The sequence below is a fragment of the Arachis ipaensis genome, chromosome B4 (assembly GCF_059453495.1).
Source record: "Arachis ipaensis isolate K30076 ecotype BB chromosome B4, ASM5945349v1, whole genome shotgun sequence".
Classification (NCBI taxonomy): domain Eukaryota; kingdom Viridiplantae; phylum Streptophyta; class Magnoliopsida; order Fabales; family Fabaceae; genus Arachis; species Arachis ipaensis.
Genome location: NC_142439.1, coordinates 5,339,348 through 5,410,517, shown reverse-complemented (window position 1 = coordinate 5,410,517; position 71,170 = coordinate 5,339,348). Strand labels below are relative to the sequence as shown.

At 33.0% G+C, this 71,170-nt stretch overlaps 8 protein-coding genes and 1 long non-coding RNA gene across 11 annotated transcripts; 5 read left to right on the top strand and 4 right to left on the bottom strand.

Moving 5' to 3' along the window:
* Positions 1-11,144: 11,144 nt before the first annotated feature.
* On the top strand, positions 11,145-16,242 carry LOC107637528 (DUF21 domain-containing protein At4g14240-like). Of its 2 annotated transcripts, XM_016340936.3 has the most exons (13): positions 11,145-11,509; positions 11,608-11,684; positions 12,132-12,215; positions 12,312-12,425; positions 12,918-13,001; positions 13,122-13,193; positions 13,397-13,464; positions 14,179-14,266; positions 14,363-14,436; positions 15,103-15,472; positions 15,562-15,608; positions 15,688-15,763; positions 15,859-16,242. In XM_016340936.3, exons 1-13 carry the CDS (start codon positions 11,266-11,268, stop codon positions 15,952-15,954), a joined length of 1,494 nt encoding a protein of 497 aa, XP_016196422.1. In that variant the 5' UTR covers positions 11,145-11,265; the 3' UTR covers positions 15,955-16,242. The 2 variants fall into 2 exon arrangements, with proteins under 2 accessions (XP_016196422.1, XP_020976217.1); XM_021120558.2 differs by having other exon boundaries at positions 11,163-11,509; positions 15,103-15,608.
* LOC148566534 (uncharacterized) lies at positions 14,985-17,572 on the bottom strand. Its single transcript, XR_015881392.1, has 2 exons — positions 17,406-17,572; positions 14,985-15,971 (listed from the first exon to the last, which is right to left on the bottom strand). It is a non-coding gene; the product is annotated as an uncharacterized LOC148566534 (long non-coding RNA).
* A 7,506-nt stretch (positions 17,573-25,078) lies between these two features.
* Positions 25,079-27,855, top strand: LOC148566533 (uncharacterized). Its single transcript, XM_088484293.1, has 3 exons — positions 25,079-25,667; positions 25,956-26,948; positions 27,035-27,855. Exons 1-3 carry the CDS (start codon positions 25,079-25,081, stop codon positions 27,853-27,855), a joined length of 2,403 nt encoding a protein of 800 aa, XP_088340419.1.
* Positions 27,856-29,633: 1,778 nt separating this feature from the next.
* Positions 29,634-30,521, bottom strand: LOC148566532 (serine/threonine-protein phosphatase 7 long form homolog). The gene is made up of 3 exons (XM_088484292.1): positions 30,269-30,521; positions 29,815-30,058; positions 29,634-29,721 (listed from the first exon to the last, which is right to left on the bottom strand). The coding sequence occupies exons 1-3, from the start codon at positions 30,519-30,521 to the stop codon at positions 29,634-29,636; spliced, it is 585 nt and encodes a 194-aa protein (XP_088340418.1).
* A 3,073-nt stretch (positions 30,522-33,594) lies between these two features.
* Positions 33,595-37,253, top strand: LOC107638576 (Serinc-domain containing serine and sphingolipid biosynthesis protein). The gene is made up of 6 exons (XM_016341912.3): positions 33,595-33,928; positions 34,483-34,719; positions 35,113-35,224; positions 35,304-35,478; positions 36,027-36,267; positions 36,738-37,253. The coding sequence occupies exons 1-6, from the start codon at positions 33,754-33,756 to the stop codon at positions 37,034-37,036; spliced, it is 1,239 nt and encodes a 412-aa protein (XP_016197398.1). The 5' UTR covers positions 33,595-33,753; the 3' UTR covers positions 37,037-37,253.
* A 311-nt stretch (positions 37,254-37,564) lies between these two features.
* On the top strand, positions 37,565-41,435 carry LOC107635880 (pentatricopeptide repeat-containing protein At5g19020, mitochondrial-like). The gene is made up of 2 exons (XM_088483661.1): positions 37,565-39,968; positions 40,793-41,435. The coding sequence occupies exons 1-2, from the start codon at positions 37,988-37,990 to the stop codon at positions 41,032-41,034; spliced, it is 2,223 nt and encodes a 740-aa protein (XP_088339787.1). The 5' UTR covers positions 37,565-37,987; the 3' UTR covers positions 41,035-41,435.
* Positions 41,436-47,258: 5,823 nt separating this feature from the next.
* Positions 47,259-49,347, bottom strand: LOC107638575 (uncharacterized). The gene has a single exon (XM_016341911.3). It carries the CDS (start codon positions 49,210-49,212, stop codon positions 48,262-48,264), a length of 951 nt encoding a protein of 316 aa, XP_016197397.1. The 5' UTR covers positions 49,213-49,347; the 3' UTR covers positions 47,259-48,261.
* An 11,647-nt stretch (positions 49,348-60,994) lies between these two features.
* Positions 60,995-62,157, top strand: LOC107638573 (uncharacterized). Its single transcript, XM_016341910.3, has one exon. It carries the CDS (start codon positions 61,249-61,251, stop codon positions 61,786-61,788), a length of 540 nt encoding a protein of 179 aa, XP_016197396.1. The 5' UTR covers positions 60,995-61,248; the 3' UTR covers positions 61,789-62,157.
* Positions 62,158-62,783: 626 nt separating this feature from the next.
* LOC107638572 (mediator of RNA polymerase II transcription subunit 33A) lies at positions 62,784-69,243 on the bottom strand. Of its 2 annotated transcripts, XM_088483233.1 has the most exons (13): positions 69,141-69,243; positions 68,800-69,101; positions 68,434-68,544; positions 67,878-68,225; positions 67,398-67,717; positions 67,218-67,309; positions 66,540-66,906; positions 66,189-66,399; positions 65,630-65,744; positions 65,367-65,528; positions 64,604-65,252; positions 64,318-64,524; positions 62,784-64,031 (listed from the first exon to the last, which is right to left on the bottom strand). In XM_088483233.1, the coding sequence occupies exons 2-13, from the start codon at positions 69,093-69,095 to the stop codon at positions 62,914-62,916; spliced, it is 3,996 nt and encodes a 1,331-aa protein (XP_088339359.1). In that variant the 5' UTR covers positions 69,096-69,101; positions 69,141-69,243; the 3' UTR covers positions 62,784-62,913. The 2 variants fall into 2 exon arrangements, with proteins under 2 accessions (XP_088339359.1, XP_088339360.1); XM_088483234.1 differs by having other exon boundaries at positions 68,800-69,234.
* Positions 69,244-71,170: the final 1,927 nt, after the last annotated feature.

Genomic DNA, 71,170 nt, shown 5'->3' with positions numbered 1-71,170 from the left:
TTTTATATTATTTTATAAGTAAAAATAATTAATTTTTAAATTTATTATTTAAAAATTATGTTAATACAAATTTAATTAGATAGTTATGTAAAATTTTTTATTATTTGTTATGCTATTTTTATTTATACTATAAGTACTTTAAGATATGTCATGTATGTTATACATACTATATTACTATGACCATCAATTTAATTGGATTGGATTTGAAATTGGACTTATATTGAAACATGTATTCCACCACGTATATACACTTATCATTGGAATACGTATATTGATGATATATATATCATGGAACGAGAGAGATCAGATGGTGCGTTTCATTGCATCAACTTATGCCGCAATTTCAATCACCGTCAACTCAAGATTGATCATGAGGGATCGGAGGCCAACCCTAGTGCGAGAGGAAAAAAATAAAAATAGAAACCTAAGATTTGATGGAAGAACTTAACGTACATATGATGATGTGATTGATAATAGATGGATGAATGCACGAGTGGGATGGGTTGTAATCCAATTCAACTAATTAATCAAGTGTTATTTAAATTTACACTTTATTTAATAATAATTAAAAAATATGTGAATAATCAACATAGTATTATTCCACGTAGCAAATAATGTGTTAAATTTTAGTTTTTCTTTTTGGGTGGATATATAATAATGGATACTAACTGCAACTTTTAGAATATGGTGTGGAATTCCTCTCAAGTTTTAACTGGATTACTAATAATGGATTGCTTGCCACATTAATTACGGAAATGTAAGAGATGAGTAAAAATTAATTGATTGAATTAAGCACTAATATTCTTATGCCATGTATGTGTTTATGGGGAATCTAGAAAAAAGAGGCAAATTAAAGAGGAAGGGTTATAATAAAAATGGTGGGGGCAAATGTCCCTGATGAGAAAGCCCTTTAATTTGTCTTCTAATCTTATTCATGTAATTACATGATTCCATCCAATATATAACACCCCGTTTGCCTTTATACTCCCACTCACCACCCCATATTTAAAACTTTAAAGACTTCAAGTGGACCCACACTAGGGATGGATGTCAAAAATTTTTTTTTTTTGATAAAAAAATTTTGTTCCTAAGACTTTTACTTATTTATTTATTTATTTGTTTATTATTATTATTAGATTTAATTATTCTATTTGTTCTTCTAATTTTATTAAATTTGTAATTAAATTTTTATATATTTTTTTAATTGAATTTTTATAATATTTTTAGTTTTGTAATTGAATTGTTTTTAGTATATTAAATATTAAAATTAATTAAATATTTTTCTGTAAATTAAATACATCCACAATTAGGAATTTAATTAAATTTTTTATTACATATTTTTTTTAAATGTTCTGTTAATTTTAATATTTCAAACATAAAAAAAATTAATTGTAAAATTAAAAATAGTATAAAAATTTAATTTAAAAAAATAAAAAATCTAATTATAAATTTAGTAAAATTATAAAAATCAATAAAATAATTACACCTTATTGTTACTATTTGTTGCAAAAATGGGCTTATTTTACTATCATATATAATGAAATCCTTGAAAAAAAGTTAATAAATAAGGAAATAATAAATTTATAATAGAGTACTATATGTATGGTCAAAATCAGCTTTAGCAAAGGGGTATATGTAGTCTTGGCTTTGCATCTCAATAAAAAGAAAAGGGGAAAAAGGAGATAGTATGAGTAATGATTTTCCAATGCTTCCACATGACTACATGAGCATCTTGGTCCACATCAAACATGCATAGAATATATTTGCCTTATTCAAATAAATAAATAACACACAGAGAGAGAGAATATATGTGTCATTGTTTAATAATATAAAAGTAATAGTATCTGTTCTTATCATTTCAGTAACTGTATGAAAGTGATTTGCATTGCATGCATTTCGTCACTACCAGATTATCTATATATATTTTAATTAATAGATATCATTATCAAAGTATCAAAGTATAATAAGGTTAATTAGGACTGACATTTGTGAAGTGTATTAGCAACAGATAATTACATATGATTGGTGGTAGCTAGCGGTGTTTATTGCAAATTGCAATTACAAGGTTCCATTATTGGTTGATGTCTATGTTAACGAAATGTAAAGTTAATTAAATGATATATAGTTATTATAAGATAGAAGTAAATTATTTAAATATGGCACTATATATACTTGGCAGGACTCTGTCCTTCGGTTTCGGTGGTGCATGTATATCAGATTAATATGTGGGAAATTATTCTTTAATATTGTGACGTACGTTTTGTGATTTAATTAACCAAATCAGATATGGTGAAAATTCAGGTGCAGTCGACTTTACGTAAAGTTGATAATTGAGAGTCGTTAGATTATTTGACTGATTTGACTAAATTTTCATCTAACGACTCTCAACTATCAATTTCATGTGAAGTCGACTACACTTGAATTTTCAACAACAAATATATATCTATCTGTAGTTAATTTTTCAGCTCAGCAAATCAGAAACACTCTCTCTCTCTCTCTCTCTCATATACTGTGTTTGGGGGCAAATATTTGATTTTTTAAGTATAGAATGGAAGTAGCTTGAATTGAAGTAGCCCGCCTCTATGTGAATTAAATTATTATTATTATTATTATTATTATTATTATTATTATTATTATTATTATTATTATCTATTTTAAAAATTTAAGTAATAAAAAAATACATAAATAATTATATATCTATCACGTTTTTTTACATAAAAATCTTGTATTATATTAAAATATTTTATTTTTTAAAATTAATAAAAATTAAATTCCAAATTTTTTTATCATAAATTCAGACATTATATTATAAAATTATGGAAAAGTGTGAGAAGCCAATAGAATATTTATACAATGGAGATTTAGGAAGTATTAAAGATATAATTATTAGTGTTATCTTTTTCCATTAGCTGAAGCCTTTGTGATGAGTGGTATCATGCATGGTATTAGAAAAGGTCATGAGTTTGATCCTTGTTGAACCCCAAAATCACTCGGATGGTTATTATAGATAGTATAGAGGATGTTTATTTTGTAACTCAATAACCCATTGTACACATTGTATAAATAGTCCATTGTCTCCCTAGCGAGATCCTAAAATTATTTATCATAAAAATTTAAACTAATTAATAGATGGTAATTAATTTTATCATATAAAATATTTGTCCAAAATAAACCACCAATTATTCTTCTCTTTAACATGAATATTGTTACGGCTTAATTCTTAAATTAGACCTAAAGATGATAGTCATTTTAAATTCGTTCATTTTAAATAAAGTACGCTGGTCTATAAATAAAATTTGAGCTAAATCCAACCTAAATCAAATTAATTTTTTTATTTTTTATTTATTTTGTCATTTACTATAAATTAAGAGCATAAAATCCACCCCAAGTATGCAATTTAATCCTAAGCCTCATTTCTTGGACTTAAAAAAATTATGAATTAAAAGAGAATTTATATATTAAAAAAATCAACGACATATTAACCTAATTAATCGCTCAAATGAACTCACCCCACTATGCAAGGCTAACATAAATTGAAAGATGCTTGAATTGAGGGGGGAATCAAGGGGGAAAAAATAAAGGTGAAGGAATTGAAGATCGAGAGGATCGGAAGATAACGTTTTTTTGGCCTACAGCTTTCATGTTCTTCAATTCCATGTCATTATTCATTACCAATTCCATCTTAATTCCAAACTGTTATCCTCTTTCTCCAAAAATTCTAGTCAATTACAACTCAAGAGAATCCAAATTCGGCATCAATCTAATCTAAACATAAATCAATTAGCTCTCTTAAGGGGATACATTCTATATGCATTTTCTAGCTATCAAACAAATTTTACACTTTCTTATTCTTCCTTTGTGGCACAGATTTAAATTCCAGCCACGCATTAAAGAGGAGTTTGCAAAATATTAGTATACCATGAATTTGTCCTCTTGTCCTTTGTGAATTGTGTGATGATAACAAACTAACTTGAATTGGTCGAGTGAGCAGTTCACTTGTCTGTTTAAATAAGTGTTAGGAGTTTGAATCTCGTTTTAGGTATGTAACAATTCATTGACTAGCGATAAATCCTTAAATAGAGTTTAAATCCACAACGGATTTATCGAGTTGAAAGATATCATAAGTAATAAAAAAAATTGTGATGACAATAATAATAATATATATATATATATATTTTTTTTTAAAAAAAAATTGATTGAGATATAGGATCCAAAAATGCTACATCTGTATCAGAATGATCATCGTGTGCAATATAAAAGTATAGTATACCCTTTGATGATATGATATATGAACTTGTATACATCATGATGATGATATCTCCATATATATGTATATATGCTTCTTTTACGACAAGGTCATATATAGAGATTAGAGGGTCTAATATTAACGAGAATAATATAGAGATATATACATCAATGACTACTTTCTAGGTGATCAATGCTCATCACATTGTGTATGCAAAAGAGAGGTCTATTTTTATTCTATACTTATATTTATTCACAGAAATTCTAATTATGTAATCTTATTAATTATGTGACACCGTTTGCTGTCTTAAGCCAACCCAACATATACTATTCGAAAGGAAAGTTCTACTAGAATTACACCATAAAACATTAAAAGAAGAAAGAGGGTGAGGAGATAAGATCTTAACAATTTAAGCTACTTAGATTTTGGTTTATATATATTGTTGTGACGTAATTTTTTTTTTTTTAAAAAAAGAGCAAATTAAAAAGTCAATTCAGTTAAATAGGTAAATGATTGGTCTAACTAATTACCGCCCGTACAATAAAAATTGAGTAATGCTTATTTTTATCAATGTTTGTTCAATTTTAAATATTAAAAATTAAATTTTATATTTTAAATTTTTATTTTTAAATTATAATGGTATAAAAATAAAATATTAATCTAAAATATTAGTTAATATTAATAAAAAAATATTAGGCTAATAACATTTATGATAAAAATTTGATGATTAAATAATATATATCAATTAGAAAAAAAATCTTAAAAAAATCGACCGATATTTTGAGCTTTTAAGTTTAGTAGTCCAAATATTTTGTACAAAGATGTCTTTCAAATACTTACTCTGATAGTAATGACTTTTTGAAAAGTCACTCACATTTTAAAAAAAAAAAAATAGGCTATAATAAAAAAATATTTTAATCTTTTATAAATAATTATTTATATATTTGTTTAAAAATGAATAATATTAGAATTGAGATTTCACCGTCTAATTCAATCCTAAAAATTAGTTGATGGGATCAATAATATCTCATAACTATAAATTTTTTTAAACCTTGTATTAAATTATGAAATGTCTATTCACAATAAAAAAAAATTATCATTTAAAGTATAATAAACATTTACAATGCAAGTAGGTAGTCTAATAATATATATTGGATAGGATATATTATTTATATAATTTTTTTATTAGTTTAATATTGATGATAATTAATTATATGAAGAATATATAAAGAGTACATAAAATTAATCATAATTTTTTTTCTATTTTCGTTCATTTGAAATTTTTAAAATACAAAGACCTAATTTTTTTTCTTCTATCAATTCTCACTTGTTATTTAAATAATTTTTTATTAGTTTAATATTGATAATAATTAATTATAATAAAAGTACATAAAAAGTACATAAAATTAGATATAGAATATTTTTTTTATTTTTTATTTTTATTCATTTAAAAATTTCTGCTTCATGTTTAAAAACTCTCTCGTTAGTTTCAATAGGAACTTTTTCCTCTTTTTCATAGTGTAAGTGTTCATCAATATTCTAAAAACTACGACTTAAATGCACTAAAAATTTGGTACGAGGAGACAAGTCATATGCAGTTATTATAACAGCAATTTTTTCTACGAATGCATTTTTTGCATTTGTCAAAGAAAAAGGTGATATCCGATAATTATAAATGTGATTTGTCATTTTGGCTCATTATGAATGTGTTATTACATATAAGAGTATCTTAATTTTTATTTTTTTATTTTTATTCATTTGAAATTTTTAAAATACAAAAAACTAATTTTTCTTTTTCTATCAATTCTCACTTGTTATTTAGATAATTTTTTTATTAGTTTAATGTTGATAATAATTAATTATAATAAGAGTACATAAAAAGTACATAAAATTAAATATAAAACATTTTTTTTAATTTTCTATTTTTATTTATTTAAAAATTTCAGCTTCATGTTTAAAAACTCTCTTGTTAGTTTCAATATAAACTTTTTCCTTTTTTCATAGTGTAAATGTTCATCAATATTCTAAAAATTATGACTTAAATGCACTAAAAATTTGGTACGAAAGACAAGTCATATGCAGTTATTATAACAGCAAGATTTATGAATGCGTTTTTTACATTTGTCAAAGGAAAGAGTGATATCCTATAATTATAAATGTGATTTGTCATTTTGGCTAATTATAAATGTGTTATTACATACTGAAATGCTATAAAAATATCTTAATTTTTAAACCTATTTTTAAAGTTAGATAATTCACTTAAAAAAAGAGTACTACGAAAATTTAACTTCACATAATTCCGTTAAAATTAAAGTACGTAGTCATTGAAGAATGACAAATATAGGGAGGCTCACAATTTGATAAGATTTTATAAAAATTGTATCTATGATTTAGGTGGAAACGAAAAGGTCAACTGTCCTGTTAAAATTCATGAGCTGTTTCTTTTAAATTTTTAACAAATTCTAAATTTATTCAAGAGTTAACGTGGTCATTTGCACAACAGTTCAATCTACAAGATATTACCGATGTTGTGAGACAATACTTATGATTTTTTAAAGAGCAAAATATTTTGGAATTTTGAATTTTGGCTGGTCACCATTTGTATAGATATTACTTTTAAAAATATATAGATATTTGTTATTTGGACAAATCTAAAAAAAATATTTTATGATTAATCTTATGTACTTTTTATGTACTTTTATTATAATTAATTATTATAAATATTAAACTAATAAAAAAATTATTTAGATAATAAAATAGACTCTTATACTATATTATTATCGCACAAAAAACAAAAAACTTAGAAATATTAAGTGATTAGTCGATATTCAAAATAAAAGATTTAGCCTTTTTGACTATATTTTTTGCGACTCCGTCCATTTCATAAAGTATTCTACCGGGTTTAACGACAGCGGGATCTACTTTTTGAAGAATATGAGTCTAAGTAATAATAAGAATATAATAACACTTCTCCTAAAATTTTAAATCGATAAGAAGAGATACATAAATAATTATATATTTAATACACCTCCTCACTCAAATACCTCTTTTGGGATTGCATAAATTTTACACAGACCTTTTTTTTTGTTTTATATTATTTTTTTAAAATCAACAAATATTAAACTCTAAATTTTTAAGTCATAACAATTTTGATATCATAAAATTACATAAGTCATATTTTTATTACAAATAAATTAAAATAGTTAAATTTAATTTATCATATACATAAATTATATCAGCCAAATAGGATTTATTTTGGAGCTGTTTTGAACATAATATATGCAACAATCTTTTAGGATTTTTTAAAACCTTATGAACTAACGTAGGTAAACTACGTATTATTAGCTGGTTGTGAATTTACTATGCTACTGGAATTTTTTTTATATGTTTATTACGAAGTTCTTAATCTAAACAAGGAGATAACAAAGTTAATAAAAAACATAAACTTTAAAATATAATACCTATTTTTTATCCCACTGGGATTTAATTTTCATGTATCTTGTAGAGGAGGTGGAATTAGAGGTGTATCAAAAATAATCATATCTTTTTAATCCTTTTAATTAAGTTATAAATCGCTTATTATTTTAATTAATTTTACTTTTATTATTTTGACATATATTTAATAAAAAAATAAATAAATAATATATATTAATGTCTGTTGATGCATAAATATTAATATTAATAGAAAATATTTTTTTTTGAAATGTTTAATTTTAATACATTTGATCCAATCCAATCCAATTATCCAAATACTTAAAGTGACAATTAATAGCTAGCTTTGGAGATATCTAGAATTACTTAAGGATGATTATGTATGTTAATTTGCAATTTTTCCTTCTGAGATTAGTACGTTTTACTAGTTTTCTGTGTTAGAAATTTAGAATTGTATTTTTAGATGGTATATTGTATTTTTTTTTAAAATATTATTTGCACACTAAAATTAACCATTAAAATTAGTTATTATGTATTATAGTTTAACTCATTTTTAATATATATTTTATATTTTAGATGTGTATTTTACTCTAGTGATTGATTTTAATAGTTGAATTTAATATACATCTAACATAATTATTTAAGTCACCAAAAATCTAACATAATTATTTTTTCTTTTTCATGAAGAAAAAATTTAATACTTGTATCATCATCCATAAAATAACCACTCATTTGTTTTTGTTTATCTTTTTCTTATTATAATATATGTTTTCTCTCTTAAAATTTGATGGTAATAATAATGAAATAAAAAAATAAAATTATTCTTCCGATTTTCTCTATAACATATTATAGAATTTTTTTTAGTACTAAACTTAGAAAGCTAAGGTGCATGCATGTTTAATTTCCGGCTTTCCGCACAAGTGTGCCCTAGATTAGGGGTGGGTAGGGGCGGATTTTTACTCTACTCGACTCTGCCCCGCTGTACAATAACTCGTATGGAACCCGCTCCACTTCTAGCTGTGAGTAGTAAAACGTTGAACCCTAACCTGTTCCTGTGGGTACCCGCCCCGCCCCTACCCGCCTCTATAATTATTAAAATTCAATAAATAAAATTAAATTTCAAAATGTATATAACCATCATCACATACATAACATAAATTAAAGTAAAAATTTAAATATGATACAATATTATTAATCATTTACTAATTATTTTACATATATTATATATATTATATATATAGCAGAGCGGGTATTACCTAAACTCGATCCCGCCCCATCTCTCCTAAGAACCCGCTCCGCTAAAAACCCGCCACGGTGCGAGATGAGTAATTACCCGCTCCGAACGAGTAGAGACAGAATGGGTACCCGCGAGTTTGAATGGTATTGCCATCCTTACTTTACCTAGATATTGATGAGATTACTGCTCAAGGTTACCACTTATTACCACTCTTTTTTTTGTTGTTTTAATGTAAAATAACTGTTATAATTTTATGCATTATCGGGTTAATTAGATGTATGAACTTTTATGTTTGAAATCATTGTAATATAGTCATTATCATTTATCACATCTATCACATTATTATCATTTCACTTAAATTTCGTTGACAAATCAAATAATAATCCTAAAATGATCACTCATGAGATGATAGCACTTGTTTGATCGGTGGTGCATAGATCATAATTGTCTCCAGAAATTGGACTCTCTAACAACTCCCCTACCTTATAAACATCTAATCCAATAACTATGTATGTGTGTCAGTGTGTGGGAATGCTTTATTGACAAGAACATATAATAAAGTCAAAAAATGTGGCAAGATATCTTCTTTCCAACTTGGGTTTTCGTGAATCATATATATCATCATGTCATTATTAGTCATAAGCTATAGCATGCTTTTTCTCCTAGGATTTAATTTCAAAGTAATCAAGTAGGAATAGTAACTGTATATAATATACCTTAGCTTCCCACAATTTGTTCATTTTCCATCATCGGCACCCTTTCCTATTAAGTTTTCAGTTTTCACATTACCTCATCATTGATGTATCCACAGTATTATCCTCTATCCAAATATACACAAAGCATATATATAATTATTTTGTAATACAATTGACTTGACATATGAATTTTAGCTCACATTTTTATACTCTGCCATGCGTTTCATGTGGTGTTGTCTTTCTCAATATTTGAATGTGAATCCTCATTTTCTTTGACGTAGATGTTCCAATCTATTAAAATCTATAACAGGTCAAAGTTCCACTTATTGTGACACTATTTCAAATTAGACTTTGAAACTGAAAACAACAAAATTTAGGAAAATTTTCGAATGTACTTAATATATTAGTGTTCCAATCATTTAACTATTAATTTTAATTAATATATTATATATTTTTTATAATTAAAATTAACAATTAAAATTATTGGAATATTAATATTTTATATATATCTGAAAAATATTCAAATATACGTGTAAGTATGGTTAAAAAAAAATTGTTGACGAATGACGATGAAGATATTACTGTACTTATATGGATACTTTGAAAAAAACTCAGACTCTTGATAGTCGTATCGAACTATAGCCTTCAATGCCAAACTTATAAGTTCTGGTGGTTCGAGTTTTTCATCCGAGGGTGTATCACGTTTGTGGAGAGAACGAGTAAAATGGGGTGAGTATCTGCAAAGACACTCCCATACTTAAGTTAGTATTCGAATTTCAATGTGTCCAGAGAAAATACTTTTACCTTCTTTATATAAGAAGAGGTGTTTTTACAGTTTCATTGATATATGATTATACGTATTAAAAGGCAATTATATTGCATTCAGCCGTTATAATACTCGGCTAGACGTTTTGTTAAAAATTGTATCATTAGGACGAGTTATGGCTCATTAAGCCGATTTGTAACATACAGTGTCGAGTTATATTGTCGAATTGTAACAGTCATATCATAGCCCCAAATTTAACATGAGGATATTTTTAATGAAGCAAATTGAGTTTTTAATGAACTATAACTCGACGAGTGGAATGATTATAGAGCTCCATTTCAACATACTTTTATTAAAAATATTTGTAGAGATATTACTATTACCATCCTTACTATACATATTAGAAAGGGTTCTATATTCCATTTCTGAGATTTGAACTTTAGTGCAGCTTGATGAGAGACAGACTTATGAGTTTGTGAGTGTGGTATTATTATGACCCAAAAACAAATTTATTTTTTGTTTTTTCCTACGCAAATGGCCCAATAGGCCTAGAAGAAAGAAAAAGGGAAGAACAAAATCTGAAAGTACCATCAAGAAAGTCGATTCCCAATAATTGGGCTCCGTGTTCCGTGATGATGTAAGACTTAACGGCCAGGATTCGTCAATGGTGAGATGGAAGGCCTCCGTGATCGTCCGTTTTGGTCCACGTCAACAAGTGGAATATCCACGCATCCTAACAAAAAACGTCCCTCGCCCCCTAAACGCGCCACGTGTCTAACGAGCGACGAGTCAGTTGCAACTGCAAACTGAAGTACGAACGAAAGCTTATGAAGGAAGAAGAAAACTTTAAAGAACCAGAAAAAGAAACTGAAGAAGAAGAAGAAGAAGAATGATGAATAATGTGGTGAACGCGTTGATGGTGACTCGGTTTCTGACTCGGAACCAACTCAGCGGCCACGAGGGAGGCATTCCGTTCGGATCGGTGTGGTGGTACATTTACGCCGGACTCTCGTGCTTCTTCGTTATCTTCGCCGGAATAATGTCCGGATTAACCCTAGGTCTCATGTCTCTCGGCCTCGTCGACCTCGAGATCCTTCAACGCAGTGGTTCTCCTACCGAGAAAAAGCAAGCAGGTTCATTTACTCGTTGCCTGCGTCATTCAATTTCTCCGATTCCGAGATTTTCGAATACTCAATGTGATTTTTGAGTTTTTTTTTTCTTTTGTGTGCAGCGACTATAATTCCTGTGGTTCAGAAACAACACCAGCTTCTGGTGACTCTGCTTCTGTGTAATGCAGCTGCGATGGAGGTAACTGAATTAATGCTCCTTCTTTTTCATGCTAGATTTTTCACTGGAATTTGGAATATTGACGTTGTTAGTTCAAGAATGTGGTGGTTTATTGGACAAAATCACTGAGGAGAGCTTATAGGTAGAACAGAACTGTAGAAGTGATTAAATTAGAAAAAAATAGAACACCATCAAAATATAATATAATATTATAATGTGGATCAGACACATTATGGTTTATTATGTACTATGCTTATTTGAATCACTTGTTTAAAATGGTTTTGATGATGGATGAATTGGAATTGCTCTGCATGTGGAATCTGCATTCTTTTGGATTTTGGAGTCATTGCTTAGTGACCCGCATTCAAATATCTGAATGATATTTTTAATGCATACATACTTTACACTGATTGGTGGGGCATGCTTAACTTTTAAGCTTCCGTTGACTTTGAAAGTTGTAATCTGCAGGCGCTTCCGTTATACTTGGATAAGTTGTTCAATCAGTTTGTTGCCATCATTCTCTCTGTGACTTTTGTTCTGTTTTTTGGGGAGGTATGTCAATGTCAGCGATTTAGCTTTCAACATTTTTGTCCAATGAATATTCTTTCTCCTTTTTCTTCAAATCTTATTTTTTCCCTCTGATTTCAGGTCATTCCACAGGCAATTTGCAGTAGATATGGGCTTGCTGTAGGGTCCAACTTCGTATCTCTTGTGCGAATTTTAATGATAATATGTTACCCAATTGCTTATCCCATTGGAAAGGTGACTTATCATTCATAGGCTAAAGTACCAATTCTTTTGTGTTCAGAAGTGTTAATCTCAATGATATATGCATTAACCTGTAAAATTAATTTTCATTGGATAATCATTTAGCCAGTACATTATAACTGAGAAAAGAACAAACAAGTAGAAATGAATAGAATATCATCTCAAAATATTTCTATATAAATTTTGATAGAAGTTTCATATAGATATATGATGTAATTATGCTTAGTGTGCTAGCAAATGAGCACTATTTAATTCCTTTTCGATGAAGTCAAATTCACAAGTCTTGTGTTTTGTTGATCCTGTCCATGAAGACTGGAAATGTTTTATGCTGGTTGTCAACTGTTTAATACGAATCTCCTCTTAGATTGGCTTTGCAAAAGATTTGAGATAAAGCACAACATAGGCAGAGTTAACTTGCACAATGACAGAATTTATCTTAATCATTCCTACAGATGATCCTTTTTCTCACTGATTTTTTTTTCCCAGGTTCTAGATTTCCTGTTGGGACATAATGAGGCTTTATTTAGGCGGGCACAGTTAAAAGCTCTCGTCTCCATCCACAGCAAGGAGGTACAATTGCCTTAATGATGGAATCAGTCATACCAGCATTGATGAAGTTATCCGAATGTACCGGTATTGTTAATCCTTCATCGTGTTTGATCCGTAAATGTTGGATTTTCTTGTTTTCAGGCTGGGAAAGGTGGTGATCTTTCGCATGACGAGACAACAATTATCAGTGGAGCTCTAGATTTAACTGAAAAGGTATGTTTGCAAATTGCAACTAAGCCTTACTTCAGTATACTCTTTCCTGTGCAGTAGAGTTTTCTTTTTCCCTGTATTCTGTTTCATTATCAAATATCATGTATGCTGTTGACTTGTGCAAGGAATATTTTCTTCACACTTTTTGCAGAAGGCTTCTAAATAACACTATTTTTCTTCTTCCTTATTCGTGTGTCTTCGAATAGACTGCTGAAGAGGCTATGACCCCTATCGAATCGACTTTTTCTTTAGATGTCAATTCAATATTGGATTGGTGAGTGTCTCAATGCGGCTTGAGTTATCTTCATCAGATTTATTGGTTTGGATATAAATTTTATTACTCTTAGTTATTCCCTTGCTAAGAGTCAGTTATATCATACATTAATCAATACTACAATGTAGAATTGCAACTATGATAATAATTGAGAGAGTGCAGAAACAGTGTGTGATTTTTTTTTCAATTGCTTTCATTTTGTAAATCAAGGACACATCATTTTAGGGTCATGTCCATGTTTTTGAACATGAATGTGTGTCGAACCTTTTAAGATGCAATAGTAATGCACTTTTAAATTGTTTTTGGATAATGGATTTTCACTTTGAAGAGGAAATCAATAAATCATTCTTCATCTCCTCGGTAAGGGTCTTTTGGTTGCTGATATATTTTCCACTTCACTGATCACTAGAATACGTGGAAATTCAAGGTATCTTGATTAAAAAAAGGACTTTGCTAGGTAGACAATGACTTTTGTGAACAATGTGAACAATGAGTTCTAAAATTGACCCAACAAAATAAAAACACACTACACCCCAAATTACCCACCTAAATCTTAATATTAGGATTGTCTACCTATACTTTTCCTTTAAAAAAACTGACCTGACTTTACTTGAATATGGGACTTGGGAGTGTGGACTTAAAAATGTAACGTTTATGTACTGGGGCATGCATTGTTTTATTCCTTGAAACGTATGTTAATGAACCTCAAATTAGGGAGGCAATGGGGAAAATTCTTGCTCGTGGGCACAGCCGGGTTCCTGTCTATTCTGGAAATCCAAAAAATATTATTGGACTACTGCTGGTGGGTGTTAAATCTTCATTCACATTCTGGCTTTGTTTTTAGTCTTCCAATTTTTATACTTTATCCTCTTTTCCTCACCTTCTCTTTTTGAATTAGGTTAAAAGTCTTCTAACTGTACGACCAGAAACAGAGACTCCTGTCAGTGCTGTTTCCATCCGGAGAATTCCACGGTATGTTTGTTGTCAATGATTAAACTGTCCTAAAAGCATGAGCTGAAGGTGCATGAGTGATTTAATTGGGAAAGTATGAGGAGCCAATGGAATATTTATACAATGTGCACAATGAAAGTTTAGAGAGTATTAGAGATATAATCATTAGTGTTATCTTTTCCCATCAGCTGAAGCTTTTGGGATGAGTGGTATCATGCATGGTATTAGAGCGCTAAATCCAAAAGGTCAAGAGTTCGAGTATTGGTGAACCCCAAAATCAGTTTAAGCTTTTGAGAAGATGTTTATTGTCTCCCTAGCGGGATCCGATTTAATTACATTTAGCACAACCTTAATCCTTTGTGCTTCTTGAAGCATGGACAACGGCTAATTTTACCTATAGTGACGTAAAATCACTAATAAGTGGGTGTGCCATGTGTATACTTCCCACATAACATATTTTACATGTGCCGTACTGCATAGCACATACCTGTTTTATGCTGAATTTTTAGCTTATATTAACATTTTATTTAATTAAAAAATGGGGCTATAAAGCTGTAACTCCAAACCGCTTTGTTAGATACATAGTCTCTGTTACTATGTCACTAATAAGAGGAGGCAATAAACGATTTTGACAACTTTAACATTTAACATTCCAATTTAATGTTAAACATGGGTTTATATGCACAGAGTTCCATCGGACATGCCTCTCTATGATATACTGAATGAGTTTCAAAAGGGCAGTAGTCACATGGCTGCTGTTGTTAGAGCTAAAGGAAAAGGAAATGCAAATGCACAAACAAATGATGGAGACAAAAATGAAGAAAGCCAAGACAATGGGGATTCGCCGTTGACTACGCCATTGCTACAGAGTGAAAAATCGAAGAGTGTTGTTGTTGACATTGACCAGCCCTCAGATGCTCTCAGTCCCAGAAGTAAGGAGCGAAATGCTTCGCAATCTAATGATATAATAAGAAATGGTTCTTTTTCAGAAAGTATTGAAGACGGTGAAGTGATTGGTATTATCACTCTAGAGGATGTGTTCGAAGAACTTCTGCAAGTAAATTATAGTCTTCGACATATTCTCCCATCTGCAGCAGTTGGATCATTTTCCTTCAAGACTGATTATAAGTTTTTCCAATGGTGCAGGAGGAGATTGTGGATGAGACAGATGAATATGTTGATGTTCATAAGAGGTATATATTGGAGAGTAAAGTTTTGAAACTAAGTTTGTAAAGGTGGATGAAACTGCTGCTTATAAACTTTATTTTGCAGAATACGTGTTGCTGCTGCTGCAGCTGCTTCCTCGATTGCACGAGCGCCATCAATCCGAAGGTTGGCTAAGGGAGTGGTAAGAGATCGCATGTTAAAGCAAATTTTGGAACATATAATCAATGTTTTCTGTATAATGTATATCTGGTTTTGACTTTTGATTTGATCGTCCAGGGAGGAACTAAACCGCAGTCTCCGAGGCGACATGAGGCGCTAACTGCAAGGAGATCTACATGGGACGATTCGTTATATTCTTCAGGTTCCCAGTGAACTTCTTCTTAGCTAGCCTACCGAGAAATAGTGACAATTTGATGAGCTTAGTTAGTATCACTTTTTTTGTTAACAATATTATGTTCATATTCTTTCTGGAAAGGCAATAAACACGTCTAGTGTTGTTATAGTGCAAGCTTATTGGGCTAATGCAGATGTATATCTGGCACCTCCGATTACATATAGCAGTTCAATTTTAACTGAGAAATCTTTAATCTTTGAAAAATGTTTGTATTTTTAACAAAAACTACCTTCACTTGTTAATACTCTTTTTAATTTACTCTCTTTCAACCTTTGATTTACTCTTACGCAATAATGCAATAAAAGTATCATTTGGAAAGAAAATAAAAATATATGAGTGGGTGTGTTTGGTTTATGTCTTTATTTTTTATTTTCATTTTCAAAGTTTTTTGTTTTCTGAATTTTACTAAGGAAAAAGTAAAAACAGTGAAAATAATAAAATCTTTTTATTTTCATCTCTTATTTTTCACTCTTTCTTTTATAAAATCCAAAAAATAAAAAATACTGAAAATAATAACAGAAAATGAAAATATAAATCAAATGCATCCTAGTATTTGTAAAAAAAAAAGTTTAATTTTCATACAGTGTGCAATTACATCTATTCTTTTGGATGACTATTCACGTAATTAATATAAAAGGTAGTTATTTTTACTTATATTAATTGGATGCGCATATAAAATTATTTTACACTAACAGTATATCAAAATTAAATTCTTGTAAAAAAAAAAAAGAAAAACAAAGTTATTTATGTTTAAAAAAAGTATTTTATTTTTATTTTAGATTCTTCTACTTTCCTATTTATTTTAGTTGAAACAAAAGTACTATTTATTGGGAAAAATTATTTTGGTCCATCGAAAGAAAAACACTTATTGTGCATATAATCTAAAGCAAAATTTGTGCATATAACATAAAATAATATAATAAAAAAAATCAAAGTATCCCATAAAATATTTATTATGGTATATCCGGTAGATATACTGATCAGATAGGAGATGAGTATCTAAAATATTAGTGCTAGGTAAATTTTACGCTTTATGTATAAAAGTTTCTTTTTTTAAATGGAGAAAAAGGAAAGGGAAAAAATCTATACTATATATTTTTTTGGAGTAAGGAAAATTGTTTTTTTATATAATAAAATGGACTACCTGCATATTTCTCTATAGATATTGATCAAAAGTTTTCTCGTTGAATAAAAAGAAAGCTTACCATATCAAAAGTTGGCCAAAAAAGCTAAGGAAGAAAGAAATAAAAAAAGGAAAAAAAAATCAGAGGAAAACAAACAAAGAAAGCAAAATAATTAACATGCAGGAGAAACCAAAAGAGATGTAAAAAGGAAAAAGCTAATAAACTTTGTATGGAAATATCAGATAACACATAACCATGCATAAACTCAAAATTGATCCCATATTAAGTATGAATTATGATCTTACCTTTTGTTCATAATTGCTTCTCTCCCACCTCAGAATAATCACTGTGCAAGTGTGCATCTATCTCCAAATGATATGTCTTAGTTTCTGCTCCAGCAAGTGAAGCCTTCCAAATGGTTGTGGAGAAAGTGTGAAACTTCCTTCCTAGTGAGTGGATGATGATGAATGACACTGATGGCTTCTCCTAGTAAAATTTATAGATGCCTTGTCCGTCTCTTTCTCATATTGTCCCCCCCTCCCCTCCCCTGAAAAGGACTTAGATTGCTATAAAACTCATCATATCCTAATTAATTGGAATGGCCAACCCTGTCTCTCTAAATATCTCCCTATATTTTATTGTCTCTATTACTATATATGTACTACATGTCCATTTTGTGCCTCAACTTCAGCATGCCAATTCTGTGTCTCACTCAGATAGATAAAGATATCATACACATTGTACAACCAGGATTTTGCTTCAGACATAGGATCTGTGTTTGCTTTCTTGTTTTTTATTTCTGTTTTTTCTTTTTTTACAAAATTACAAGAAAAAAGCCTGAAAGCAAAAAATGAAAACATACAAAAAAAGGGCATCAAGAAAAAGGAAATAAGGGTTTGACCGTTGGAGTGAGAGATTTGTGGCTAAATTAAGAATGAGGAATTTTCCTTTTAAGTATAGACTTAGATCAAATGAACAAAAAAATTAGTTAAATCACAAATCTTCATGTCAAATTTTTAAATTAAGGAAATTTTATCCTTTTAATTGATAAATTTGATATCTGGTCAATTTTAGTTATTGAAAATAGAAAATAAATTAACATTTTTACTATACGAACCGAGAAGAAAAATAAATAGTACGACTTTCACTCAATATAATGTTACGATAGTCAATTTAATAGCAAATGATCCAACATGACATATCTTAAAGAAAATTAAAAGCTACATTTGAGTTTTTAATTATACACTTAAGAAAGAGATTAACACTAGTTTATACTAAGATGAGTATTTCAAATACATTTGGGATATGAATGAAACAGAGCACTAGTAAGGAACTATGATCAACACATATGTTTGACCATATTATTTTACCTTAGGTATATATCTTTTGAAGACAACAAAAACAACAAAAAAAAACACAGAAACAGATTTGTTCTGAGGGTAGGGGTGATTCCAAATATATATGTTAATACACATTCTCATTGTATATGAATGCTAGTATACAAGAGTTCATAAAAAAAGAAAAGGGGTAATCACATATAAAGCTGATTTAACAAAGCCAAAAGTTAAAGTAAGTGCTTCTGCCTAAGAATTCTCATCATGCCAATTAATAAGCATACAGATACACATCTTCATTATAATAATTTTCCCCCTTTGTTGCCTTATAATTCTCCTCCACTTCTCAATCCTTCTTCTACCAAACTTTCCCATTATGTACTATGAGTCTCCAATTGAAGTATGCAAAAGCATGCAGTGTTTTAGTGCCTTCAAACTCACTTCACAAGCATCACAATTTATTGAAGGGGAAAAAATCTATGTGGCATGAGTAAACATATACATCAAGACTTTGCAATTGCCCTTATCCAATATAAAGGCTCCACTTGTACAATGTACATATATTCCAAGCCAATGCACGTGCTCTCTCTTTATCTCTTTTCAAATCCAGTTTCAAAACATTTTAGCTTTTAGCTTGGAAATAGTCAAATTCTTAATAACAGGTTTATAGTACTTAATACTAATTATATGCCCCCCCAAAAAAGTGAGTCTTATCTAAAACAGTGACTAATAACCACACATCATTATCCCTTCAAACCTATGGGGCCTCTCTTAACTTTGCTTCATTGAAGCAATTCAAGTGAGAGACACACAACTCAAGGCTTGTTTTTTACACAAACTTTGTGAAACTTCACGTGAGATCCACATTGGAAGCATGTGACTCATGATTTTGTCAAAAATTAATGTCTCACTGTTAAGGGAAAGATTTGCCAAGCAAACGCTCCCATATCTTATCTTTAAAGCATAAGATAAGATCCTAAGTACATTCAAAACTAATCTTGTGGGCCTTTTGGTAATTGTCCATCACTCCATCAATCTAATTGAATAACAATGTTGAATTTGAGCCACTTAGAGAGGCTTAGATGCATTGATAGACCAATGGGGTTGACACAAATGGAGGCCAATTTGTGGAAGATTGTGAATTAAGGAGTCTTTGGGGGACATGTTACTTCAATGGGGTTGGAGTTTTGTGATGAAATGAGAGAAAAGAAAGGTCCCAGGCTGGAAGGAAACCCTATTATTTGTGTTGCTTATTAGCTTGGGTTGATTGAGTGCAATAATGGGAAGAGTTAGATAGATGAATTTTATGATGTGACTAACTGAGATTACAACAACAGCAGTGTTTTTGGACATTCTTTATAGAGACAGATAATGTAAATGAGTTGTGTGTGTCCCATAAAAGTCATCCCAAGAGGTTTCACTCATATTATTGTAATAATTTGTCCGTTATTGTAATTTAAGTTGACATGTCATTTGAATAAGATATTCGTTTCAATAAATGAATAATAGATAAATAATAAATATATCGATATATATAATGATAACGGTAAACAATAATAAAAATTTACATATAATTATCTTCATTCGTATAAAGTTAATAGTTGAAAATCGTTAGATAATTTAATAAATTTTAATAAATTATTATCTAACAATTTTTTTATTATCAACTTCGTATAAAATATTAATAATACTAATAATATTTATGATATTTTTTTTCAAGTTAATGATGTAATTTTGAGGCTCATTTTGTTGGATATACAAAGTTTGACTGTGTTATGTGTAGTTATAAAAAATAAAAATATTAGACATGAATGTAGGACAAATTTTTTTGGGATGAAGAAAGCGAACCATCCAATTTTTTTATTAAAAAATTAGGTCCACAAATCGAACAATTTGATTTGTGTAGGAGAAAAAGTTTTAAATTTTGGTGTATCTAATGGAACTGTCTGATATCAATACAGATTTAATTTTTTTTATTTCGAAAAAATCAAATCGAATCATCTGGTTTGATTATTATATATTTTATTTAAATCAGTCAATACAAATCGTTGGGTTCGATTTGTTATATATATATATACATAAGAGAAAGTCTAGGGATCAGCAACTTTTGTGTTTTGTGGCCAACACTTAACCATCAAAAGAAAAGTGAGTGATCTCCCACCATTAGATGTAATCTCATACCATTAAAAATACTATTGATGGCCAATTGATGGTTACAAAACACAAAAGTTGTTGGCCCCCTAACACTCCTCTATACATAAATGTGTGTAAGTCGTATACAAGTTACCAGATCTCCTCCTCTTCTTCTTCTTCCCTCAGCTCCTCCACCTAGATCTATCTCTATCATTTCGTATGAGGTAAAAAAAATTGACAGTGAAGTTCATATTCATGTGAGTGAGAAAAATGGATGATAGAGTCCTATTAAAAGTATATTATTTTAGTCAGATTTTGTTACAAACATATAAAGAAGTAAAATTTATTTGTAAAAATCCGCTAGATATTGTTATTCCATTCACAATCTCATTCGAGAACTAAAAGGTGTGATTTGTGAGAAAATAGATTCTGAAAGGTATCCTATATCGGTATCTAGTGGATTTGTTCAATTTCAAACCAAATATATAATTGATGAAGCGAGCATGCAAGAGATGTTTTCAATGTACATTGAAAGTCGCGCTCAGATATCTTGAGTTCGAACAATCTGAAGCCGACCGAAATATTAAACGAGAAGATTACAATAGTGACAATGAGAAAGAGTTTGAAAGCAATTACGAAATTGTTGGTCCAAACGGAGACGAAGATGAAGGTAACGACACTATGGATGTAAATGTGACAGACGTGGCAAATATACTCGCAAACGAACATCCGTTTGAGGAGCCATCTTTCATGCGAGTTTTGGATTTGGAAACCATGCATGTCCCGGAGTTCCCGAAATATATGAATGCAGGTACGTAATTGCCTATATTTATACGAAGGATTAGAATTTTGTAATAATTTATATTGATCGATGGACCAAATAGTTACGTGACATGTGAAAATATACTTAATTAACATTATTTTATGTGTTTATTTAGTTAAATTTAAGATAATAATTTTTTTAGTTAGTTATTGATTTAGTTAAATATTAATTAGTATTTATTTATGTGTTTATGTTTTTATTTTGTTAAAATTGAGATAATAAATTGATGTAAATTTTTTTATATTAATATTAATGTAGTGAATATTGATTTTTTATATTAATATTAAAATAAATATTAATATTGTGAATATTGCTTCGACATATGAATATTTATTTATGTTAGTATTGATTTCTTAATAATTTTCTAATAATAGTAATTAATTTATTAGACTAATGCTAAACTTACCATAGGTTTAGCTAATTTAGTAACTTGCATGCATGCATAAATACAATTAATTTATTAATTATTTAGCTATCATTATTAAAAAATTTCTAAATTTAACTACACAAAATATGTTAATTAAGTATCTAACAATAATTATTAATTATTAAAAATACCAAAAAAATTGACTTTACTAAATCCAGTTTACTAAACTCTAGAATAATACTTATTTAACTTCTAAATTTTATTAATAATACTAATAAATCAATGGTTTATGTAACATCCTACCACATAGAGCTTTACGCTTAAGCTGTAAAACAGAAGTGGTGTGGCATTACGACCTCTAAAATAAAATATATATAATAATAATAGTGAAAAGGAGATAGTATACTAGGAGCCTTGAAAAACAGATAATTCAAAATTGCAAAATAAAAAGCGCAACGTTCAGAAGACTGGATTACTTGCGTGCAAAAAAAACTAAAGATCAAAGGTATAAACAAACCGAAAGTGGGAATAGGGGGGCCAAAAATACAAAATAACAAGCTCCTAACGTAGCCTGTAAAGCTAAAGCTGACCGAAGAATATTTACATACATATATACATACCCCAAAATTCAAAATACAAAGATAAACTCTAATTCTCCATAAATCTCTAAGAGGTACAAAATAAAGTAGTTGTTCGGAGAGTTAAGTACATATATAAACATAAACTATACATAAAAAAAAAACCCAGAAACCGCTCCGCTACAGAAGTCCAGACGTCTACTAAGGAGCCTCTCGACCTGCATCTGAAAAACAACAACACAGTATGGGGTGAGAACCGGAGGTTCTCAGCATGGTAAAGATGTCACGCATATAAGATATAAGGTATTGGGAATGCCAAAGGCAATCATAGAACGCCGACACTCAGATTACAAAGCTTAAAGTACTAAACAGAAACCATAAAAAGAGTAGTTATCTAGGAAAATCTAAACTCAGCTTAAACTTCATCTTAACACTAAACATGTCCCCCTTTCTTCCGTTCATCTATCTCCGGTGAGTTTGCAAAGACAGACAAACAGATAATTTGCAAGCATAGGTAGGAGACAAGTAGTGCAAGTAGCAAATATAGCAATTAACATAATATATTCAGTTAGGCATTCCTAAGTAATGCATAGCAAACAAACAAACAAAATGCACATGATGTATGCCTGTCCTATGGATGATGAGGCTCATCTGTCGGTTATCAAGCCAACCCGACAAGTCCAAAACCCTTGGACTGTCCCCCGTCGCGCATTCTCATGAGTCTATGCATAGCTTTTTCTCATTTCATTCATAATTCATACATTTATATATAACTTTACTGAACGAGGGTTACCATTCCCGAGAATTTATACGTGCTCGGTCACCCTTCGGTCCAATCTTAGACCAAATTTTTTAAAATTTGTGTCAAAATTTTCGTTTTAATGAGCTCTATTCTAATTTAATATAATATTCACATTTTTAATTTTTTTATTAAAATTTAATTTATTAACTAATTATTTACTAATTTAACAAAATTTATAATTTACATCCAGAATAATAATAATTATTAATAATTTAACTCCAAAATATTAATAAATTTTTATTCAATTGTTTTTTACATATTTATTTATTTATTTATTCATAGTTTACCGGATAATAATTCCTATATCACTAATAATAAATACTAACTTACTATTAATAATAACTAATAAATAAATCCAATTCTTATTTAACTAATAATGTTTCACTTTATTAAAATTTTAACTACAATAATAATATATTTATGTCAATTAAATATCTAACAATAAATAAATAATTATTACCAGAGCAAAAATATATTATATTTTACAAGACCTAATTATTAGTCATAATTTCTAAAATTATTACAAAAAATTATACAACAATTAACGTAACATTAAAAGTTGATTAATTATAATTTTCAAAATTATTACAAAAAATTCTAAATATATATTTTTTACTAATCTATCATATTAGTCTAATTCAAACATTATTATTGATTAAAATATTCACTAACTAAATCTAAACATATATATTTTTAACTATTATTTAAACATATATTCTTAAATTTCTAACAATGATAATAATAATTTTAAAATATAAAAAAATTTAAAAAACAAACTTACATAATCAGAATGACAGAGATAATTGATAATATAAAGTTTAGAACGATCAATATCTTTACATTTTTGTTTCTTTGGCATTGTAATTTTTTTTAACCGAAGAAGAAGAAGAAATTAAAGTGGTGAAGAAGAAGAAGAAGAGAAAAAATAGTGGCTGAGTGGATAGAAAAGAGTCCATTTAGAAAAGAGGGCAGGTTGGTATAAGGGGCACCGCTGTGGGGGACAACACATGCACGACACGTAGTTGGGAGGACGCAAATCGGACGATCCGATTTGTGCCTCTTAATTCGCACCGTTCGATTATCTAGCCTTAAATCGGATCGTTCGATTTCTTTGATCCTGACACCACATCTGCGTAAAGCACCCATGCATTCCATAACGCCATCCTGCACCATTTCTCCCTCCATATTAAAATTAAAAAGTGTAAGTTTGAGCATGAGTTAGTGGGTTTTTTATTTTTAATATTGGGCCGAAATCGGTATAATCTACCAAAATAGTCAAAAATCTGTGTTTAACACCGTTGTGGAGATTTTTAATAACTACAGAAAAATGTTATATGTTTTTCCATCCTCCATTTTAAAAATATGACTTCAAACAAAATATCATTGACGTTTTTTTTTTGGCTGATTTTTTTAGATATGATTTGGGGGGTGTGAGTTATGCTGGGATATGATGATTAAGGGTGATTTACACTGTTATGACGGCGTTGCTTTTTTGGAATTTTGGGGGAAGAAATCAGGGGCACCGATTTGAAGCTGCGAGGAATCGGTCCCACCGATTTGTGGGAGGGAGAGGTTGATGGGTGTGAAATCGGTGCCACCGATTTGTGCAAGGTAGAGGCTAAAGGGTATTAAATCGGTGCCACCGATTTGTGGGTGCTGGAAGACATGAGCAAAGAGTGCAGTAATCGGTCCCACCGATTACTGGAGGCAGAGAATTTTATTTTAGTCGGGGCGCACCAATCGAACCCACCGATTTGGGGTGCAGCGGTCGGTCCCTCCGATTTGCCGTTTGTCCATACAAAAAGCGGATGGTGGTATCACAGAAGCCCCATTTCTTCCTCGTCAGCTAATGTTCATCCTCTTCTCCTCTCTTCTCTTCTCTGATTCTTCTCCCTTATTTCTGTAAAAAAAATTTCTGTGAGGTTGAGAATAGTTAGTGTTATGGATGATAGAGTTGTATTGAAGATTTATTATTACGGAAATATCTTATTACAAACATATGAGGGAGTTCAATTTGTGTGTGAGAATCCGGTTGATGTTGTTATTCCGTTTACGTTGTCATTTGAGGAGTTAAAAGGTGTGATTTGTGAGAAGATAGATTCTCGAAGATGTAGGAGAATATCGTGTATTTTGTACAGGTATCCTTTATCTGTATTTGGTGGGTTTGTTCAATTTCAGACCAAGTATGTGATGGACGAAGCGAGTATGCAGGAAATGTTTTCAGTGTACATGGAAAATCGCAACCGAATGTCGTGCATCGAGTTATATATTGAGTTTGAGCAATCTGAAGCGAACCGTAACATTGAATTGGAAGATTATAATAGTGAAAGCAAAGATGAATTTGAAAGTAACTATGAGATCGTCGGTCCAGGTAAGGACGAAGAAGAAGCTGGCGGCGCCATGAACGCAGATGTGGCGGAAGTTGCAAATGCACTAGCAAACCCGCATCCGTTTCAGGAGCCTTCTTTCATGCGGTCGTTGGATTTGGAGGCTATGCACGCACCGGAGTTTCTGCAATATATGAATCCAGGTGCGTAAACCTAGGTGGCTATGTGAATCTCTGAAGTAGCAGATCGATAAGTTAGATGAGTAATGTATGTGATATGTGACCAGGCATTTGTGACCATAGCGTTTGATTTTTTTATTAATTAATAGTTCTTTGTTGTGAATGATATTTAGTTGTTGTTTACGTAGATGGAATAGCAAAAAATAAGACTATAACAATCTTACATAGTAAAGTGTGTTTATTAATTGAGTTGTAATAAAAGACTTGTTACTGAGTACATAATGAAGCATTTATTACTTTTGCTGTATGCAGCCCCTCCTATTGTGGCGGATGGTGAGTTCACAGTGGGGATGGAATTCAGTTCAAGGGAGGCAGTAATCAAGGCAATGAAAGATTACACCATCCGGAGAGGTGTGGACTATTGGGTATATGAGTCGGAACTGACGACATTCTATGCAAAATGTACAGAATATGGGAATGGTTGTGACTGGTTGATCAGGGTAACTAAAATGCAAAAGAAGTACTGTTGGGAGATAAGGAGGTACAATGGAAGTAATACTTGTACCAGGTCTACTATTTCTCAAGACCATTCGAAGCTGGATTCCAAGACAATTGCAGAAGCAATAAAGCCGTTGGTAGAGGTTGACCCGTCTATAAAGGTGAAATCAGTAATTGCTGATATCCAGTCAAAGTTTAACTACACCATCAGTTATCGCAAGGCTTGGTTAGCAAAGCAGCAAGCGGTCGAATCAATTTTCGGAAGTTGGGAAGCATCGTATGAAGCTTTGCCGATATGGTTTGAGGCCATGTGCCACAAAGAGCCATCAGCAGTAGTTCACTTTGAAACAATGCCAGCTTACCAGGGGGATGATTTAGTTCCTGATATACGTGTTCTACATAGAGTCTTCTGGAGTTATTACCCCTGTATAAGGGCCTTCAGACACTGCAAGCCAGTGGTGCAAGTGGACGGGACTCATTTGTATGGAAAATACAAGGGTTGTTTATTGGTTGCAGTCTCACAAGATGGTAATAACAACATCGTGCCTATTGCATTTGCGATAGTGGAGGGAGAGACTTCTGATGCATGGCACTTTTTTCTGAGCAACCTGCGTCAACATGTGGTGACACGTGATGGTGTTGGACTTATCTCTGATCGACATGATTCGATTAGGTCAGCTATTGAACGAAGTAATGGGGCGTGGTCTCCTCCTAGAGCTTTCCATATGTTTTGTATTCGGCATATTGAGTCCAACTTCTTGAGGAAGTTCAAGGCACCTTACCTGCAGAAGCTTATCGTCAACATTGGTAAGTTTGAATAGAATGAACTTTGAATTTATCGTAAGTACGATCAAATAGAATGGTTGACATACTTGACTGAATGTTTTTCATAGGATACTCGAGGACGACCAGGGAGTACCAGATGCACTATGAACGATTAAAGGAACGGGGTGAGGCTTACACCAACTGGCTTGATCGTATCCCTCGTGAGCAGTATGCTTTGGCATTTGATGGTGGTTACCGATGGGGTCATATGACCACCAATCTTGTGGAATGTATCAACTCCGTCTTAAAGGGTGCACGCAATCTCCCAGTCACTGCACTTGTTAAGGCTACATTTTACAGACTGAATGAGTTGTTCACTAGAAAAAGAGCCGAGGCTGAAGCCCGAATCAATGCTGGACTTGTGTTCTCTGAGAAGGCTACAACCAAGCTGCATGCAAATCAACGAGCAGCAGGTAACATACAGGTTAGCTGTTTTGATAGAGAAAATGAAGTCTTCGAAGTACGCGAGATGCCTAGTGGGATTGAGTATGCAGTTGACCTGCGCCACCATCGGTGTGACTGTGGTGAATTCCAGGTTGATCGAATTCCGTGTCGACACGTGCTTGCGTGTTGTGCAAATCAGAGGTTGGATTGGCAAGTGTACGTTAATGACGTTTACAAGATGGACCAAGTTCGCCGAGTATACAGGGCTAGGTTTCGACCACTGAGAAATCCGGCAACGTGGCCTGCTTATCATGGACCTAGATTCGTTGAAAACCCGTTCCTCAGATGGGTAGCCAAAGGCCGGCCAAAGATGACCCGCTTCTTGAATGAGATGGACACTCGTATGTTGCGTCGCCCGAGGCAATGCAAGCAATGTGGTGCGGAGGGCCACAGCCGCAGTAGATGTCGTCAAACTGGTGGACCGAGTGCAGGTCCAACCGAATAGGGGTAGTTACCTTTTTTTACATTTCGTTTGGATTTACTTTTATGTACGACATTGACATTTGAATTGACCAACCTATGCTTGTATTCATTTCAAACCTGATTAACAACGTAATTAGCATATTCGATACGCAAAAAGTAATAACAACCTATGTAACATACTCAATACATAAATAATAATATCCAAACTAACATAGTCAACAATAACAAACTGGTTAACAGACTCAATAAGTAAATACTAATAACCAAATTAACATAGTCAACAATAACTACCTACTTAACACACTCAATAAGTAAATAGTACACATTATTTCTTAAATAGTAGTAAGAACCTACTTAACATTCTCAACAACTAAATAGTTACAACTTCACTTCCTCAGTGCTCACTTCATATCTTTGTATAACTTTCTGCACTTCTTTGCAATCCTGTTAAAAGCGGATGGTGTATACCGATTTGCACTCCGACGTGGAGGATCAGCTCTAAGGTTGTAACCTTTACCTTTTTCACTTGTGGCCGTACCTATGAAAACACAACATATACAAATACAAGTTCATTCCGGAATACAAATACAAATATAAGTACAAGTTCACCATGACTAATAGAAATTCAAGCCCTAAATCATTACTAACAGTTTATGTTACCTGCACTAGGCGCTGGATCCTCGTCAGCAGCATCGTCATCCTCATCATCACCCTCATCCTCATCCTCATCCCCATCTTCATCATCATCCTCATCCTCATCATCATCCGCATCCTCTGGATGGTCTACTAGGTAGTTATGAGTCTCATCATGAACTGCTCTATTACTCTCATGAATCAGAGTCATCGGAATACGTCTAGGGTTTCCACTTTGTATGATCCCTCCCACCGCTTCAGCACTTCTGCTCGAGTCAACAGACATTCTGGCACCAGAATTATCAGATGAAGTGTGAACCCGAGATCTCAAATCCAATGACATCCTAGCTAGAGTAATACCACCCAAATGTGCTTGATGGTCGATAGGAATGTCAACGTAATTACTTGAATGTGAGTGGTGCGACCCCGATGCCATGAAACCAAGCAGCTGAGTGAATGAATGTTACTCTCCATAATCAAACTGTGGACCACCCCAAAACTGTTGATGTGCCGGGACTGACGCTGAGTAATAATCAGATGGATGCGTGTCAGGAACATATGGTGCAAAATACTCAACCCCCTCTTGTGGCGGTTCCGGTGGCGGTGGTGGTGGAGGTACGGCTACCGGTTCCGGTTCCGGTGCCGGTGGTGGTGGTGGTGGAGGACCTTCTGGATTCTCTTCAAATACAAGATTCGATAGTTGCAAGTGGTCACCGTATGCATCTCGGTACCAATGCATGTAAATTTCCAACGGAAAATGTAAATGCTCCAAGTCTTCAGATAGAGTGTGACTATATCGATTGGTCCACTGCATCACCCACCCAGAGTGCGTATCGGCCCAATCTTGATTCTTAGGCCCAGTTAGAACTTCGCCGTGTGATGCACCTAGATCCCGCTCTTCACTAGAAACACCCTGTGTCAATCCAAATTACCTCCTGACTCTATCAGTTGCATGCCACTCGATGCATTCAAAAGTAATAAGTGGCACTGTGGCACTCCAGATAACCGAATTATGACGGATGGCTAAAGGAATTACGTCTGGGTCGATGTATCCAATGCCATAAGCCTGCCAAACAAATTGGACACATCGAACCATGTCAGGTGATTACACAACAATTAATTCACTTAAGAAGTTACATAAGGTACTTGTATTTTACAAAATACCTGTCATTCTTGTAGATCATCCAACAACCTCCTGTAGTGCGCAAGCGTTTTATATCGGTAGGCATAGTTTTGACGGTCCCAGTTATGCCACCTGCAGACGGACAATTCATTTGTTAACTTATCTTACCATAAACAGAATACAATTTCTATGAATTCTTTCAATGCATACTTTAATCAAAATTACCTATTTGCAATTGGAAACACTCGGGGGTTGCCGGGAATCGGCGCTAGAAATGGTAGCCGGATCCAAGCCCAACTGACCAACAGTGTCAGTGGACCGTCCATCTCCTTGCAGTCGACACGAGTTGTCCTACACAATGATCTATACAAGTGTGCCAAGCATGCTGAACCCCAACTAAACTGTATGATCCCACCGAAGTTGCGGAGCAAAGGTAAAAATTTCCAGTGTACCGCTGCACCCGACTTATCTGCAAACGGAATTTTCCCAAATAACGACATTATGTGACACTTTACATACATCTGCATGTGCACGTCATCATTCAACACTATACGATCTCTCACACTCCTAAACCACGTTAATTTTATAAAGCTCCCTTTACAGTCATTCTTGCTGGGTGCAATTCCAAATTGGTGCAAGCACTCGGCTTCCAATGCCTAAGAGCTACTCATGGTCGGACCTGTAACCGGAAGACCATTTGTTGGCAGACCGAGAATTACCGCCACATCCTCCAAGGTCACGGCGCACTCACCAACCGGAAAATGAAAAGTATGAGTCTCGGGCCGCCATCTCTCAATCAGAGCATTAATCATTGCTGACTGGCCTTTAATAACTCCAACTTGGGATACATAATAAAATCCACTCTCGCGTAACTGTGTCTCAACAATTTGGTTATATGGATCCGGCGGGTGTAAATGATCGCACATCAACATTCTTGAAGCCTACAATATCACATTTTCCAGTATAAGAACAAGTATAATATAACTATATTATTCAAAAACACAATTATGCTTAACATGTCCATTATAACTAATTCCCAGCATAATTGCAATTCAAACATACACATTAAATCTGTTATACAAAAATCCTTCAATCATATGCATTACCTTATAACAGAAATTAATTAACCTTACACAGTAAATCAGCCTCTATTATTATTATTATTATTATTATTATTATTATTATTATTATTATTATTATTATTATTGTTATTATTATTATTATAATTCATATAAAAAAATAGCATACTAATTTATTATTATTATTATTATTATTATTATTATTATTATTATTATTATTATTATTATTATTATTATTCAAACAGCATACATACTAATTTTTCTATTATTATTATTATTATTATTATTATTATTATTATTATTATTATTTATATAAACTAAACAACATACTAATTTCTTATTATTATTATTATTATTCAAACAGCATAGATACTAATTTTATTATTATTATCATTGTTGTTATTATTATTATTATTATTATTATCCAAACAACCTACATACTAATTTTTCTATCATTATTATTATTATTATTATTATTATTATTGTTATTATTATTATTATTCATATATACCAGGTTTACTAATTTATTATTATTATTATTATTATTATTATTATTATTATTATTAGGTAACACAACACAAAATCTAATTTTAGTTATTACTAATATATTGTCTAATTTTGACTAAATTAAAATTCAATTGTTAATGATCATAAATAAAATAATTAATAAAATTTTTATTACTAATCATAATAATTAATTAAATTCAATTACTAATACTGATAATAACAACAACAATATATTAATATCTTCCTATTCCAATCTAATATATATATATCTCATTTTTTTTCTTTATTCATTATTTTTTACAAACATTTATTTTTTCTTTTCTTTTTAAATAATATACATAAAAAAAAATCCAGTTCAGTTCATGAGCACCGGTTCTCCATACATATATACATACAAAGTTTATTCCTATTTTTATTTCTATTTCTAACCACCTAATAATAAAATTATACATACATACATGTTTAATTTCTAATTTCTACCTAGTGCCATTATAATATATACTGTTAATAAAATCTAAAATTATCACTATTATTATCATTAAATAACATTATTAAAAAATAAAAATTTACATAATTTGGATCTCCAAGATAATTAACAATGTGAAGTTCTGGTTGATTTACTTCCTTAGTTTTCCTTTTTTTTAGCATTTTTCTTCAATTTTTTCAACGAGGTAATGGTGGTCCAACAATGGTGAAATGGTGGGGTTGAGTGGGGTTGAGAGTAAGCAGAAAGGGAAAGTTGTTGTTGAGAGTGAGAAAGAGAGAGTGTGAGAGGATGAAAAAGAGGGGTATCCGGTTTTGAGAGGGTAAAAACGCATAGGGAGTCACGGGCCAGCTGCATGCGCGACGCGTGGCAAGGGGGTCACCAATCGGTGCCACCGATTTGCGCACCTGCCCCTCCCTGAAATCGGTCCCACCGATTTCCTTCTCCCCAGTCGGTGCCACCGATTTCTTCTACAATGCCGTCACATCTCCGTCAAACACCCCAAAACTCCATAACGCTGCGAAACACCACCTTCTTCCCCATATCAAAATTAAAAAAACTCTTTTTTTTTTTGGCGTCAATTTAAAAAATAATAATTATACAATACGTGGCTAACGTTTTGTACATAATAAAATTAAAAATAAATAATTTTAAAATAATCCGTCGATGCTATTTTATTTTTTTATTAAAAAATTTTCACTCACTCACAAAATAGTCTAAACGTTTTGTTCCTGTCAAGAAATTGAAATAAATCCATAGTAAAGTAAAACACAATACCACTAAAATATGATTGAATATCACCCACAAGTTAATAATATAAAAGAAAAATGAGCCCGAGTTAGTTACATTTATTAAAAAGACAAATTAAAAGATTAGTATGTATTATCCAAATATATATCCTCAGGTATAAGTCTGACAAGCATGTGGGACTGGAAAGTGCATGTTGATGAATTGGCAGAGGAATTAAGAAGATAGGTGCAGTGTACTTTCAAATGATTCACCATAAATAGTCACGTGAAGATGCTGCTCCTAGTCTTTAGGAACATCATCAAGATAATGATAAATTGTTAATGATAAGGATACCTTAGGATGTTACTAACTCAGGTTTGGGGCTCCACTAACATAAAAGTATACGGCTATTAAGAGAAAGAAATTGATTTTTCATTCATTCATTTATTGGTTCATGTTAGACCATGTTTGGGAACACCCTAAAAAAATAGAATATCTATTTTTTAGGGGGGAAAAAAACGTTTGAATAAAAAAAAACCAGAACTAATAATTTTAAATTAAATATAACTTATAAATGAAAGTAATAATGTAAAGCTTATAATATAAGCACAATCTTGATATTTTGAAATTATAATAATTGTATCAATTTGACCTCAAGTATCAAATATTAAATAATATAAACAATCATTTCATATCAATTCTTATATTTATACTATTTAAAAATAGATTTTTTTTATATACTCCAATCATAATACATTATCTTCAAAAAAATTAATTTTTAGATAAAGTATCTAAACAAAAATTGATTGTCACATAATTAATTATTTTTAATTTTTTAAAAAAAGCTAACCCAATGCCAAAATAGTTGATGATTTGTCGTTCAGTTCATTTTTCTATCTTTAATGTAATGTTTGATATTTATTTTGGCATATAAAAAAAATTTGTTCGACAAACTAATTTAGTAATTTCTCAAAAAAATATAAATTCATAAATAGCTCATTTTACAATTTTTTGTGGGGTTTATAGTTCAGTTTATGTATATTGGGCCAGGAGTTTATTTTTATTTCATACTTGTTGGATTGGAAAAGAAAAAAATATCACGTGAAGACGATTGGGCCAATAGCCCATTTTTGCATGTAGAAGCCCAATTACTAATAGCCCAAACGATAAACGACTCCTTAAACGGCGAAGATTGAATAAGTCATCGCTGTTCAAAACGACAGAAATAAACGCGAAACGCAGAAGAACACATTAACACAGTACGAAGCTATCTTCCAGTCTTCTCCAATTTTGGTTTTCGTTGGTTCCCTGAAACTCGTTCAAAGTTGAAGACTTGAAGGTCCTTTCTTTCTGAATCACAAAACGATGTCGTGTTGCGTATCTTGTTGCGCGTCCCTAACATGCGGACTCTGCAGCTCCGTTGCTTCTGGAATCTCCCAGAAATCTGCTAGGATCGGTTACTGTGGTCTCTTTGGTGCCTCTCTCATCCTTTCATGGATTCTCAGAGAAGTTGGTGCTCCCCTTTTGGAGAAACTCCCCTGTCAGTAATTCTTTCTCTAACTTTACTTCTTGCCATACTTTCTCTTTCAAATCTTCTTGTTGTTTTGTGAGCTGTTTTTAATATAAATCGGTTAGTTTTATGCATCTGCACCAAATATCTGTGTGCGATATAGATAGGATTGAATGGCATTGGCATAGTTTGATGTATTGTTGTTGTTGTTGTTGACTTGTTGTTTGGTGGTTTTTGGGAAATGGAATAGTTGAAGTTGTGGTGTTGAATTTGCATTTGCCTTTGGGGGAAGCCTCATTTATTAGTATCTTGTTTGTATTTATGATTTTCTAGTTATTAGAGGAAAGTTTGGAATTCTGCTAGGTTTGGAGCATGTAGAAACAGATTACTTACTATTGTTTACCAATATAATCACTTTCTGTTAAATTGTTGATGCTTTCTTGAGCTTCAACTTCCCAGTGCCGGGGATTAGTGATCATTCAAACTTGGGGAATTTTTTTTTCCCTTTACATGTGTTTAATCTTTTTCTGTCCCCCCCCCCCCCCCCTCTCTCTCTCTGTTTTGTTTATATATGATGGTTACAGGGATAGATTCTTCTGATGCTCAGACAAAGGAATGGTATCAAATACAAGCAGTTCTTCGAGTGAGCTTGGGGAATTGCTTATTTTTTAGTATTCTAGCGCTTATAATGATTGGTGTGAAGGACCAGAATGATAGGCGTGATTCCTGGCACCATGGTGGATGGACTGTGAAAATGGTGATATGGCTTTTGCTCGTGATTCTTTCATTTTTCCTTCCAGATGTCATAATATTAGCATATGGTAAGTTATCTAACCTCACTCTTTAGCTTTTTATTCCTTTTCATGATTGTTTAGAGTCTGAAGTAGGAAATGTATTGCTATTCTGATTAATGAACTTAGTTTTTTGTACCATTATATGGTGTAGTCTTTGGAAATACCTCCTGGTTAGTTTAGGGAAGAAATGAATTTAACATCCCTTCCTTACTGCTAGCTATAATCACTATATATAAATGAATGTTCTATAACTTTATTGTCACACGTTAATCTATTGGCAGTAATCTGTTCTATTTTAGTGTTTTATCTTCTTTTTTTATTGTGTGATGATATACTGGTGTCTATTTGTATACTGTTCGATATGCCAACAGATGCATGAGATGGCTGCTTTCTGACATGTGCTTACTTGTAATATTGCAGGGTTTATATCTAAATTTGGGGCTGGCTTTTTCTTATTGATCCAAGTGATTCTCTTACTTGACTTTACACACACTTGGAATGATGCATGGGTTGCAAAAGATGAGCAGAAATGGTATGCTGAAATTTTTTTTGCATAGTTTTTCCGATGGATTTCTATTTACCATTGTATCTTAATAAGTTAGAATTTTTAGGTACATTGCTTTACTTGCTGTGTCGATCACATGCTATATTGGAGCCTATGTACTATCAGGAATTCTGTTCATCTGGTTCGACCCTTCTGGATATGATTGTGGCCTCAATGTCTTCTTTCTTGTCATGACCATGATCCTTGCATTTGTATTTGCAGTAATTGCTTTACATCCTCAGGTAAAGAATATAACTATGTGTAAGTTATTGAAGCTCCATTATGTGGGAGAACATCTTAGGATCTTGTAGTTTTCATTACTATTTTCTGAATTAGAAATTTTTTGTTGAACAATAGATGATAAAGTTGTTCCTGGATATAGTTCTTGTCAAGAATGCAAAAGATATATGATTATGTTTTTGGCTTTCTAGTTTCTGCCATTTTGTTGAGAGTCCTTTGTCTCAAGCTTAGCAGATCACATCATTTCTCTTTGTTAGTTAAGGTCGTCTGAAAGAGCGTTCTTTTAATGAATGCTACATATCTTACTGTTTTCTCAGACATATTTCATATGAGTCATACTCGAATGACTTGATTTGCAATGCTATTAGCGGATTTTCTGCTCTAACTCTGTTTTCCCATCATCAATTTAGCTCATGTAATGGTGCTGGGAATTCTCAAGAGTTTTATTAATCAAATTAGCTTGATTACTTAGTTTTACTCCATGTAACCTCGTGCTGTCATTCTTTTATTTTATACAAAATATTCATCAATAATGGGAGTGTGAAATCAGGTGAATGGAAGCTTGCTGCCTGCATCTGTGATTTCCCTTTACTGTGCCTATGTGTGCTATACGGGTCTTTCTAGTGAACCTCATGACTATGAATGCAATGGTCTCAACAAGTCCAGAGCTGTCAGCACAGGCACCCTTGTTCTTGGCATGCTAACAACGGTGTTATCCGTCTTGTATTCTGCTGTTCGTGCTGGATCTTCAACTGCACTTTTAGCATCTCCACCATCTTCACCAAAATCTGGTAATATTTATAATCTCTTTATCTTAGGGAATTTGTGAGCATGTGTTGGGCATTTTCATTAATTTAGTCTACTCTTAGGATTCTGAACTACAAACTTCTTTTCAAAAATGAAACCAATTCCTTTATAGAACCCATTTAGTAAACCAAATTATGACCTTAACAACCTATGTTGGCTTTGATTTAAGAGAATGACTTCTTGAAAGTAAATGAGAGCCTGTTTGTTTTTCAAAACATTTTTTTCTGTTTTTACATTTTCTTATGAAAAACTTCTGAAAGACAGGAAATAGAATGGATTAAGGCAGTAGTTTTTTTAATATTGATAATAGAAAACGAAAACAGCAAAGCGAAACCAAAATAAATCCTAAACTTTTCTCTTCAAATAGCCCTATTACTATTTATTGTAATTGGAATGATAATATGTTTCTAGTAAGTCTCATTTCTCAAGTACTTGCATGTTATTTTTTTTTCAGGTGGGAATAAACCTCTTCTTGAAGCAGAACTTGAAGAAGGAAAATCAAAGAAGGGAGAGGAGAAGGAATCAAAGCCAGTTAGTTATTCCTACTCATTCTTCCACCTCATATTTGCACTTGCTAGTATGTACTCTGCCATGCTTCTCTCTGGGTGGACCAGCACATCCGACAGCTCCGATCTCATTGATGTTGGCTGGACATCAGTGTGGGTGCGGATCGGCACGGAATGGGCCACTGCTGGATTGTACATTTGGACTCTCTTGGCTCCTTTCCTCTTCCCTGATCGAGAGTTTGCTTAAAACATAAGAATTACTACTATGCTTGTGGATTGTTATAATATGATATGTTTGACAAATTCCATGTCAATGTAGAGTGTGTTGAGTGTTGATAAAGGGTAAGGTGTGTGTATATATTGTCACCTATTAATGTGAAGACAAAATACACTCTAAGGTCTATGTGGTACATAAGGTTCAATGAATAAGAGTTCAGGTAGTACTATTTTTTCATGGCTCTAAACTATTTAATTTGCATACACGCTCAGTGCTGTAAAAATATTATCTTATATAGATATTAGTACATCAATAAAATTGTTTAGTTTCTTGTGTGTAGCGGTGAATATACACATGTTTAGTTTAGTTGTACGCAATAGTTATGTAAACTAAATCCGTGAACAAAATCTAAAATTTGTTAAAGCTCAGTTTGTACTGTACTATCATGTATCTGTTGAACATATACATAACAACATGTGCTTCACTCAATGCCAATTTGAAACTTCCTTTCTTTGTCGTGAATGAGTGCCCTGAATCATGAGAGTAAAAAAGTGTAAAATAATAAGGACATAACATAGTGTGTGGTTGTGATAATGATTACACAGTCTGAGTATTTTGTTTTGGAATATTTTGGCTCTCTTACCAGTGCAATGTTGTTGTATCAATCCAAAACTCCAAAGATGAACAGAATCAAACAGTTTATCAGACAAAGATTTATGATCTATTCTGCAAAAATTTTCACGCAAAAACCCATTTTCCCCAGCAATGGACGATCCTTTTTATCATAATGATCCAACGGCTAAAAGTTAAAAGAAAACAACTTTTCTCTTTCATTTAAACTCCAAAAAAGCAGTTTTTGAAACCCCAAATCAGGTGCCACTCTTTCTTCTCTTTGGCGGCGAAACAACAATCAATCATCAATGTTTCTGTCTCTTAGACCTTAACAAGAAAATTGCAGAGGAAGATCCAATTTTGAGTTTAATGTTTCACCTCCTGTGGGTCTTCAATTCTAAGAATCTCAGACTAAAATTCTTCCCTCAAACACTTAAATGGGTTTCCACTTCAGCCACCAAAGCCCCTCCTTCAGAAGACCCACAACACTTCGTTCGTATCTTCTTCAATGCAAGACAAAACCACAACCACTACGAATGCGAGCTTGCACTTGTTTCCGCTCTCAAGTGTTGTTCCTCATTCTCCGCCGCTCCTTTGGGCCGCCAGTTCCATTCCTTGGTCGTCAAACTCGGATTCCATTCCAACACCTTCATTCGTAACAGCTTGATCAGCATGTACTCTAAATGCGGCTCCTTGTTCGATGCCCAGTTGCTCTTTAAGGCTTGTCCTACGTTGGACCCTGTTTCTTGTAATATCATGGTGTCTGGGTACATGAGAGCTAGCCAAATTGGCTGTGCCCGCCAACTGTTTGACGTAATGCCTGGTAAAGGTTTTGTATCCTATACCACCATGATAATGGGTCTTGTTAAAAATGGTTGCTTTGGGGATGCCCTTGAGGTTTTTAAGGACATGATGGATCACAGTGTGGTCCCTAATGAGGTCACTTTGGTGAATGTAGTGTCTGCTTGCTTACATTTTGGTGAGATATGGAACTGCCGGATGGTTCACGCATTGATTATTAAGTTGGTTGTTGAGGGGCAGGTAGTTGTCTCGACTAATTTGATGCATGCTTATTGTGGTTGTTTGGGTTTAGGGGAAGCGAGGAGGCTGTTTGATGAGATGCCTGAGCCTAATTTGGTGTCCTGGAATGTGATTTTGAATGGGTATTCAAAGGCGGGGCATCTTGAGATGACCAAGGAGTTGTTTGAGAGGATTCCTGATAAGGATGTTGTTTCTTGGGGGACGATGATCGATTGTTGCATCCAAGCAACTTGTTTGCATGAAGCTTTGGTGATGTATCGTGCAATGCTTCAGAATGGAATAGGGCCTAATGAAGTCATGGTTGTTAATTTGGTTTCAGCATGTGGTCGTGAGACAGCAGTCAGCGAAGGTCGGCAATTGCATGGAACAGTTGTTAAGAAAGGATTTGACTGTTACAATTTCATACAGACTACGATCATCTATTTTTATTCATCTTGTGGGATGATGGACCTTGCCAATTTACAATTTGAAGTGGGTGTAAAGGATCACCTAAAATCATGGAATGCTCTTATTGCTGGATTCATAAAAAATAAAATGATGGAGCAGGCAAGGCAAATCTTTGAAGAGTTGCCCGAAAGAGACGTATTTTCGTGGAGTACAATGATTGCTGGCTATGCACAAACTGAACAACCAAGAATGGCTCTTGATCTCTTCCACAAAATGATAGCTAGTGGGGTCAAACCAAATGAAGTTACCATGGTGGGTGTATTTTCCGCAATTGCCACTCTAGGTGCATTGAATGAAGGAAGATGGGCCCATGAGTACACTACTAGTGAATGCATTCCTTTGAATGACAATTTATGTACAGCCATGATTGATATGTATGCAAAATGTGGGAGCATCAACACCGCCTTACGATTTTTCAATCAGATTCGAGACATTGTGTCTTCCGTGTCTGCATGGAATGCAATTATATGTGGATTAGCATCACACGGACATGCAAGTATGTGCCTAGAGGTTTTTTCTGATTTGCATAGGTATGGTATTAAGCCCAATCCAATTACATTTATAGGAGTCCTTAGTGCTTGTTGTCATGCTGGGCTGGTGGATCATGGGCGGAGAATATTTCGAAGCATGAAGAGTGTATATAATGTTGAACCAGATATCAAGCATTATGGCTGTATGGTTGATCTTCTCGGAAGAGCTGGGTTATTAGAAGAAGCTGAAGAACTAATAAGGAGCATGCCAATGGAGGCTGACGTCGTAATATGGGGGACTTTATTAGCAGCAAGCAGAACTCACGGAAATGTAGATATTGGAGAGAGGGCTGCACAGAGCTTAGCCGGGGTGGCGCCATCTCATGGTGGAGGTAAAGTTCTCCTATCAAACATATATGCAGATGCAGGAAGGTGGGAAGATGTATCATTGGTAAGAAGAGTATTGTGGAGTCAGAGAATGGAAAGAATGCCTGGGTTCAGTGGTGTTGTAAGATAGTTAAAGAAATTTCCATATACATTGTTTTTGCTAATTTATCCAATGAATATGCTGATAGGTTATCCTTTTAGAAATCATCACCGAGTCGTTTTTATATATTGTCTAGAGCTCCTTAATAATTTTGATTCAAGTATATATTTATATATGAGCATCAAAATAATGTTTTCTTTTCCTTCAAGTTAATTGCAAATTTATTTTGTAATTTGTAACTTTGGAACCTAGAAAGAGGTTAAGGGGAATTAGGAATAGTAGATTACTTTTTTTTTTCCCACTGTTGGAAGTTAAAACATGATAAGATTGCTGATACAAACCAAGGTGGACCAACTTCTTACAAGATGTTGTGTATAGAAATGCTTTTAACGATGAAGGTTTAGGTATAGTTCTCTCTGATACTTAGTCCCCAACCAGAGGAAAAGTTTAAAAGTAAAATGATTGCTTTTCATGCCCTTTGATAATTTATATGTTGATGTAAAATTTTCTTCCTTATGAAATGTAATTTTGCTCTGGCTTGCAACACTTTCTTGGTTACTCCATGTATTCTATATCAACGATTGTCTTTCACTCCTTTGGTACATTCACATGATTGTATTAATTTACAATTAATGATCATATACATTGGATGGTGAATGTAATTTGAACGCTAATGCACCGAGATAGAGCTTCCCATGAATCTTGTTTTGTTGCTTCAAAATCCTGTAGTAGCAGAATCATTGGAGTTGATACACGAAACGATCACGTTCTCTTACCATTGCTCCTTCATCCATCCGATAGTCCTCATTTGCTGTATCAGCTTGATAAATCAGAGGTACCAAAATTTTAATTTCGAAATCATGCTGATAGCTGTTGATGTTATTTATGTGTTCCCTTTCTTACTATCCATATTGCTCCGGACTTTTCTATTTCATTTGCATTCTTCTAGAAATATTGATTGCATAACGTAGATAGTGTTCACATAACTCTGTTTTTTCTTCATTCATTGGTAGTCCAGCTTTGAATGCTAATGGATGGACTGGTATTGAATTTCACTCCTACCCTGTTCTGTTGTTTCATCAATCATGCTGATGCAGAATCACTGGAGTCAATACATCAAACATTCAAACTGTGACATTTCCTTTCAACTGCTCTTCATTAGGCTACTAGTTTGCTTTGTTGGTTGATAAATCAACAAGATACGATGATAGAACGAGATAAAACATGAGGTATAGGAGATAAGGAGTGAAGTCTCCTTTATTTTTTAGACTTTGGATGCCTATAATTAGACAAATCATGGTAGAGACACCTTTAGGTGGCTAGATATGTTATTGTCAAATAACAATGCTCAGGTGGATTCTATTCTTTGTGATAACTTTTCCTTTTGAGCAGAATAAAAAAGGACATTCCATGCACAAAGTCTGGGGAAGGACCGCACCTAAAGGGTATAATGTTACTTTTATTGTTAAAAGAAAAATTATGCTTCTGTCTCACACTTGCTTTAAAGAGTGCTTTTCCTTGTTTTTGGATTTGGATCTTCTAAGTTAACGATATTTGTAATGTGATGTCTAAATTGATCCTGCCTTTTGTGGACCTTAACATGGTCTTGGCACAAAATTGTGAGAACACTCTTGCCCCACATTTTAAGAAGATTAAAATTGCAGATTGAGGCATAGTTTATTGCTATATTTGCAAGTTTCTGCCTTTGCTTATACAGTTACATCCCTTATCAGTATATGGACAGCTATCTCTCGAGCACAGGTTTAGGTTCGGCCTCAATGGAAAAAGAAAAACGGAGCACCTAACAACGTATCTTCACAGACCAAGAACTACGAGATCGCCCCTTTCATTTTGGGGTGACGGCGGGATCGTACCATTCGAGCCTTTTTTTTCATGCTTTTCCGGGAGTCTGGAGAAAATTGCAATAGGATTTTCCTAATCTTCCCTTCCCGAAAGGAAGAACTTTAAATTCTTTTTACTTTCCGCAGAGACCAAGAGATTGGATCTAGCCGTAAGAAGAATAGAATGCTTGGCTGATAAATAACTCACTTCTTGGTCTTCGACCCCCTCATAATTTACAAAGAGGCAACTTGGTAGTGTGAGTTATAGTTTATCAAAGGACATTTTTATGTCACAAAAATTCATTGACTAAAGAACATGAAGGACAGTTAGATGGACCATTATGAATGGTGAAAAGTTTAGGAATGAGTAAGGGTGAATAAAGCTGATTATAAATGCTGTGAAAAGGACTAATGCTTGTAAAGTTGTAACTAAAAAGAAGTTTCAAAAGGACTAATTTGTTTTTGAGTATAATCTTTACTTAGTTATTAAGAATGTGAATTTGGATGCTTTTGTACCTTATTCGTTAGAGCTGTTACGGTTGTTGGCATGTGCATGAAAACATCATTGTCAATTTGGTAAATGAGGCATGAGTAGGGATGGAAATGGGGCAGGTTTTTGCTCTACCTAACCCTGTCATTTCTTATAATAACCAGTATAGAACCTATTCTGTTTCTACTCGCAGGTAATAAAAAATTGAATCCTAACCCGTCCTTGCAGGTATCCGTCTCGTCATTATAATTATTAAAATTTAACAAATAAAATTAAATTTTAAAACTTATATAACCATCATCACATAAATAACATAAATTAAAATAAAAATTTAAAAATAATATAATATTATTAATTATTTTATTTATATTACATCTTCTAATATGAACATAGGAATTCATTCACACTATGAAGTCACAATGTTCATTTATTGTTGCTTTTTACGTAATAATATTCAGATTTGAGGTTTTCTTAATGCAATAAGTTTTGAATCCCTCACACACATTCAATTTGTTTAGAACTTATTTCATTTCATTAAGAAAAAGAAGTTTGGTACTATCTAGTTTACATTGTCATTCCGGGTTCAGGCAAATACTTTTGCTTGTATGATTTTAGAGATAAAGTTTTCTTAGCATGTTAATATTATAATAATAAAAATTTTGCATTCATAAATAAACTTTATTCTTAAAAAAGTTCTTGTTGCTTATAAAATATATTTTTTTATTTTGGTCACTATAAAATATTTTTTATTTTGATCTAGTAAAATTTAAAAGACTTTGGTCTTACATCTTGTTAAAATATCATGTGTAGTGTCTTGCTAAATCAACATTTTAGCTTGTCATGTCACCAATTAATTTTCTATGTCAACACTTAATGGAGTAAACTAATGACGAGACCAAAACCAAAATCTTTTTATTTACTTGTTCAATTGTCAAATAAGCAAAAATAATCCATTTTCAAACTTATTATTATAAAAGTCATTTAAATACATAATTAAAGGATCATGTATTTAATTTAGATACAAGAAATTTTATGCGTCAATTCAATTACGTGTTATCACAATTTTAAAAAATATTTTTTTATCTCTTTATTTTAAAAAATAAATATAATTGAATAATTGAGTAAAATATTTTACATTAGAAATATATTAAACTTGAACTTTTTATTAAAAATATAAAAAATATTAAAATATATATTCTCTGCATAAAAATACTTAAAAGTTTTGGATTTTCATTAGCGTCCTTTGAACGAACATGTGTTAATTAAATCTTTTGGAATAAATAAACGATTAAATTAAATACTTTGTTGATGATTCAATAATATATAATTAAATATTAAACTTTTTTTTTATAAATATTATGTTATTTTGGTGTAATATCTTAGTATAGGAGAGTTTAATATTAAAAAATAAAAACCTTTTATAATAAACAAATTATTACTAACGATTTGTATATAAACTAATAGCTAAATTGTTATGAGGATTATTCTAGAATACTATATTACAGTAATTATAATATTTTAAAATATTATTTTAAAAAATATTATTAAAATATAAAAAATATAATTTTAATTTTAATAATACTTACATAATTACCATAATATAATTATACAAGAATCTACTCCATTACAAGCATAATATATAATGTATCAATAATAAAGCAAAAGAATGATATGTGTTAACTAGGGCTGGAAGTGAGCCGAGCTGAGTCGGGCTAGACCAAGCTCAAGCTCGGCTCACGAAAATTGAGGTTGGCTCACGACTCGACTCATTAACAATCGAGCTTATTTCTTAAGCTCAAGCTCGACTCACCAAAAGCTCACGAGCTGGCTTGAGCTCACGAGCTGGCTCAAATAAGAGAAACATAGATACATAATCTATAATTTTATATCAATAAATTATAACTTATATATTTTAAAAATATTTGAAAAGATCAATTTTATATATTGTTTATCTATCAATAAATTATAAATTTTTTATTTATGTCCTATATTAAAACTATATGTAAAAAAATATAAATATTAAATAATTAAGATTGTTATATATATATATATATATATATATATATATATATATATATAATCGAGCCAGCTCACGAGCTAATGAGCTGAGCTTATCCAAGCTCAAGCTCGGCTCATTTAATTTATGAGCTTAATTTCAGGCTCAAGCTTAGCTCACCAGCTCACGAGCTTAGCTTATCAAGCTGTTAACGAGTCGAGCTCGAACTGGCTTATGAACTGGCTTGACTCACTTCCAGTCCTAGTGTTAGCCAAGTGTTATATATGTTTTGGAATAGGAACACATAATTTGGATTAATATATATTTTCAGGTATCACTATATTTTCCAATCCCTTAAATTAAATATCCAAAAGGCTATAAAGGTTTCGTGACTTAACTAAAAGTGAAAGTAAAAGAATACATATACTAATTAGAATAATTCAAGCTAATAATTAATTTCATAGTAAGAAATTAATTAAAGAAGTAAAGAATTCATTGGTTAGTACAAATCGTTAGTAATGATTTGTTTATTATAAAAAATTTATTTTTTAAATCATTAGAAACGATTTTATCTAAACATTTGTCTTTTTTATTAAAATTGTTAATTACGTGTCTGTTAAACTCTCCCATATTAATATATTACATTAAAATAATATACTATTAACGTAAAATACACTTAATATTTTAATATAAAAAAATTGCGCCCTTGTGGACCCATCATCATCCTCGTACATATCCCTACAAACGAATCCACTTGATCACTTCTTTTTTTCTTTACCTATTTTTTTGAACCACTTAAATAAAGTTGTTAAAAACATCTTTTTTAAATATATTTTTTAAAAATTAAAATTTAATACATAAAATAAATTAAATTGTATTATTTTTATTAAAATTAGATTGAACAAATTAATTTAATAAAAAAATTAATAAATTAAATTTAAAATTAGTATAAATTAATATTTTTTTATAAAAAATTACTACAATATCCCTATTATAAAACACAACTAAAATATATATATATATATATTCATTTTGAAAATTTTAAATTCTAACCCTATAACGATAAAAAAAAAAAGAGCTAGAATTTAAAGTTTTTAAAATTAATATATATAATAAAAGTATTTTAGTCATTTTATATAATAGAAATATTGTAGTTATTTTTTATAAAAAATAATATTAATTTAGACAGATTAAAATTTGATTCACTATTTTTCGATCAAATTAATTTGTCTGATCTAATTTTGATAAAAATAATATAATTTAAGTAATTATATATGTTAAATTTTAATTATTAAAAAATATCTTTAAAAAAAGATGTTTTCTGCGTCTTTATAAGAGCATCTCCATTTTTTTTTTCTACTTAGAGAATTTATATTAATATATTTTGTATCAAATCAACCAATTATTATACATCAACGCCGTAAATTAGCTATCTATATAAGAATATAGAAGAGTAATATTCATAATTAAATTTTGTAAATAATATAATTAAATTGAATTTATATTATGATTAAAATACAAATAAAAATATAAAAAAATAATGGTTGTTACATTATGGTATTCATAAAATTTTAATTATTTTATTAAAAATTTGACTATTCTAATATAAAATTAATTATTTTAATAGATAATTAGTATATTAAACATATATAAATAATAAATATATAGAATGAAATAGAGTGACTAATTTTATAATTGATTTAGTATTTATAGAATATTTTTCGTATCTAATATATCATTATAGTTCTTATTTTTAACTACAATTAAATGGAATATATAGTCTCTATTTAATTTTTATCTATTATTATTAGGAAGGATATAAATTGATAGCCAACGAACTATAACTCAAATAGTATAATCTTTTTATGTTCACTTAAAAATTACGAATTCAAGTCTCTTTATCTTTTGTTAAAAAAAATGTGAATTGATACAAATTCATTTTCTCTAACATTCCGAAATAATATGTTCACCTTGTATACGTCAATTCCTTTACCTCTCTTCTCCTTAGTCTTTACTTATGAACAGTTAACTAATTACTTTGGTACTAGGCTAAGGGACAACAAATTAAAAATTCTAAAATATTAGTTTAGATAAATGTCACTATCCAAACAAATCAACGTAACTTAATTACTTTTTTAATAATCACATTATTTAGAGTGATGTGATCTGCTTCATATATATATTTATTAGCGAATATAACTTTATGTTTTTAATGCTAATTCTCTTTTTTTTACCTGATTTCTTTTTAATCCCCTTTTCAAAGACGTAAATGCCCCTATATATAATTAATTTTTTTTTTTTACCAAAAGATAGAAGATTCGAATCCACAATCTCTTAATTGAGTATGGAGAGACTATGCCATTTGAGCTATTACTCAGTGGCATATAATTAATTATCTTAATATATACAAATGTCTCCATATAATAATGCGAAGCATATATTATAAGGCGATAAAAAAAACTAAAACCATGGGTCCACTGCCTAAGGTTTCTTCCACAGATACAAACCCATTTGCTACCATTCTCAAACTGCCAAACAGGTACAAATTAAATTAAGGTAACTGCTCTTATGAAGATGCCAAAAACAATTTTTTTATGATGATTCTTATTTAAAAAGTATAATTTATTTATTTAGTAATATTTTAAATAAAGATAATATTTTTACTTCAAATAAAATCAAACTCTACAATCTATCATCTAATAGTTAAAATGATGTATCTTTACATAATAATAATAATTAAATCTTCATTGGAATAGATACCTTAAATTAAACAGCGAGCAAATTAAAATCATATCCATGTACCCAAGAAATTAGAAAAGAACATAATACAACAAATCAAATACTGTTGGCCATAAGTGATAACCCATATAAATCAATAGAGGAAATTTCTTTGATATTTCCACGGAATACGTACATGTATATATACATTGATAATACTTTAGCAATCATCATCATCAAGACACAAACCATCAAATCAAATAAATGTCACCTTCTAAACAAAATATATAGACGTGTATGTAATATTGTAATCCACACGCACAAGTTTAATTAAGCCAATCACATTAATTTCAGCTGGCTTAATTAATTTAATCTCTTTTCCCCAATGCCCGGGAAAAAGAAAAACTAAAACAAACATTGTATTGTACCATGAACCAACCCACCTAATCACCACTAATTACAACGTCACCCAAAATTTACACTTGTTTTATATCTCCACATAATATATAGGCTTTAAGTTAACAACATATATTTCATTTAATTAACAAACTAGCCATCAATTAAAAAATTTATATGATGTTAACTTAAAAGTTGTGGATGATAAAAACTCAAGTACAATTAATTTTATATGAAGTTGATATTTAAAAATCGTTAAATAATAATTTAATCAAATTTGTTAAATTATTTAACGATTTATAAGTATTAACTTCACCTGAAAATAATTGAATCTGAATTTCTATCATTATGTATATACACTATAAAAAAAGAATAAATGATCATTTGTATCCATAAAAGATAAAAATGCTGACATATGTATCCACACTAAATCGAAAGTAAACTACTTGGCACTCCAACTCTTTAAAAACAGATACTTTTGTCACACAGAGAGTATCTTGGTGAGTACAAATTTAATTTCGATCTAGTATAAATACATATGTCAGCGTTTTCATCTTTTATAGGTACAAATAATTATTTATTTTTAAAAAAAATAAAATGAATGTAAAATATGGAGTTTGACATATTATGGGACCACAAACCTAAGTAATCCTTCATAGTTTAATTTGCTAGCTTCATGTCTCAATATTGCTGCTGTTGCGGCTTATTACAGCAATTGACTGTGACCGCAATTTACAGCCATGTATTTCAAATCTTATTACCTTTCAATGTCAAGCGATGAATACGGCTTTCCAACATGGATGAACCTCATGGAGTTCCCAACTATGTTCTTCTTTGGAGACTCAAGGTCTTCGCTTGACTCGTCTTCCTCTTCCTCTTCTTCTTCCTCGTTCTTGGTAGGAAAATACTCGATCTTGTTCTTGTAAAATTTGACCAAAACTATGTACAAAGACACCGCGAAAACGGTGACAACAATGAAGAACCAGCTGAACTGGATGGTCACAAGAGAGTTGGCGCGATGAAGTGACATGTCATCGTGACACCTAACTACCTTGTGACCCTCCTCGAGATTCATAAAGCATCCTTTCGGAATAAAACCTGGGATCCACAGCATGAATCCCATAGTCATAAGCCATATTCCCTGAAAGAATATGCTAATGGAACGCACAAAGCTTACTAAAAAGCTCTGCGGCGTTCCAATTCCCAAAAGGGTACTTAATAAAGAAATAAGGACAAGAAGTTGCAAGAGCATGTGGTATTGACCCTCCGGGCCCATGTGGTCCGCAGAGTGGAGGTGGAAGAGGAGGAGTTGTTGACCAAAGGCTATGGCTCCAATCAACTGAGTAATGCTATGTTGAGCTTGGATGTTGAGTTTGTCGAGAACGATGGCGAAGGCGGCGTAGACAAAAAAGGTCATGGAGATGGAGGAGTGCTCGAAGTTGTGGAGGTGGTTGGAGGGAATGGTGCCGTCAGGGTCGAAGGGTTGGTGGCGGTCGGGGCCGATGAAGAGCTCCATGGATATGGAAGCAGTGCAGCCAAACATGATGAGGAAGAGCTCAAGGTACTTGGAGCTTGAAGTTGGGAACCATGGTGGAGAAGTGTAGTTGTTGGGGTTAATGGCATGGAGCTTGATGTGGTTGAAGAGATGCCATAAACCTATTAGCATGAACCCAAAACCTGGTGCTACATGTCCCACCAAAGTTCCCATGTTAGTTTTTTGTGTCTTCTATGTGTTTGTGTTTATGTTTATGAGAGGGAAAAGAAGAAAGTTTTAGGAGGGAAAAAATTAAAGAAGGGTGCTATGGAGAGTTCTTTGTAGAGGGATAATAAGGTGGTTATAACTTATAAGTGATGAATTGAATTGAGATGTTTAAATTGATGACATGGCTTTAATTTCTTTGGAGTGTGTCAAAGGGTTCTCTAGGGTCAAATAATTAATGGAAAAGTATATGAAATTAAGAGGTGATCAGTCAAAAAAATAAATAATTTAATTAATTTAATTTTATTTGTTTTTAATTTATAATATTTAATATTAATTGTTTTTCACTTTAAATTAAAATTTTAAATGATATGTTGGAGAAATAGGGGCGAGGATCACATAGCTTCTAACAATTCTGATTCTTAATATACAAAAAAATTTATAAAATATATAAAAGAATATCCATTTAGTATGAAAAAGAAACATTTTGATACTTAGTAAAAAAAATATCCTAATACCTAGCATAAGCACCATCTACATAAAAATTTTGGATTCATCCAAAAATATTTGGCTGATTTTTTGTTAGATACCCTCTTGATTCTCTAGCATTTTGATAATTAATTTATTTTACATGAGAGGGTTTTTTTTTTAATTATTTATTTTGAAGTCCAACTTTGGTGGCTTGAAGAATAAGCTGGTTTTTATTCATTAATTATATTTTCAATTTGTGACCAAAATGAGTGAATAACGTGAGATAGGGCTGACTTTCTAGATGAAAGTAATAGAATTTGTGTGCTTATCCCCAAACTATTCTGTTTTTCTAGACTAAAAGGGTAGTTAGAGTAAAATTAGTTGTTGTCATGTGTTTCTACTTACTTGGCATATAATTTTATTCTAGAGACTTGTCTAATAAGACTCAAATTCAAAAGGATAATGTCTTATTTTACTAGCTATTATGAGTGGTCTAATAAAAAGGTTAAATTATTCATTATTTACCCAATAAAAAAGCTTAAACAATATATAGGTATATATAATACTATTCTGCCAATGAATTATAATTCAAATAATCTCTTCATATTCAATTAAGAGGTTACGGATTTAAATTTTTTATTTTTGGTAAAAAAAATATATAATACTATTCTTAATGTACAGATAAAGTAGTTACGTTGATGTACTATTAAGAAAGAGTGACAATGTATATAAAGTAATAAAAATCACTTGTATCACTGTTTAGACAAGATCTTACAATGAGAAAAAGAATAGTACGCATCATTAATTACTTCTAAAATAAACTTTAACAATGTTAAAATCAAAGAAATATAATATATAACACTACTATGACAAATGTATTTTTTTATATCGATTATGTAAATAATTATTAAAAAATAAATATAATCATATTAATTATGTAAAATATTTTATACTTTTAGTATATTAAAATTAATTTTTTTTTATAATATTTATGATCTTGTACTACTCTTTTCACGTTTTCATTTCTTCTACGAAACTGCCAGTTGCTAATTTAAGACGCAGACACGTATATATTTTATTATTTCTGTCCTTATCTATGTATACTATTTTATAACTATTACTATGTTCAAGAATTGCGAATTCAATTAACCTTCAATTAAAAATAACTTTTTTTTTTTTTTTCATATATGCAGTTTGTTAAGCATTGTTACTGTGGTTTTCATACCGAAGGTTGAAGGAATAATGTAGAGCAGGTTTCTTCCAAACACTACCTTCCTTCCCCACCACTCAAACATATAAAATTACAATAAGTAGTACTTCATTCTTGAATTAATAACAATAACAAAAATAAAATTTTCTAACAAAATAGAAGTATAACCAAAACAGTCCCTTCAACTATCTACGTGAGAAAAACAGCAGTAATTAATAATAAATAGGTTTACATGTAAAAAAAAATTATAACATTTAAAGGTTCCAAATTCCAATTGTGCAAATTTATAGAATAATGATAATATAGAATTATATAAAAATAGGATTAAATTTAATTAACATCCTGATGGTTAGTTAATCATTTTTTTTTTTTTGTCTTTTGGTCAGGAATCAAAATGTTTATTTATAAGTTTATTTATTTTTTCAAATATAACTTGAAGGGCCACTAGGGCTGCATGGAATTGCCAGAGGTTCACCAACTTTTTCGTGTTCTTCTTGTCTTTGTAGACACAAGCCCATCATCAACTACGCAATATAAGATCACAAATCTCTTTACTAAGTAATATATATTTTTAAATTTGTTTAGTTTATTATTATTTAAATTTGCACAACAGGATCTGACTTCATTCTTGGCGGCTTCGTAATAAATGACGTCCAATTAAATTATTTATTTATTTATGTTTTGCCAATTAGCTAGGTTAATTTTGTTACAATACAATGATTTGACTTTAAAAAAATATAATTTTCTGAAACAACTAAAGCTAACAAAACTATACGTCTAGTTGCATTGTTTGGGGTGTTGGTTAGAATGAAATAAGTTGAAGAGTTATCTGAGATGCGATTTAAAGGTGAACAGAGAAGTTTATCGGTTTATTATCTGTTGATGAATTTTGTGCTATCGTCTGAAATATTTGACTGAAAAGATATTAAGGAATTAAGAAGCAGATCTTACGAGAATTATCAACAACTCGATTAAAAATTACAAAAAATAGATTAATTTTGATCCTTTTAGTTATTGATGGTTGAAAGATACCATAAGTCTTAAAGTTGATTTAACGAGAAGAAAGAGAGATTAGAGAGAGAGCAGAGAAAAGTGAAATTGGGAATCCATTGAAGAAGTGAAAGGGAAAGTGAGTTCTCTGTTTGTTACAGTAGGTTTTATACATTGTTAGTAAGGGGTGAAATGAGTGATTACAAGTTGGTTAGGTGTTAAGTTAAAGTCTAACTGAATAGTGCTGAGCTGTCATAACTAACTCAGCCGTAAGGACTAAGTGTAGAAGGTTCCTTATTGTCTTCACTAACATGCCCACTCAAATCATGCCCCCTCAAATCAAGGGCTTTCTACGGGCCTGCTTCAAATACTCTAAGTAAATTCCGAAACTTGAGAAATGATGCTGCTGAGAGGAGTTTGGTGAGTGTGTCTGCCAGTTGGTCTTGTGCTGAGATATGCTGAATGAAGAGCTCCTTTTTGGTGACAAAATCTCTTACGAAGGACTGATTAAGAGCGAAGTACTTTGATTTATTGTGTAGGACTGGGTTGGCAGATAGAAGAACAACACTTTGGTTGTCATAGTATACTACAGGCTTAGTAGAGCATGGTATTCTGACCTCAGTGAGTAAGTTTTGCAACCAGACTATCTCAGTTACTGTATCTGCAATGCCTCTAAACTCTGCTTCTGTACTGCTTCTTGAGACTTCAGATTGGTTCCTACTTGCCCATGATACCAGGTTGGGGCCTAGGTAGATTTCATACCCATTGGTGGACTTCCTGTCATCAATGTCACTCACCCAATCCGAATCACAGAAACCATAAACTCTGAAGTTTGTGGACTTTCTGAACCTTAGACCATACTTGGTTGTGCTTGAGAGATATCAGAGGATTCTTTTTACAGCCTTCCAGTGAGAGTCAAGAGGGTTGTGGAGAAATTGAGCAACTTTGTTAACCGAGAAGAAAATTTCTGGCCTTGTGATCGTAGCATATTGCAGGCCTCCAACTATTGATCTATATAGTGTAGGATTGTTGAAACTGCCATCACTAAAGGCTGAGAGCTTGAGAGAGGAGGTCATAGGAGTGGGCACAGATTTAGCATCACTCATTTTTGCTCTTTTCAAAAGATCCTGAATATACTTAGTTTGCTTTAATGTTACTGTCCCGTTGCTGCTGTGATTGACTTCAATGCCAAGGAAGTAGTTTATTTCACCCAGGGCTTTGAGGGAGAAGGTACTGTGGAGCTGGGTCATGATGGAGCTAATTTCTGATTCTGAGTTGCCAGTTACCAAGATATCATCCACATAAACTAGGATGTAAACTGCTGAGGAAGGGGTGAATCTAGTGAAAAGAGAGACATCTGATTTGGTGCTTGCAAAGCCGAATTTGAGGAGAGTAGAGCTGAGTTTTGTGAACCATGCCCTTGAGACCTGTTTGAGGCCATAGAGAGAACGTTAACTTGTAGACCTGGTGCGAGTTTGGAGTGGTGAAGTCCTCTGATTGTTGCATGTATACTTCTTCATTGAAATCGCCATTCAGAAATGCATTGTTGAAGTCGAATTGGTGTACTTTCCAGCCTTTGGCAAATGCAATGCTTAACATTACTCGAACGGTTGCAGGTCTGACCACAGGGCTGAAGATCTGGTCATAATCAACTCCTTGTTTTTGGTGAAAACCCTTTGCTACAAGTCTCACCTTGTATTTTTGAATTGTGCCATTAGGGTTCTTTTTGACCCAGAACACCCATCTGCAGCCTATGAGTGTTGAGTGTGGAGGTGGGTCAACGAGTCTCCATGTGTTATTTTTCATCAGTGCTGAGTATTCTTCTTCCATGGCTTCTCTCCAATGTGGGGTAGCAAGGGCCTGAGTGATGGATTTGGGAAGATTGATGAGTGACTCTATATTTGGGGTTAATGCGGCAGTGAACACTCTTGGCTTAGTGGTGCCACTTTTGCTCCTGGTTTGCATGTGGTGTGTGTTTTGCACAGCACTGTTGGGTTGAGTGTTGGGTCTCAGCTGAGGAACTTGTGTTGTGATGGCAGTTGCAGGTTGTATATGGGGTCCAATTTTTACCTGCAAAGGGACAATTTCAAAGGAATCTGCACTTCTAACAAGGTTAGTTTCAGACTCAGAATCAATGACATGAATTTGTGCAGTTTGTAATGAATTAGATATGGCATTGGTATTAGTGGGAGATGCATCATGAATGTCTATGCAGGGTGATTTGAAAGTGTAGGTACAGGGTGGTATTCAGGGTGTTTTTGGTGTGGTTGAGGAGTGTTGTGGTTTGAACAATGATGGGTAAGAAAAATCAAGTTCATTAAAGATGACATTTCTTGCCATGTAAACTCTTCTTGATGGGGACAGGCATTTGTACCCTTTGTGATCAGGGCTGTAACCTATGAATATACACTTGGTGGACCTATGATCTAGTTTGTGTTTGTTGTATGGTTTTAGCCAAGGGTAGCAGGCACAGCCGAAGGCTTTTAGGGATTGATAATCTAGTGTGGTATTGAATAGGGTCTCTAGAGGAGACGTGAGGTTTAAGGTTGGGGTTGGTAACCTATTTATGAGGTAGGTTGCAGTGAGGACAGTTTCATCCCAGAAGGAGAGAGGTAGGGATGCTTGTGATAGTAGGGTGAGGGAGGTTTTGGTCAGGTGTCGATGTTTCCTTTCCACACAGCCATTCTGCTGATGTGTGTGGGGACAGGTAAGTCTGTGTTGTATACCTTGATCTCTTAAGTATTGGTTGAAGGTGTTTGACATGTATTCTTCTCCATTGTCAATTTGAAGGGCTTTGATTTTTTGTTCAGTTTTGTTTTCAATAAGGGCTTTATATTGGCGGAAGGCTGAGAATGTTTGGGATTTGTTTTGGAGAAGAAAAGTACAAGTATATCTGCTGAAGGCATCAATGAAACATGCATAGTATTTGAATCTGGACTTGCTTGGTTGAGGTGAGGGTCCCCAGAGATAAGAGAAGACTAGCTCGAGGGGTTTTGTGTATTGGGAGTGGAATTGTGGAAAGGGGAGTTGGTGGATTTTGTTGATGGTGCATGGTTCACAAAAGGCCGGGGTGCTGTTGGGAAGAGAAAAGGGAATGTTGTGTTTGGTTAAGGACAATTTTGGTGATTCTTTGGGAGGGATGACTAAGTCTTATGTGCCATAGGTCAAAAGGGCTAAGGGTGTTAGTTGGGGTTTTTATGTTTTGGTTATGGGGATTGGCTGTAGTGGAAGGGTGCAGCAGGTTGGGGGGAGGATCATTAGTAACATCATTAAGGCTATCAGTAGCATTATTGGCAGTGGAATTTGTGAGAAATGCACAAGCAGCAACAATAGATTTAGGTGTAGTTCTTTCAGTTACAGCCACAACAGCAGATTTATTAGGAATATCACGAGAAGAATGGACAAAACTATCACAATTGGAGTGAGCAGGGCTATGATAATCAGCAACAGTCATATCAGCAGCAGATTTATTTGAATTAAAGAAAGCAAAAGGTACAAGTTGTGTAGGTGCATCAAGATGTACTACATCAGATTGTTCAGGTATACCAAAATTCACTACTTTATTATACAAGCTGCTTGTATCAACATCAACATTCCTAATTGTATTATTACACAAGTTACTGGTATTGGCAACTTGGTGTGTAGTGATGTGGTTACTCCTTTCTATACTATTACTACAATTTGATATTCTTCTATCTGTTCCTTCCTCTATTTCACTTTTTCTTTTCTCATTATTGCTGTTTGTTGCTCTTTTACTTTCATTCTGTGCTCTCTTATCCATAGTGATAGTGTTTGCATTTATTTTCTTTTCTTGTTCAGCATTAGAAGCTTGTGAAGCTTGTGTTTTATTTGGCTTCCATATGTGACTTGGTATCTGGATGTCAATGAACCTATACAATCCATTTTTAAGTTTGCCTTGGAGTAGAATCCTCTTGGACTCCTGGCATTTAACAACACACACACATAAGGCCAAAACTCAAAGAACACACCATTGTCCAGTGCAAATTTTGAGACACTGATTAAATTTTTTGAAATGGTAGGTACATGAAGCAAGTTCTGGAGTTTGAAAAATTGGTTTGACATAGATGCATGCATGATAGATCTCCCAATATTAGCAATACTCATACCTTTTTCATTACCTCCAAACACTTGTTCAAGTCCTTGGTATTCTGAGCTGTTGAGTAGGTTCATCTGATCGAATGTGAGATGATGAGATGCTCCAGAGTCAGGGTACCAGCCATTGTCAAAATTGTTTGAGGCGAGCAGTGCTTGAAGAGGAGGATTCTGAGTGCTAGTAGTTGATTGTTGATTTTGTGGATAGAGGGGTTGTGGGTGAGCATGAGGAGTTTGCTGATGGAACGCACTGTTTGGTGGTAGAGGGCCACCATTAGGGTTGTGAAGTTGGGGATTTTGATAGTGCTGGTTGAATCGGTGAAAGCATTGCCAGACTGTGTGGCCAATCCTTCCACAGAGTTGACACTGGGGTTTGCTTCCTGACCACCAAGATCTACCTCCTCTGGAGTTTCGTCCTCTGCCTCGCCTTCCCGATTGTCCTCTTGCATAGTAGCCTTTATAGGACTCTTCTGCTGCTGAGAATTCACTACTTGCTTTGCTTGATCCAGAATCTTTTTGAGCTAGATTTGCATGCACCATGGTGAGATCTGGTTTTCTAAATCTTTCATTTACCTCTTCTTGTGCAAGAAGCTGGGATTCTAGCTCACCGACAGTCATCGAGTCAATTCTTGAATTTACCATGGTAAGAAACGCACTAAATTCTTCATCTAATCCTCCTAGCACAAAATCAAAATGTTCCTCTTTTGAAAGTGGAGCACCGAGCACAAATAGAGAGTTGGCTGTCTTGTTAATTTTGGCTATGTATTCGATTACTGTTGTACCTTGTTTCTTGATCATCTTTAGTTGTGCCTTCAACATTCGTATCTTTGATTTCTGCTTGGCTGTGAAATATTCTTCCAGTGACGCCTAGATTTCGTGCACATAGTCATATTCAACAACTTTGTTCACGAAGACTTCATTCATGGCAGAGAGCATCCACGCGACCAAACACTCATCACGTTGCTCCCAGGCTTCAAACTCTTGTGAGATTTTTTCTTCAATTCGATCTTGTTCTGAATTGAATTTGCTTGAAATTGAATTTGTAGTGATGTGACTCTGTAATTTGTTTGCTTTGACACATGCAAGAGCCTGACGCTTCCACGCTTTGAAATTGTCTTCATCCAGTTTGATTGTGTCTGGAAAGTTTGCGATTAACGTCATTGAAGCTTGCTGTGCTGCCTAAGTTGATGTAGCGGAAGAAATGTGGTGATCCATAGATCAGAACCGAAGCTTTGATATCATGAAAGGTACTAGAAGTCTTAAAGTTGATTTAACGAGAAGAAAGAGAGATTAGAGAGAGAACAGAGGAAAGTGAAATTGGGAATCCATTGAAAAAGTGAAAGGAAAAGTGAGTTCTCTATTTGTTACAGTGAATTTTATACATTGTTAATAAGTGGTAAGATAAGTGATTACAAGTTAGTTAGCTGTTAAGCTAAAGTCTAACTGAATAGTATTGAGCTGTCATAACTTACTCAGCTGTAAGGACTAAATGTAAAAGGTTTTTCATTGTCTTCACTAACAATGGTAATATCAAAAATGACTACAATTTAATTTTTTGTTTTATTATCTAGTAATTTTATAGTTTGTACTGCTCCACTTTATTGGAACTTTTTGTTTCAAAAAAATATATATACGTGCATTTATTTTGAGTAAACTATATTATCTTTCTTGAATCCTTCTTGGTGGCTTGTATTTGGCGCTAGAATATTAAGTATTACTTTCATACTCTTAACTCGATTTGCCAACAGAATGAATCACTTAAGTGTATTAGTTGGGAAGCTAACTAGCTAGCTAAAGCTCCTACATTATACACGTGACACACGCTTAGAGTATTATATTAGAAACAGCAGCACCAAAAAATAGGGAGAATTAGAGACACCTTTTTAACCAATCCATTAGCTCAGGATATTGAAGATTTTGGTGACTATGGTCCAAGATGATAGAGACAAAAAGAATGTATTTACATACATAATCTCGTAATAATTTCCATGATATTATTATCTGTAATTTTTTTATTATCAATTTAAACACGTGATTAAGAAAAAAATTACTTGCAAGAAATTTCTAGATGGCATGAAGATTTTATTTTAGTATACGTCAATAATTTTGTAGCCAAGTGATAAAGCCGAAGTTCTTAGCGGTTAGCGAAAAAATAAAGAATCCACAGGAAGCTTCCTCCATCACTCCGGTCCAAACTATTTTAACCCGGCCCATGAATTTGTACTAATTTGTTTGAGACCCAAGTTTAATCGTAACAACGACAAAAAAATAAAAAAGGAAGGGGTATTTTAATCATGACCGAAAGTGAGAGAACAAAGTTTAATTCCAATTCTAATGCATACTATAATTTTGAAGTTTGAATAATTTCAATTATGATACCTAACAAAATCATATAATATGATTTTATTTATATTGAAGACATATATTAGATCACATGTTTATATCGCGTATTATTTAAATATAGTTATATATTTTTATTATTTTATTTTCCAAGCAACTACAATAATTTGTCACTTAAATATAAAATACATATATAAAGCGACGTATAGGTAGCGTTATTTTACTAGACCATAACATTCAGATTTCAGAGGAGAAAGAATTTACACCAGCTATTGTGGGTTGTCACTCATGTTGCCACGATATCTAAGTGGTATCTAATAATATTTTCTTTATTCATCTGTATTATTCAAATAAATTAAAGGAACCTAATCATATTATTTGAAATCTATATATTAGCACGACTCATGTTTATCATTTTTTTTCTTCCTTTTAACTTCAAAACTAGAAGTTTAACAACATTTTTATAACTGCGAAACTATATTTGATTTCATGATATGGTCTAAAACTTTTTCTTTTTCCTTTTAAACTCAGGAGATCTCATGTTATGTCTAGGATAACAAAAAAATATGCTGTAAAATATTATATTGGCCATTCCAATATATAAATATCGAGATATTTTATTTAAAAATTAAATACAATAATTATAAAAATGTGTAAAATATAAAGTATTTATTTTTATTTATAATTGCTCATATTTCGAATTCAATGGAACAAATCACATTATATAAACATTCCGGATACATTGTACCTTAAATATGAACAATAAAAAAATGTGCACAAATCTGTACCTGGATTAAAGTCATAATAGATTTTCTATCACTATATCTGGGATACATCCATAACGAATTTGATGGCATTGTATTCGAGATACATTCTTAAATAAATAGGAATTTTTGCACCTTAGATACATAACAAAAAAACATCTATGGTTGGTCGAATGGTCAACTCACTCGTTCGCTTAAACAAGTGTCGAGAGTTCGAACTCTACTTTGTGCATGCAGCAACTCATTGGTCAACGGTAGACCCTTAAATGGAACTCAGATCCGCGACAGATTAGTGCTTAACCTGTCGGGTTGAAGGATACCATTTGGGTAAACAAAAAAAAAAAACATTTATATACATAACTCTTTAGCCTGTATTCCTCACACCAAATCTCACTTATTTTTATCTATTCTTCCCTTATTTTTCTTTAAAAAAGGGCTAGTAATCAGTTTTTTTATACAGTGGTTTATCCCAATGGAATAATTAAAAACGGTGATGAGGGAGTAATATTTGAATACAATTCAACTGTAATGTTATGTACTTTCCGTGTTGATTCTCTAAATGCACTTAAGAATGTCATCTTGAGTAACAAGGGGGCAATTGGTTCGAAGGAGGTTGTCCGAGTAGCATATAGATTCCTATCACCGTTGTCTAGTGGAGATTTTACTAATAGGATGTTTTACTAATAAGCACATTAGTATAATGTTTGATGTGCATCGTAGACTAATGCCACAACATGTAATGGAGTTGTATGCAGGGGTTCGTGATGTGTTTGGTGAGTTTGGATCATCTTTTTCAATACCCATGAAGTATCGGTCCCGATGAGGCCGATTGACTTCGTCGGCAGGGTACTAGTGACATAGAGTTGAATAAGTTTGATTCGAATTATGCTGTGGACTGTGGTTCGTCCACCAATAGTGAATCATCTGGGGAATATGTACCAGATACCCCATCTGGTGATGTGTTCGATTTCTTCTTCCTCCCCTGTTACTTGTGTCACAGTTATCAGAAGTTTCAAACGATTATCAGACTCTTAATTTAGATGCGATACAACTAGATGACCCTTTCAATTTTAGCGACAGTGAAGTTTACAACACAGATGGAAGGGTAAAATTTTGAGTGAGCCACAGATTTAGGAATAGTAGAGATGCTGTTCTGTTGGCAGTGAAGAATTATAGCATTCGAAGAAACGTCGAATACAGAGTGTTGGGGTCGGATAGACCGAAATACCATTCTCGATGCAAGCAATTTTCTGCTGGATGTCCATAGAGTCTTCATGCTATGTAGCATACCGAGCTTTGATCATATCTCGATAACACCCGAAATGTGATTGCCGTGGTTCTTTCACATCTAGAGTACAATATTCCTAAATGCTTGTGTAACATGATTTATTCCACTGTATTCGAGATCTAAGTAATTATGGATAAAAATAAATACTCTATATTTTACACATTTTCGTAATTATTATATTTAATTAATTTAAATAAAAAATCTTATAAATACCACTTATATTAAAATAAATAAAGAATATTTATATAATTCATTTTTTAGATTTGTAATTTATTACACATCACAATATTATAAAGTATGATGACTAATAAAATGACAACATCAAAAAAATAAATCAAAATTTTTTTATTGAAAAATAATTTAGATTAATAAAAATACAAATAAAAAGTTAATTACAAAAGTAATCACTATGTATTTATATATATTTATATATATTGTATATATTTAAATAAATTAATTATTAATTAATTATTGAAGATAATCAAATTTAATATAATAAAATAGTTAAATATTTTTATAATAGTATAATTTTGATATACATGTATCTTTGATTGATTTATTTTGAAACAGTAACTGCGCTTAAAAAAAGAGAGTATCGAAAACGGGGCGCACGGGAAGTACTGCTCGCGTTTTTGGGTGACAATTCAAGGTAACTGTCAACCTGATAGCGATTTCACGCTTTGGGGAATTCGATCACATCGAAATCGGAGCCCCTATAGAGAAAAGGAGATGCCAAACGGTACCAAGATCCGACCCGAATTCAGATCCAGTCACCAACCCTGATGAACGAAAACGCAAGAACAACACAACGCAATCCCTAGCTCGAACCCTCGTTCCGTTTCCCTCCTTTACTCCACATCGTCGCACTCATGACCGTCGTCACGCGGAAGCGAGGACGCCGCACGACGACGAGGCTTCAAGATCCCTCTCCTTCTCCCCTGGCGGTGGCGCTGCCGGAGGATCTGATGATCGAGATCCTGTCTAGGGCTCCGGTGAGCGATCCGCTTCAGCTGAGGTGCGTGTGCAAGTGGTGGAAGTCGCTCGTCTCCGATCCGCAGTTTGTGAAGAACCACCTGTCACGGTCGATCGCGGAGATCAACGATCTCGCGTCGAAGGCGTTGGAGGACATGATCGCGTTCGAGCTCCAGCTGAATCATGCGCCTCCCCCTCCGGAGCCGGATCCGGAAGAGGAGGATGGTGCGGCGGCGGAGGAGGAGGCGGAGGAAGACGCGGCGGAGGAAGAAGTTCGTGCGATGAGGAAGGAGCTTGATAACATGTTAACGTTGGTTAGGTCCTTGAAACAAAGCTTGGAAACCATAAAAGTCGATGTGCAAGAAATCATGAGTCGAATGAGATGCCTCCAAAGCTTTCTCCAGATTTATCTCAAAACAGCAACGCAATCTCAATGATCTCTCAATCTTCTCCTGTAATTGATTTTTCTAACTGTTCCTTTTTCTTTATTTTCTTTTTTATTTTCATCTGGTTTTAGTGTCCTACTTTGATATATCTTGATGTTTGAGTAGAAGTTTGTTGAATGTTGAAAGCTAGGGACTTAATTTGATATCATATCATCTGATTGTAACTAAAGAGGGGGCTAAGGCGCAAGGCATAAGGTGATTGTGATTTGATTTTGTGGACAAAGACACATTAGTGGTAGTAGTAGTTGTTGTAGTAGCTGCAGTAGTAGTTCTTTCATGTGTTGTTGCTAGTTGCAGGAGCAACAACGAAACCAACCATCCTGGGAATTGTAAATATAGTAATGAATTTCATTTTTCTTAGCTCTTTCTTTTCATTTCTGACCCGTTTTGGATTTTTTGGCCTTCGTTCATGAAGTGAGGAAAACAATTACTTGGAAACCAGTTTTATGTGCCCAAATGCGAGCGTAGAACTTGCTGGGATCTGGAATGGGCATGACTCAGGTGTGCCATAATGATCTTTATAGTTTATATCAACACCGAAATCAAACTTCTATATGATACACTGGGACTGTTTTCTATTTATAATATTTGAAAATTATATTAAAACAAAATAAATAAATAATTGTGGATATTGTTGGAGACTTGGTGCACATATTTGTTATAGAATAATCCTCTCTTAAAGCCTGGAAACGATGAAGACTAGTTTGATCGACTCAAGTACAAGCTTAGCTATCAATTTGATCACCAATATGGTTAATTTTACTCTAGTATGGACGAATATAAGTCATGTAAGAGAACTAAAAAGACAAGTGTGCGCAAAAGTCTGTGAAATGCACTTAAGATGAGCATTATGTTATAACTGATGCATACAATTTTGATGAAGACTAGTTTGATTGACTCGGGTACAATATTTGGATTTTGGACAAGATTGATGCATACAGTTGGAGGTTAAAATAAAAGTTTACTCGGACTATAACATGAGCAAATTGAGCATAAAAATTTCCAATTGATAACTAATCAAACAAAACTGTTAATACAGAGCTGCACAACTTTATAAACATGAAACTAATGTACAAATACCCTAAGATGATGCCCTCACGATGGAGAAAAGGTTTCTCACATTCCACTGTCAATTATGAGTTCAGCTGCAGCCCCCATTGTCCCTACACCCCCAGCACCCAACAATGACAGAGCAAGCTCTTCCTCATTCAACTGCCTCAACCCATTGCTCAGTCTCTTCAACACACTTACATCTACTTCCAGCACCCAGTTTGGAGTGCAACCAACCATCAAGCTCACGAAGCCTGACACATAGGCACGCCAAGTAGCCGAATCGCAGCCAAGCGATATCTTACCATCAAGTGCACTGGCCAGAAACTCCATGTGAACTCCCAAGACTTTCTGACGTCGCTTCGAAGCAGATGATGACGAATCAACACCCCATGCAAAGGCTCCACAAAGAACTGCAAAGTATGCAAGTGCATATCCACCAAGCATTGAAACCATTCCATCGGAGTTCTCTTGTTGGTTTGTTCTGTGAACTGATATAAACCATGAAGGCAGAGTTTCCTTTATAAGTAGTTGAACCAGCATCAACCCTCCTGATAGCCATACAAATGAAGCACCAAGCGCAGCCGCAAGCTTCACCCGAGACATTGATGCAGCGAGCGATACCTTTCCATATTTCATGCCATCTTTAGTTGCTTTCAGCTTTTCCAATCGCCCCCTCCGCTGCGTACCACATGCAATGTCTCTCACTGAGTGCATCAAGATTGAAACAATTTCCTCTGTCAAGAAAACCATATCTCTGATTGACCGATATGCGCGTAGATATAGGATTCCAGGAGCAACAGGACACATCCCTCCACAGAAATGTGACTTATATCCATGGCCAAGGAGGGCACCAACGCCGCCACTGCACGAGATAGGGGAGTTGCTCATGCCAAGGGTAGCTGTGAAGCAGCTTTTAAGAAGTTGGACTATGGCATCATTGTTGTGGAGTAAGACGGTTCTAGAAGCCGAGAAGATAAGGAAGTCAGTCCAACGTTTCGCCTTTTGTGTCCACAAGGAAGCCACAATTGGCATGCAAGGCCATGGACAACCTGCAGCAAGACACTCCAATGTTTGGCCGGCCAAATTAAGAAAGCGCTCCGATGTTCTGTCGACTTTGTAGGTAATGGTAAGGCTTGTGAAGGCAGCTAAGGGCAATGGAAGGGTGGCAGGAGAGCTGTCCCCTGAGGAAATGATGAGAATTGGTCACAAACTCATTGCTAAATTACATTTGATATTAGTGTTGGAAAAGAAATGGCATGCAATTTGATGTTAATCTCAGTTTAAGTTTAAGCAATGTACTAAAGATGAGTATGATGAACATAGATTATAATTAATATATATTGGATAAAGATGCAGTCTGGAAACTGTAAAACATATAACATGTAATATAAACTATTTCTCTTGAAAAAATCCATCATAAGTCAGGGTTTTCAAAAAGGGTTCAGAATATAGGGCCATGAACAAAACCTGAAGCAAGGCTAGGCACATCAACACCGGTAGCAGCCAAAATTTTCTTGATCTGCTCCTCAACATTCAGTAGATTCGCAGCAGGGCTTGGCCAATCAGTTCCATTCATAAATGCAGGTTTCCAAACACCACGAGTTACTTCAGCAGAGAAGTAACTTATTATGGTAGCCAGAGATGCAGGAAGAAAATCAGCCAAATCTTTAAGCCCTGATGTTAAGAAGAACATTATGTTATGACACTGAATTAAAGTGTTAGTTAAGATTATGTGATCTAATAACTAACATACCTGTTGCCAACTCACGCGGAGATAACCGTCCATGATCACATGCTGTGAGAGCAGCATCAACTACAAAGGGAATGGCTTCCAGAATATCCCAAGCAGGCAACTTTGGCCAGGTATCTTCACTTCCAGCCCCAGAAGAGCTACTACTTCCAGATGTAATAGAATTCTGGTTTCCTCTGTTAATCTTTCTGAACATCATGTTGAGAAGCCCCTCAACTATCTGATGAAAAGGGGTCCCATGCACAAGACCAGACAATGTTGCAGCAATGCATGCTTGATGCTGCCTATACCAGGCTTTCAATTTTGGAAACGAGTCGACAAATACAGATTTAGGCGATGATAAACTCGCTATCTCTGAGAGCCTCCTCCTGTTTCTATTCTTGTGGACATTGCCAGCTGACATTAGGTGGTTATTTCGAACTAAGAGTAGGTATTCAGGAGTTAGTTGAGAACCAACGGTGGGAACATCTCCAATTCCATATTCGATAGGAGGATGATTGAATCTCCAAAGCTTCAAGAGAAGAATAAATGCATTTGAAAACACAGCATGGGCAGATATTTCTTCCCCAGATGTTAGTCTCCATGAGATATTAGGCACACATGACCCAAAAACTTCACAGATAGGCATCAACGAACATGCAAGCTGCGGAACCTGATGAAAGAATTGACATATGCGAAGACTGAGTGTTTCATAATACAGCACTTTCAACTATATATTTTGGACAGCATAATCATAAGATCATTTCCTGTATGTATTTAAACTTACCATGCCATGAAGTGAAAATATTTGAACGCAATCAACAGATGCAATTCCAACAAAGAGTACATTGAGTATTGGAGCATATTCAATCAGATGGCTGTTTCCTTCAACATTCTCTTCCGGAACTGGTGGAGATAGTAACCTGAGAATGAAATGAACAGTGTGCTCCTGCAACAAATAGAGATCCAAATGTAATTAAGGAGCATATGCTTTACACACTGAGAAAATAATAAGGTTCTAAAGATGCTTTACTGTGTTACAGAATTTACCTGTATATTGTATCCCCGAATCAGGGATGCCCCACAAAGAATGGCAGCAGCAGATATCCTTTCATCTTCTGATCCCCCGATCGCAATTTCAAATATTTTCTCCAGTTCTGCTAAGCTTCCATCAAATCCAGGAGCGTAAATTCAGTTGCTTTTACCTTTTGGTAATTTACAAAAAAGAGCATCTGACATACCTGGCTTCAGGAAAGAAAAAGAAAAACTGAAGACCAGGCCATGGAATTTTAAAAAGGGAATTTAAAGGCCACCAACTCATAGCCACCCTTAGTATATTATAATTTTAGTTCAACATGGATTCGTTTTGTACTAAGGAAATTATTTCAGGTTTCAGCATGTCAAATTCATCCATACGGTGATTGATGGATCAGACATGAGATTGAAATAAGAAAATCCTCAATTAAATTTGTGGATAATAGTCACCAAAGGCTTACACAGACAGGAGTGCATTACATACTATGCTATAATAAATTTTCTGAGATGTGCACCAAAAGGGGTATATTACTATATTCACCAATTCACTGGGCTAAAAATACATAGAACATACCTTGTAGCAGGACTTGAAACCAGAGCATTAATCATCATCGAAGTAAGTGGTGCTCCCTTCATAAATGATGACCAGCCAGGTACTTGAGCTGGGATACACTGAGGTATTTGATTGATACATCCATTCACATAACCAGGCCATAAATAGGCAGATGTGTCGAGTAGATTTCGGGCAATACAAGCCTCAACTATCAAATGACGCATGTTTCCAGCTGAAAAAGAAGAACAAGGAATTCTTGTTAGTATGCCATAACTAATGCATTTTGTGAAATTGCAAGAAGTTACTCCAGTTGCTAAATAACTGAAGAACAACGCGCAATTTCTGAATTTCATTGAAAGTAAGACCACTTACCGCAGTCATTTGGCATCTCTGTCATGCTGAGGCAGTCAAAATATTCACTCCCTGTTGTGATGCCAGAAACAAACAGCATTGCTTTTGCAGCAGCTTGATTTGCAGCGGAAACAACAGATTTAGGCGGTGTGAGCAAGCTCTGATAGTCACCTAATACTTGGAGACTTGAGACTAAATCATTCCGACACTTTCCTGGAGTCTTTTTATCTTTCCAGTGATCTGTAGGATCACTATCTGTTTCATCAACTGGTGTCCCTTCCACCTCCTCCTCCTCAATGAGATCAGCAACAACAAGAGGTATGATACACAGGAGCATGCATAATCGAGTATCAAGATGAGGCATTGGGCCCTCAATAGGATCTCTTTCCTGTTGAAAAACAAAAATGAGAATTACACTAGAGATCCATACCACTTGGGCGATTTTCTTAACTACAAAGATATAGTAATTGTATGTCCTTTTTATTATAGCTGAATCTATTGGCCAATTGCTAATAGCCAAACAATCCTAGATAAATGAATAAACATGTGTTGGGCAAGTAATGTTAGCATTAATAGAAGTTATGATCTATTCCTGAAATATAAGGCCAAGAATCTGATAACGAAATTCAGAATTAATAGATGTACAAGTTGTTTTGAAAAGCACATGAAAACACATTAGTAGCAGAGAAAGTGTTCTACCCTCTGAACAAGACGAAGAGTTGCTAACCAAAGGCCTAGAAAGGTATCATGCCATGAGGTACCGTTTACTGCTCGGAGTGTCTTTATCAAACCTGCAAAACACATGATTTTCCATTTCATAGGTGTCTAAAATTGAAGTTAAAAAAAAATAATATTTTGTCAGATTCAAGTAGTTCTTACCCCCAATTACTTCAATTGCACTTGTTGCACTAACTTGATAGCCATCCATAGCATCTTCTAGCACCAGATCAAGAGGAATCCAAAGAGCAGAATGACTTGCACCATGACAGAGTGAAGCTGAAGAAGAAAGATATTCGAAATTCATAACTGCATGAAACTTTTGTTGTGAACTTGTTCTGCATTCTCGAGGCAAGAAAATACGAGTATCTGAAGTCAGTTGTAGAAGTGCCTCAGGAATTAAAGTTCTTGATTTTCTCAAACTTAATGAATTTGATGCCAGCAGCTGCAGCCTCTGAACAAAAGTTAACCAATGTGCAGGCCTAATAAAAAGGAAGAAAAGATTAAGAATCACACAAAACACACACACAGAGTAAGAGGAAATTTCGGAATGGATAAATAATTTGAGTCCACTTGATGTGCTATAAGTTAAATTAGACTGCAAGATGGAGAATAAAGAGAATATAATATAGAAATACTTACAAATTTTGGCTAGCCAAGTAAAGAATCTTCGAAGAAACTTTATCCTGCAAAAACTGACCAATCATCTCAACAGCCATAAGAGTATTCACAGTTTGCAACTTCTCATAATGTTCATTCCTTTTGTCATTATAACTATCATGCTCATCCAGTTCCATATCTTGATATACTGTAGCCCATCTAGACTTCTTTTCAGGAGTAAGTTCCAGCAACCCTTCATCATCCAACGATGCATCAAGCAACTGCCAGACAATCGAAAAAACAAATTCAACCACCAGAATGCCAGGCTCACTTTGTGATATGCCAAATATCTGGGAAAGATGAAGAACATCATCTACAGATTTCATGACCCTGTCCATACCATGAGCAGAAGAATCAACAAAGAAACGAATGGCTTAACTGGACATTACCAACCCATTATTATTAATAGTTCATATCTAATCTTTATAAGGAATGGCCAAAAGCCCAAAAAAAGTAAAGAAATCTCATTGGCATGTATACATTGGCCATACTAACTAATTTTCTGAAAGAGATAAATGTTATATAGACTGAAGCTTACTTTTGATAATCAGGCCTTTTTATCTGAGATTTAAGTTCAAAAGCATGTCTTTTGAGGAGTTCCAAGTATAGTCTATATGCTGCAGGTTGGACATGTCTACAAGGAAGAACCCTGCCAAAAATAATAAAGATATCAACACCACAAATGAAAACACTAATTTCCTTTTATCAAATAAAATTACTGAGAAAGCTAGTAACAAACTGGAAGCTCATAATTACAAATTCTACAAGCTCACCATTTGAATCAACATTCGCATGCACAGAAAATGAAAACATAGGGGTATACGTTGCAATGGAAGAATGTTTAAAAAGTCAAAGTCAATGAGAATACGGCAAGTTTTGAAAAGAAGGAAGAAGAGTTATTGACCTGAGAGAAAGGAGAGCGAGGAGAAGCATGGGAGGAACGATCTTAAGAGTCAAGGCTTTATCTAGAAACTTCCATAGAATGGGGACATTGTTGTCCCAGCAAATGTACGAAACGAGAAGCTCCGCCAGCTCCACCGACGGGAGTGCCTCTCCGGCGGAGTTCAAGTTCGAGTACATCTGAATCGCCCAAACCAGAGGGTCACTTCCTTTCTCCTGCGCCGCCTTCGTCAGCTCAACCACCCCGTTCCACGTAGGGCTGCTGCTGCACCTTCCTCCTCCGCCGCCGGAAACCTCCATGCTTCGCTGTGAAAACGTGGTTGTGCCCGGAATATGCGCGGTTACAGTTACCAGCTTACCGCAGTTCAAGTGAAAAGCACAACGGTTGGAGGCTGTGGCGTTTTGTCGTTTTTTTAAAGTCAAAACGGCCAGGGGTAAAACGGGGATTTTCAGCGCGGGTATCTTGTTATGCGCCCACACAAATTACGAAGATTCTAAATATACACTTATTAATATAATATTTTAAAATATAAATATATTGATAATTAATTTTAATATTCAAATAATATTTCTACACAAATTTTATTCCTTCTTACAAGGTCAGACTGTCCGACAGTTAACCAAATAAATAAATAATACCACATCAACAACAACTTTCTTAAATAATTTTTTAATTTATTGAAATTTTAGTTTATGACTTCTCATTTTTTTATTCTTTTTCAAAAAAATTATTTTCCTTCATAACGTATACAATTTTTATTTATATATTACTTAATAGTTATTCATCTATCGTTTTCATTAGTCACCAAAAAAAAATCTATCGTTTTCATTATATCTTCTCTTTTTTAATTATTTTAAAGTGATAAATTAATAATAAAATATTCGTTTTCCATGATATATATAAAAATCGAGGAATATTAGGGGCTAGCAAATTTTGTTATTTGTAGTCATCAAATAGTCATCAATGATGATTTTAATGGTATGAGATTGATATGAGATTTCATCCAATGATTCACTTTTTTTTATTAGTTATATACTGGCCAGAATTTAGAAAAGTTGTTGATTCCCTAGACTTTTCCATAAAAATACCTAAAAGAGAAAAACTTTTAATGGTATTAATTAGATTAGAATTTAGATGCTGTTTTTGGATTTTGCTTGTTAATTATTATCCGAGTGAGATGATGGTAGTTGTTGAATGAAATGGCTACTGAACACTGAACAGGTTGGCAATTTCTATTTTTGAGTTTAGTGTGTTAGCGTGGGCATTACCTTAGCACAGTTGTATGGGCAACTTCTGAGAATACATGTAACATGCTAATGACATTCCCTAGTGCTAGAGTATGCAACTTTTCGAAATTCAGATAACAAAGGTTTGGTGAATATATGGTTAGTTATATATGATCATACTTTATTTGGGTCCACCTATATACATGGAGTACTATTTATCCATATTCGGATATGAATATATGATATAGGAGGAAGACTCATAAAGTTGTTTTTATATAAAATTGATAGTTATAAATTATTTGATGATAATTTAATTAAATTTATTAAATTATCGAATAATTTTTAAATATTAATTTTATATAAAGATAATTGTATGCGAATTTATGATATTTTGTTTCTAATATTAGAGTAGTAACGGTATTTTTTCAAAATATGAGTTGATGGGGTGTTATTTTTAAATGTGGAACCGTTTAATTAAATAAAAAAAAATTGGACCGTTCGATTTGTGAAAAGTACAAAACGGACCGTCCGATTTGTGAGAATACAGAAATCGGACGGAAGGATTTGTGAAATCGGATCGAGAAATTTGTGAGAGAATAGAAATTGAATCGAGGAATTTCTGTTAAAAAAATTAAATAATTTGAAATATAAAAAGGATCCGATTTATGTATCTTTTACACTTTAAAAAACACAAAAAATTATAATATTAAAATATATCACTATTTTTACTTCCATATAAAAAAAAAAAAACTGCCAATTTATACCGTGATTTAGACTTCAACCTAAATAAATTTCACACAATAATGAATATATTAGTGTGTGTATTGACCTAAACTATCATAAGATTATGTTCATCAAATAACTTAAGGTTATATAGGGTGGAGAATAGATTATTTATTGTGTGATTTTAAGCCCATCAACCAGGCAAGTTGGTTGGAACTTCCATTGAAGATTGATTTATATATATATATATATTTATATTTATCTAAAGTTGAAGTCTTCCATGATGGGGGTCTCCAAACTAAAGTGGTTAGGTTAGGTAGAGATGATGACTTGGTAGAAATATTATCCCCACCACCCAAGTAGGTCCAAAACATCATTTTGTTTCATTTTCTTTTTCCTATCCCCACTTTTCCGTTAAGATAAAT

Excerpts from the sequence above, each read along its gene's own strand:
- LOC107637528 (XM_021120558.2), top strand. The coding sequence starts at position 11,266 with ATGATGAATAATGTGGTGAACGCGTTGATGGTGACTCGGTTTCTGACT. Across the intron at positions 15,609-15,687 it reads TATGTTGATGTTCATAAGAG|AATACGTGTTGCTGCTGCTG; the intron begins GTATATATTGGA and ends TTTATTTTGCAG. Across the intron at positions 15,764-15,858 it reads GAAGGTTGGCTAAGGGAGTG|GGAGGAACTAAACCGCAGTC; the intron begins GTAAGAGATCGC and ends TTGATCGTCCAG.
- LOC148566533 (XM_088484293.1), top strand. The coding sequence starts at position 25,079 with ATGGATGATAGAGTTGTATTGAAGATTTATTATTACGGAAATATCTTA. Across the intron at positions 25,668-25,955 it reads TCTGCAATATATGAATCCAG|CCCCTCCTATTGTGGCGGAT; the intron begins GTGCGTAAACCT and ends TGCTGTATGCAG. Across the intron at positions 26,949-27,034 it reads GAAGCTTATCGTCAACATTG|GATACTCGAGGACGACCAGG; the intron begins GTAAGTTTGAAT and ends TGTTTTTCATAG.
- LOC148566532 (XM_088484292.1), bottom strand. The coding sequence starts at position 30,521 with ATGTTGATGTGCGATCATTTACACCCGCCGGATCCATATAACCAAATT. Across the intron at positions 30,059-30,268 it reads AAATGGTCTTCCGGTTACAG|ATAAGTCGGGTGCAGCGGTA; the intron begins GTCCGACCATGA and ends TTCCGTTTGCAG. Across the intron at positions 29,722-29,814 it reads GTGTTTCCAATTGCAAATAG|GTGGCATAACTGGGACCGTC; the intron begins GTAATTTTGATT and ends GTCCGTCTGCAG.
- LOC107638576 (XM_016341912.3), top strand. The coding sequence starts at position 33,754 with ATGTCGTGTTGCGTATCTTGTTGCGCGTCCCTAACATGCGGACTCTGC. Across the intron at positions 33,929-34,482 it reads CCTTTTGGAGAAACTCCCCT|GGATAGATTCTTCTGATGCT; the intron begins GTCAGTAATTCT and ends TGATGGTTACAG. Across the intron at positions 35,225-35,303 it reads GCAAAAGATGAGCAGAAATG|GTACATTGCTTTACTTGCTG; the intron begins GTATGCTGAAAT and ends TAGAATTTTTAG.
- LOC107635880 (XM_088483661.1), top strand. The coding sequence starts at position 37,988 with ATGTTTCACCTCCTGTGGGTCTTCAATTCTAAGAATCTCAGACTAAAA. Across the intron at positions 39,969-40,792 it reads GGCGCCATCTCATGGTGGAG|TAGCAGAATCATTGGAGTTG; the intron begins GTAAAGTTCTCC and ends AAAATCCTGTAG.
- LOC107638575 (XM_016341911.3), bottom strand. The coding sequence starts at position 49,212 with ATGGGAACTTTGGTGGGACATGTAGCACCAGGTTTTGGGTTCATGCTA.
- LOC107638573 (XM_016341910.3), top strand. The coding sequence starts at position 61,249 with ATGACCGTCGTCACGCGGAAGCGAGGACGCCGCACGACGACGAGGCTT.
- LOC107638572 (XM_088483233.1), bottom strand. The coding sequence starts at position 69,095 with ATGGAGGTTTCCGGCGGCGGAGGAGGAAGGTGCAGCAGCAGCCCTACG. Across the intron at positions 66,907-67,217 it reads CTCTTCGTCTTGTTCAGAGG|GAAAGAGATCCTATTGAGGG; the intron begins GTAGAACACTTT and ends GTTTTTCAACAG. Across the intron at positions 65,253-65,366 it reads TATTTTCACTTCATGGCATG|GTTCCGCAGCTTGCATGTTC; the intron begins GTAAGTTTAAAT and ends TTCTTTCATCAG.